Genomic DNA, 72,089 nt, shown 5'->3' with positions numbered 1-72,089 from the left:
TGCTTGGCTCCAAGAGGTTGATGATAAAAAATAAATAGAAACTCGGTTTACGTTAAGAAAGGGTGTTTCGTAACTGTAATGGCTGATCTGAGAGGAAGTAAGTTTTCTGTCACCGGGGGTATTTATGCATAGGCTGAAAGGTCAGCTATAGTAGGGATTTAGGCATAGGAAGTATGGTTGCATTAACCTCTAAGCTCCTATGAAAACTGGAAATCCTGACTATGTGATTTTAACGTTTCTGTGTCTAATTGAACATTTGGTACTTGTGAAATATTGGAATCAGCATGATGAAGAAGCCCAAACTCAAATGTTGGCATATGAGATGTAAACATTGATCTGGGTAACATAGGCCAAGATGGGTGGTAGTGTGTACTGTGCAATGGGATTGTATTTTATTGTGGTGGTTCTGCGTTGAGCTGTGCAAAAGGATGTTGGAACCCGTTCTCACCAGTTTGTGAGAGTGAACTGTGCACATTTCTTCCCAACTTGGCACAAAGAGACTTCATGTTGGCAGCTTGAAACTGGCCATTTCCCCCACGGGAAGTGGAAAACGCCTCAAATCAGGGCATTTTGTGCTCTTTGGAAAGCTGATGTTAAATATTTACCAGCAGAACCATTAAATCATATATTTTTATATAAACTCTAGTGTATAAAACAAAGGAAGACTGGGTTAGGGGAGTAGGGTCCTAAGCCATACCCTCTCTGCTTCCCCCTTCCTAGGGCATGTCCTTTCCCCATAAAGGGCTTAGGCATCTCGGTGGCACGCTATAATTCCGTAGGATTTAAAAATCTCTGGGAAAAATCCTTTCTGCTCATACTACGACTGTATTCTTCTAATTGTTATTTTCCTTTTCCTAGACCTGGGAACACAGACATAAAACAGTAGGATTTCCCTCCGTTTTTATGAGATTGTTTTTAAACTGCAATGCCAAAGGGGAGAGCTCTGGAAACCTGATTCCTAGATAGACGAGGAGAAACGTACATAGGAAACAGGAAGCTTCCTCACTTTGTAAACGTTTAGAATGCAATGGTGAGTTTCCCCTGTGTGCAGGCCAGCCCCCTGTGCAGTCATAATTCACATGTTGTGAAGACACCTCAAAACTTCCTACTAACATGTTGCTTTTTTAGTTTGTTAGACTAGAAACCCAAGACTCGGAGGGAACAAGATTGGCTGGGAAGTTGCCACGTGTGGAGGGTAAGGGTTCCTGAAAGGCGGGTTTAAATGACCAGCAGACCTTTGGGTGGGCTCCTACGAAGGAGAGGGGCCATAAAAGGGTAGCTACCCAAGGGGAAACTTTGTCCACTTGCTCTTCTTTCTTTCGTACTGCAGTGCGTATTTCCCACATGTCTGAAAATGCTCCCCCGGGGCCCCCCAGAGGCTCTCGGGTAGCTGGGACATCAGTTCTGGCATCTATTCTCAATATGCTTGAGGTGGCTGTGATGTTACCAGGGTGTCCAAGAGTCGGACAATAGGAGCATGAGTGGCACGATCAGCTGCAAAACTTATGAAGTCAAATTGACTTTATCAATCTAATAAATTGATATCAAATTGCAGCGTCCCTTTTCTTCTCAGAAGAAGTGACACCATATGTGCATATGTTATGTCGGGTAATTTCAACTGACTTTCTCTTGTGCTCTGAACTCTGATTGATTTCATCCTACTCTCGCCATTTCCCCCAGAATCACAATGGCCTCACTTTCCTTTCAAGGTCTTTCCTTGACTTTGGCCCTGGTTTCCCTTCTATCAGGTTCTCATCTTCAGAGGGAGGGGCCGAATCGTGGCTAGCTTGAGTGCAGCTCTTATCTCTCTACTCACACTCCTTCCTGTTCCCTTCTCTTGCCAAACTTCTTTCTTCACTCTGCCCTCTCAGTCCCTCAGCGGGCTATGGGCTGGAGCCTCGTCCCACCCTCATGCTAGGACCTGTCTCCTAAAGTGCACTGCCATGAATGCTCTCCGTCCGCCATCTAAGCCCTCTCCTTGGGTTCACACTGCTATCTTGTCTTCTGCAGGCTGAGACTCAGTTTCTATTTCCCACCTGATATTTGTGTCTTTCACTTAAGTTAGCAAAAGGAAAGGCTTTTTCATTTGCACCAGAGCTGTGTCCCTTTCAGATGTTAAGCACACACTGTAAGATGAAGTAGAATGCCCCTCTCTGTATCTTTGGCGTTAAGTGGTATGGACTATTTTAGTTTCTTCGAAAATGCATAGAAGAAACAATTTAAAAAGTTCCAAATACTTAACAAAAATTGCTTTAGACTTTTGAAAAGTAAATATTATTCTCTTCTTAGAACACAGATCCGAAGTAGGGGATGCCTAACTATATTGCCCCAATCCACCAGGACAACCAAGACAAGCAAAGGTCCCTTACCATGCAATGCAGTTTTGCAATGAATTTAGGAAGATAATATTTCTTATCAAACAAAAACTGTGCTCATCAGGTGTAACTTTTCAAATCTAATGATCTGACACCTAGTGTTAGCTTTGAGTACTGCTAAATTTTCACAAAGTATATTAAGAAAGTCTCCATTTTAAAAATTCCACTTCATTTTCGTACATACCCTGTGAGATTTATTCAGGTTATGGCCTAGTCTCAGGATAGATATAACTTACTCTTTGGCATTTAAGTTAAACAGCGGGACTTACAGTCAGGAGGCTGGGCTAGCCACTTACAGTCTTGGGCCTGACTAGCTCCTATGACTTTGGTTAAGTTTGTTTTCTTTTTTGAGTCTGTCTGAGAGTTATCATTGTTAAAATGTGAATATCTTATTTATTTTTGGTCTTTTCAAGTTTTAGCACCCATGAGATATCGTTTAACAGATTTATATGCAAACACTATTTTGAAGCTTGGAATTTGTTGTTCACTGAATAAACTAGCAAATAAAAACAAACATTTATTAATTGAAGAAGCTTATTATTATTATTATTTTTTTTTTTGCTAAAATAAACCCAAACACTGATGTTACAGTTATAACAAGGAACTAAAAGAGAATTTTAATGACTTACTCAAAGCCTAACTCTCACAATTATTTTTGTAAGCTAATTTTGTACCTTTGAGAGTTTAGTTAAAAAAAGAAAAAGCCAGGAGTCTCATAAGATACTGAAATACATTTATTTTTCTACTTATTATGCTGTCTAAAAAAGTAAATACTTAGACAAGTTCTTTCAATTGCATTTAACTTACATTACATAGCTTTCTTAAAGTCTACCCTGAAAACTCAAGGATTTTGGATAGAAATCTTATTCCATTTTATTCCTTCCAAATTATTTATTACTAGGTATATTTTCATGTTTTTTAAAAATATATTTTTGTTGATTTTAAAGAGGAAGGAAGAGGAGAGAGAGAGAGAGAAAAACATGAATGATCGGAAAAAAGTCTTTGATCAGCTGCCTCCTACGTGCCCCCTAAAGGGGATCAAGCAACTTGGGCAGGCGCGCTTTTCCAGGACGGAGCCCAGGACCCTTCAGCCCGCAGGCCGATGCTCTGCCCACTGAGCCAAACTAGGGCTTAGGTACACTTCCTTTTGTTCTCTTGCTGTTAAAATTGAACCCGCTAGTCTCTTTTATTAGCACATAATTTGTCTTGATTTCTTGACAATGTAGATGACACTTTCCATTTAACCCCTATTACCAGATAAACAACTCTTCCAACAACAACAACACACACATACACTATATACATTCACATACACATACACAGACTTGTTCACACACAATTACTAGTTACATATACATTCATACACGTACACATCTCTCTAAAATGGAAGGTGACTGAAAGCAAATTTTTAGTATTTTGGTGTTGAAAGGATCTCTCTCAACAAGGGAGATCTGGCCCAGAATGAGAGAAAAATGACATGTGACTTATAAAGGTCGATTTTAATACCTATAATGAATTTTATCTTTTCCACACCTACACCTATTCTACTCCTAATTTCTGCTTTATTTTAAAAGTACTATGCAAAAGCCTTGTCACTCCCATATGTATGTCAAATAATCAGAACGAGTTACTTTGTACATTAAAAATGCAAAACCCATGTGTGTTTCTGTCACCCAATCAAAGAATAGCACTTACCTCTCCTGAGAAACAATAGGTCAAAGCTCAATAGAGTGTATTGTTTACAACACTGTATAAAGGTAATTATTGTTTTCAGTAATGACTGCAGGGCACTATAAAACACGGAACTGCCTTCTGAAATGAAGATTGAACTTTACCCATGAGAAGTTCAGCATTGTGATTGTAATTGAGTTCAGTTCCTTAAAAACCAGCTAGCTTCTGTGAACACATAATTGTATATATGTGTGCATAATTTATTGTACTTACTTTTAGTATGTGATTACATAGAATGTCCTATGCTGCAACATTTTGGAAGAAGGAGTTTCACATATCTACCTTAATATACCACAGGGAGCATGATATATCTCTTCTCTCTGACCATGTCAAGTTTGCAAATCCTTTTGCTAGCATGAATGCCATGATTCCATATTCACCAGAGTGGAAAACAAACATTACTGCAGATTAAAATGAAAAGTACTTAATAGTGAGTCTTTCCAGACAGAATATTGCTATACTTAATATCACATTAATTATTCTATGCATCCATCCAAATACTTTATTATGAAAATTACATTTGTATCATAAATTCTACAATTCTGCTTTTGTTATTAAATGCTAGTAGTTTAACTAGTTGTATATCCTAGGTGTCCAGTAGATGGCAGTACATGCACTATGATCCACAGAACATTGTCTTAAATTCCAACTGCAGTTAATTTTTTTTTTAATCTGAATTTTGGAAACTTTGATAGAGTTTCACATAGTGATGTAAAACACAACGTTAAGCTACTTTGCTCTTAATTTTTGTCCTGAAAGACAAAATGGAATGTTCCAATATAAATGGAACATATATTTGCTTTTTGGTTCAGGTTAATTGAAAAAAGATTTTGGCACAATAAAACAAACAAAATTATTAACTTTAAACATCCACATTGATCAAAGCAGTGAACCAATTTTCTGTCTGTTTTCTTGGTGTTTTACTTTATTTTATTTTTAAATATATTTTATTGATTTTACACAGAGGAATTGAGAGGGACAGAGAGTTAGAAACATCGATGAAAGAGAATCATCGATCAGCTGCCTCTTGCACACCCCCCACTGGGGATGTGCCCGCAACCAAAGTACATGTCCTTAACTGGAATCGAACCTGGGATCTTTCAGTTCACAGGCCGACGCTCTATCCACTGAGCCAAACCGGTCCTGGCTATTTTCTTGGTGTTTTAAAAAGGAGCAGACTGGAGGATGTGATTTGCAGCTGAGATGCTGCCCTTCAAATGTGACAGCAACATACCAGGGGATGCCTTGTTCTTAGAGTTTCCTCTCTCTGTTGAAGAAACAGCTGATGAATGATTGTAGGAATCTGTGTCAATGTTAAATACTGCAGAGTGGCTGTTAATCGAACGGCCAATCTGATTTGTTGCAGGGGAAACACGTATGTGGGGGAGGAGCAGGGCCTTTGCCTGGACAGTGGATTGTTTCTATCTAAAAAGAAGGAACAAGAGAAGGAACCTTTCCTGTCCACTGGAGAGCACAGAGAAAGAAATCATTGCTTCCCGCTGTCAGTGCATCCGAGGTCTGTTGTGAAACAAGCCCTGTGAAGCTTCTGGGGAGAAGAGCAGGCAGTAAAAACCAGGAAAGGTGAGAGGAGATGACCAAGGTTAAGTCTTCATATGTACCATTAGTTTGATTCCAAAGGTTCTTCTCCCCTCCATTTTCCACCAGGTCAGCGTAGTCTCAGTCTGCATGTCTCAGCTTCCTAAGTATTGATTCGATCAGTGAATGAATGATCATGCGTAGAAAATTATTGGACTATCCCAGACTAAAAGTGTGAAGATACAACCAGGCAGCACGTACAACCATGGTAAGAGACAGCTGGAGAGAGCTTACCTGTAGGAAGGGTAGGCAGCTTTTGCCACCTGATAAAGGCCGTGGAGTCTACGTGGCCCACCATAAGGAGGTCTGGAGGTCAGGGTAGGAGTTTAAGAAGAGATCAAGAAATTCCACTCTGCATGCTTTTCCAAAGGACTTGAAAGCAGGGTTTTGAAGAGATAGTTGTACACTCATTTTCATAGCAGCAGTATTAACAATGGCCAAAAGGTGGAAGGGATCCAGATGCTTTTAAAACAATGTCTGGTACATATGTAACATGATCATATATTACATTTATTTACTTACTTTTTTGAACTGTTTTATTTTTTCTCTTTTATTTTATTGTGGTAAAATTTACTGTCTTAACCATTTTAAGTGCACAGTTCAGAGGTATTAAATGTAATCATAAACTTGTACAATCATCACCATCATCCATCTCCAGGATATTTTTCTTCCCACAAAATGGAAACTCTGTGTCCACTAAACAACACCTCCCATGACTCACTTCCTGCAGCCTCTGGTGAGACCACCATTTGCTCTCTGTTTCTGAGTTTGGGTTTTTTATTAGATTCCATCTCTGATGAATCATTCAATACATGTCTGACTGCATCTGGCTTATTTCACTTAGCATAATATTGTCCCCCAGTTTCATCCATGTTGTCACAAATGGTAGAATTTCCATTTATTGAGGCTGAATAATAATCTGTAGTATGTTTGTACCTTTTCTTTGTCCATTCATCCATTGATGGGTATTTAGATTGTTTTCATATTATGGCTGTTGTGAATAATTCTGCAATGAGCATGGGAATGTGGATAGCTCTTTCAGAGACTATGTTCATTTCCTTTCTTTTAAAACTCTACTGTTGAAAGTGAAAACTTTACTGTTGAATCTCCCCCCTCCTTCCACTTGACCCTTTCTACCCCTCTCCAGCCTTCCCTGCACTATTGTTTGTACATGACTATACATATATCCATACTAGTGGTCCAGTGCACAAATTCGTGCACCTTGAACTGTGGGTTGCGAGGTTACAGTGGGCATAGGGGCCACTCTTGGCCCATCCTCTGTGCCCTCGCTTGGCCCCTCCCATTGTGGCCTCCAGTCCTTGTCAACTGGTATCCCTGCTACTGCCACTGCTGCTCCCACATGCTGATGGTGCCAGCCCCACTCACACCCACAGACAGAGTGTAATGACTGGGACTGGTGCCAGTGGCGGCTGCTGGCCCAAATTGCCTCTCAGGAGCAGGGGGAGGTGGAGAAGCCCTGAAGGGCGATCAGGGTCAGCTGCTGCCACTCATACCTGATGATAGCACTGAGGGATCGGGGCGGTGCTGGGCTCTGGCAGCAAGTGCAGGCACCAGCAGCAGGTGTAAGCACCTGGCAGGACTGAAGGATAAAGAATTTTCAGTAACCACCAGAGGCTCGTCCTGATGACAGTGACTGGTGCCCTGCATTGGTCTGGCGCCCCCACTCACCTGCTCCACCATCCCACCAGGGCCAGCGCCTGCCATGTTCCACACTCTGCTGCCTGCTGCCGACACCCACCACGTTCTGCTCACACCCCTGATTGTCAGTGCACGTCATAGCAACCGGTTGTTCTATTGTTCAGTTGTTCCACCGTTCCATCTATTTGCATATTAGAGTTTTATATACAGAGATAAGATCTTTGTTTAATCTCTTCTTGTCCCCACCTCTGAAATACGTTACTCTGTTGCATGTTTCAATGTCTCTGGATCTGTCTTATTCATCAGTTTATTTTATTCACTAGATTCCACATATATGTGAGATCATGTGATATTTGTCTTTAACTTGCATAGGACTAATAATAATAACCTTGGTTATAATACAGAGGTAAAAGGAATCCTAACATGAATTTATTTATAGCTGAAAGACATTTTAAACCACATAGGACAAACCATATTAACTTTAGGAAAAACAAGAAGAATCAAGTGAAAACTTGATTCTCAAACTTCATTCATTCTGGAAGGCTATTCGAGAAGTGATTTGTTTGAAAACCAAACCATTTTCTCCCCATTAGAAATAATATACATAGAATTAATCTGTTTCAAATGCCCAAATGATTTTCTATTTTAACCTTTCTCAATTGCCTGTGGTCGTTATTTCATGAGCACATTCATACCCTGAGCAACATCCACATTCCTGATGGCTTCTTGATGGTTTAAAATGGTGCTAATTTTTTATTTTGCCATGCCATACTAGGTGGCAAAATCAGACACATGAACACCTGTGCCATACTTTGTAATTAATTATTTCTTTTTAAAGCTCTATCATTGTTGTCACAACTTTTCTTTTCACTTTGCTGCCACACTAACCTTTTTGGGATCCATGGTGACTTACTGTACATATTTAGTAATAAGAAGAAGCAACAAAAGCAAAGAAGCATGAAAATATTCACAGCATAATTCCCTGAGATGTGAACAAGTAAACTGACTCATACTCTCACATTCTCTCCTTTGTTTTTGTTTTTGTTTTTTGTTTTGTTTTGTTGTTGTTGTTGTTGCCTGAGAGACGTGACTGATCATATAGGTATCAGCGTGAAAGGGTTGTCAGATTCTTTTGTTTGACAACCGAGACATTTTTTTCCCCATGAACAACTTTGTCAAGAACCAAATTGTTTGAGGTGAGAACCAAGGTTTGGCCATATTAACTTGAGTCATCTAGGTTCTTGCAAAAAAAAACTACGAAAACTTTATATTATTCCAACTAACCATAAAACAAGAACCAGAATAAAATACACGAACCCAACCAAAACTCATAAAAGGGAAAATCTATACCAAGTTTGTTTACATGCACGTTGCAGGATTCAGAGTTCCCGTTCCCATATGAACAAGAAATTGCCTGATCACATGATTCCTGCTCGCACAAATCATCGAACTACAGAAATCCATCTGATGCTGGCTAATTCCAGAATGCTGGCATTAAACACCTATATTGGGAACACCAAGAAGACAGCCTACATGTCTGCATCCCCTTTCTTCTGCCCAAGAATCACTGGCTTGACCTTGATGCTAAGATGGGCTTTGGGAGGTGAGTCTGCCATCTTTCCAGGTTCACCAGAACAAGAATAAACCTCTCTCCTCACCAGCACCTGTCTCATACGGATTGGCAGCAGGCAGATGATCTTGGATTTGGTGACAGATACACATAATAGAATAGCATTCAGCCTTAAAAAGGAGGAAATCCTGACACATGCTACCACACGTGTCTTTTGATCTCGGTAGAGTGGCTTTATATAGCAGGTGTCCTGAGGGACCCAGTGGCACAGTCTTCCTGGTCACCTGAATGGAGTGCTCCAGCGGAGTCCTTGTGTGGCTTGTGTGTGCCCTCCTGGATTGCTGTTGCCACATCAGTGGGTGGGGTTGGCCCTCTGGCTGACTGTCTTCGAGAATTGGCCATGACTACAGCATGCAAGCTGTTGTGCAGGGCCTGATTCCAGGGAGCAGGAGTTGCTTGGGTGTGTGATTTGTGGTGCTAATTGGGTGCTGTTTTGGTGTGGTCTGGAACAGGCCACTAGGTATGTTGGTTCTGGGGCCTCTTGGTTCCAGGGCTGGTCAACATCAGGCCCTACCTCTATCTGGCCCGGGGCCACATGGTAGGAGTGATAAAACAATCTGCAGTTATTAGCAGCCCGTGCTGGCAGTGGTTTTGCTGTGAGCTTGGCTTGGGGCCACTTAGAAAAAGGTACAGAATATGCCAAGACCAGAGGGTCCTTGTTTGGGGTTTGCGGACCCTTTAGAGAGTTTCGGGAAGCTCACAGTGCAGGCCCAGGCTGGCTGCTTATGTGATTTAGCCTCCAAAAGAGATTTGTGAATTGGTGGGGCAAGGATCTTGGAATGACCAGGGTGGGGCAATCAGTGTTAGCCAGGTTAATGGAAACTCAGACCCCGTGCCCACCTGCACTTGCAGGCTGTGTGGGGTAGGCCTCAACAAAGGAACAGTGGCACCTGCCAGCACTTTGGTCCCCTGGAGGGCTGCTCCTCCAGCCTCTCACTGAAGCCAGAAAATTCAGCTCTCCCCCATATGTCCCCGGTGCTTTTCAAGGTACTGTTCCTTCTCTGGAACTTAGGGCGAGTGTTTGTGAACAAGTGAGACTGTGCTCAGCCCCTTTAGGAGGACACCTGGATCTACAGAAGTTCTGTGTCACCTGGATGGAGTCCCTACTGACTTTCACTGCCAGACGTTGTGGGGACTCCTCTTTTCAGTACTGGTGCTATGGCCGGTGAGCCTAGTGGGGGTCTAGGATTCCTTACTTCTCAGTAGGAACCTCTGCTGCCCAGATAGTCCTCCTGATTCTCAACTGCCACACGTGTGTGTGGGGCAAACCCTGTCACATCGTCAGCCCTCCTACCAGTCTCGTGGCTTCTTCTTTATATCCTTACTTACAGGTATCCTGCTAGCTAGTCTTCAGGTCGTTCTCAAGGGGACTTGTTCCACACTTTAGTCATAACGTTGTGGTCACGGGTGGAGGTGAGCACGGCATTTGCCGGTTCTGCTGTCTTGACCAGAAGTCCCACCTGGGGTCAGAAGCACTGCACTAAAGCCCACTTTTCAACTAGCTACTCAGTTCCACCTTCAGACGAGAGGCAGAGCTGAGGAAGTAGGATTGAGAGCGAGGATGGAGAGATGGGAAAAGATACTCAAGTGATCAGTGATTGCCATGGACACAGCCCCATGCTGCTGCTCACTTCTACTGGTACTGAGTGCAGGTGGTCAGATAGGTTTAGAGATGCCACTGTCCTGCTTATTGTCTTTTGACATCTTCCCCTGATGTCATGTCTTACTTCCATATGAGGCTTGCTGTGTTCAACTCTGTACCTGCCCTTCACAACCAAGCTGGATCAAAATCAGGTCCTGGTCTCTTTCAAAATTCTTGTCTTATAAAAGTTATTCTGGCCTAAAAAAAAAAGACTTTTCTTCTTTCTCATCCAACTGCATGCTCTTTGCCCTATGAAAAGAGACATTTTTAGATTTATAGTAATTTTCTGTCTCCTAAATAGAGTTTGAGAGTTTGAGTTAATAATCCTGTGGGGCTGACAGAAACACAGGGATAGATTCATGGACTCTTGCTTGGTGTTCCTTGGCCAGGAGAGGGTTTTTGAAACAGGCTGCTCAGTTGGGCTACGGGGACATCTCTGGGCATAGGACAGGGTAAGCCTCGGATAGGGGCTGAGAGCCTGACCTCACCAACACTGGCCCTGAGCACTAAGTCAGGGGTCAGCAAACTATGGCTACGCCACTCACTTTTCTCTAATAGATTGAGTTTTATTGGGACACAGTCAATGTGTGGAATGACAAAGCTGACTAGCTGGGACAAAGACCATATGTTCTGCAAAGCCTAAAAATATTAACTTATCTGGCTCAGAAAAAGCTTGCCAACCCGTCTCAAGTTATTCACAGATTTAGAAGATAATTAGTTAAAAAAATATCCTTATTTTTTACTTGTCTCTAAGGCATTTTCAAGACCAAACCGAGACAGGCCACCCCTTGAATGTGGTGCCTCTGCAATTTGAGTCAGCCCCTCCATAGCGGCGGGACAGTGCTGGTCTGTAGTCCGCACTCACATTTTCGTTTCGCAAGCGCTCATTATAAAAATGGGCTGGTGTTTTTTTCAGAACACATTGGACATTATAAAACTAGTGCTTGGTTCAATTTGGATTTGTGCTCTGGCAGAATAAGTAAATAAATAAGTAACTTAGTGGAAGCCTTCTGGAAAAGTTTTCCAGGACCTTCATATTTTTATTTAGCCTGCAGTAACGCTCAACTGTTTCCTTTATTATTATTATTATTAATTTTTTTTTTTTGGAACTCTTTTGTCCCCATGGGTCTTATTGTTCTAAAAAAGATTTTATTTTTTTTTTTTTTTAAACAGTGAGTCAGAGGCTTGCTACAATGAGTAAAACATTTGGTCTCCCAGAACTTTGCTAGCGTGAGAGATGACGCTGAGGTGCAAAGATGTCAGAGGGCGAGCTATATATAGGGCCGGCACGGCCTCCCAGGCCGGGCCATTTCGCTGCAGTCAGAGGCCTGCTCCATGGCATGAGCCTCCTCCCCTTTCCTGGCTGGTGCCTTTTACACTCCTCTGAGGAATCTCTCTCCTCAGGGCAGAGCGCGTGAAGCAGTTCCTAAATTCCCTGCGGGAGCACCGGGAACTACCCACTGGAGGAAGCGAGCTGCCTGTGGTGACCAAGCACTGAGTAGGGAACCTCTATGAAGACATGTTTTTTCCAATTTTTAAACTAATTTGCTATGCATTTGGGTGGCAGCACTTAGCTGCTGAGTGTGGTGGCACCATAGGGTGGTACTGTTTCATTTGTGTCTTTGTACAAAAGGAGTGGACAATGCAGTTTGCAGATGGAACAACGAGGATGTGCATTTTTAATGGCAAGAAAATACTGATGAGATAAAGTCACTTGGATGGGTTAGAGAAGAGTCCTATATTTAAACTAAAAAGGGATTATCCAGCTGGTTTCAAAAGGCTTTCTTCTGTATATTTTTATTAATTTCAGAGAGATAAGGGAGAGGAAGAGAGAGAGAAACATTCATTTCAGAGAGAATCATCGATAGGCTGCCTCCTGCATGCCCCCTACTGGGGATCAAGCCTGCCACTTGGGCAAGAGCTCCCACCAGGAATCAAAGCAGCAGCCTCTCGGTTCATGGGTTGACATTCAACCACTGCACCACACCGTCAGGGCATGTCCAGCTGATTTTCACCTTCCTTACTTGTTGGAGGCTGGTGGGCTTAATGTCTCCTCGATGGTCTATGCTGGAAGGTAGGATCCTGGTTTCATGTGATTGATTCCCCAGTTCCCTAAGAACAGATTCTAGACCCCATTCTGCATAAGAGAGAGAGCCCAGCAGAGGGAGAACAGGAATCTTCGCTCTGCCTCTGACTCACTGTGACCATGGAGAATTCTGATTACAAAACATGGAAAAGTCAAAGTTTTTCCCTTGAGAAACTTTTTCTTGATGGTTCTCTTACCCATCTGCACACCCTTAGGAAGTAAAGAAAGGTGGGACCTCCACAACTGCAAGTGAGAGGCAGGTTGCAGACACCCGGGGAGTCAACTTAGAGGCAAGCCTCGCCTTTGTCATGGTGGCGACATTGGTTAATATAAGTATGTAAGTGCAGCTGCTGTAACAGATACATCCTGAAATCCTAATAGCCCAGCCTGTACTCATTCAAGGGTCCATTAGTGTCGGAGATCGGGGTGGGGCATGGCACTTTCCTCTACACAGTCTTTGGAGGGTCCCAGCTGAGAGCTGCTTTGCCATTTGAACACATGGTTTTCATAGATGCCCTTGGTCTGGACATCCAGCCAACAGATGGAGAAACACATGGGAGGTAATTATGACTCAGACCTGGAAATACAGCATGTCATTTCTGCCCAAATTCCAGTGCCAGATCTGAGTCACATGGCTATGCAAGAGAGGCTGGGAAATGTAGTCTAATGGTGTGTCCAGGAGGGAAGAGAAATGAGTTGGGTTTTTTGTGTGTATCTGTGTGTGTTTTTTGTGTTTGTTTTGTTTTTTTGTACAAACTAGCCAGTCTATGCCCCAGCGACCAAAGCCCACTCTCCAGTGTCGCTAGTGTTGATGTCAGGGATCTGGTGGGTTCAGCGCAGATGCTGATCTTCAAGCAATGGGGCATCTTGGAGTAAGATGGTAAGCTGTCTCTACTTCTAAGGGTGTAGGTTTAGTGTGAAGAGGTGAGTGGCAGAGATATGGATGGAGAATAGGGCTCAGGCCCCCATGGATGGGGAGAGAAGGCTTAGAAGAGCCAGGCAGGGCTGCAGGGTGGAAGATCACACCCAAATGCTCTGAACCCAAATGGGTTTCAGTCTCAGGAGAAGCCAAAGAGATCTCAGGAGATCCAAGGTGGAAACTAAGTCAGGATTTCTTGGCCAATACAACAAATCAGGAGAAGATGTTGTCTGGGCTTTGGGTAGGGGCTTAGGGTCTGGGACAAATGATCTGGCATTTTGACTCAGTCCACGTGGATGAGCATAAATAGAAATGTGTCTATGAAGACACACTAGAGAATGACTTAAATGTGTTATGAAGAGCAGGACAGTAACACAGAGGCACTAAGGAGAATGACAGGTGATGGAGTAATGGGCTGTCAGTAACTTTATTTCTTTATTATTGTGTTTGCCGAAACCGGTTTGGCTCAGCGCATAGAGTGTTGGCCTGCAGACTGAACTGAAAGGTCCCAGGTTCGATTCCAATCAGGGCATGTACCTTGATTGTGGGCACATCCCCAGTAGGGGGTGTGCAAGAGGCAGCTGATCGATGATTCTCTCTCATTGATGTTTCTAACTCTCTATCCCTCTCCCTTCCTCTCTGTAAAAAAATCAATAAAATATATTTTAAAAACTGATTGTTTCATTAATTAACTAGAGGCCTGATGCACGAAATTCATGCAAGAGTAGGCCTTCCTTCCCTGGCTGCTGGCACTGGCTCCCCTCTGGCACCCAGGACCCGGGCTTCCCTCCGGCCGCCAGCAGGCACCTGGGACCCGGCTTCCCTCACAGCCCCGGCTTTGTCTGGAAGTTCGTCCAGAAGGACGTCCAGTTTAATTGGCATATTATGCTTTTATTCTTATAGATTTTTTTCTTTCTTATTGAATTTATTGGGGTGATGTTGGCTAATAAAATTATATACTTTTCAAGTTACAGTTTTATAATACATCATCTACATATTGTGTTGTGTGTTTATCACCTACAATTCAAGTCTCCTTCAATCACCACCTATCCCCCCTATAATTCTCGTAAGATGTGGCTCTGTTTTAGGCATTTTCATTTGAACCACAATATAATGAGGTAGGAGTCATTATGGCAGCCAGTTTAAGTGCATGTATGTAGCTATGAGACTTGCCCAAGGTTACACAGATGGTTCTGAGTTTGGCTTACAACTTAATTACAGGTTTCTGCTTCTAAGTTAAATTTTTTTTTTGTCTTTTTTTATAAGATAGCTTGTTATTTACATTTATTATTGTTTAGGATTGAGGGTTAAAGATCTAAAGAAATTGTCCTAGCCCAATGTAGATACTGAAGGGTTATATTCTATTTGTAAATTGCCTTGAGCAATATTTGACATCATCTGGGTATTTTTTCCTAATGCCCAAAACTTTACTGTTAAATTATTTCCTCCACAGAAATAAAAATGGCATTACTCATTTTTTCCTACTCATTCCACTCAAATTATTACTCATTACTGTTAGAGCTGAAGCTTGAGTTTGCAAAGCTATTATATATTTTCATTTGTATTTAGTCATGGTTTTTATAGATATTTTCTGAGTTTGGTTATCTTAGTTGGGAATGCATCTTCCAAAACACTACTGGAACATATTTAAGTGACAATCACAAAAGCAAGCAGTGACATTTCACTTAATATCTAAGTTGGTATAAAATATGCATCCATTTCACCAATTCACTCAATTTTTTATTTTTATTTTATTGATCAATGGTTTTAAATTTTTCTTAATGATGGAACTAGATAGTCAAAGAGAAAATGATGCTGAAAATTAATATGAAAAGTGATTATAAGGGGGCTAGTCTGTTTGAAGGAAAGTGGTAGATGTTATTTTTCTCATCTCTGCCCCTAGCCTATCTCTGTGTTTTAGGCTAGTTAGTTATTACTTTGGGTTTCTTTTTTTTTCTTTTCTTTTTTTTAAATATTTTGATTGGCTTTGAGAGAGAGAGAGAAAGAGAGAGAGAGAGATAGAGAGAAAGATATATATATATATATATATATATATATATATATATATATATAGAGAGAGAGAGAGAGAGAGAGAGAGAGAGAGAGAGAGAGAGAGAGAGAGAAACATCCTGGTGATTTTGATTGGTTGCTTTCTGCACACCCTTTATTGGGGATTGAGCCTTCAACCCAGGCATGTGCCCTGACTAGGAGTCCAACCAATATCCTTTAGGTACGTGGGACTATGCCCAGCCAACTGAGCTACACACAAGCTAGGGCCACTTTTAGTTTCCACAGGATATAGTTTTAAAGCTGCTGTAATAAAACCATAACATTTATTGTCAATAGGTTTTATTTACCAAAAGCTATTTTCTCAGCAGGAAAACAGAAAAGTATTAAGCCTTTCCTGGAGTTGCCTTCATTGATGCTTCACGGAGCTTCTTGAAGACAGGGGCCTTTGTCTTACCCATTTTTGTCTTACCTTTCCTTTCTCTACTACGCTGAACAGTAGCTCCATAAACACCTGCTGGAGGAAGAAAGAGAGCAACTCTGTGAACAGAACCTTGGATAAGGAATACGTTATTTGCATGCATGGCTTTTTACCATTTACTGGGTGATTTTTTTCTCTTGGATGACAAACAGTGCTATCGCAATCCTTTCAAATGTTCCACATTTTCAATTTCTCTCAAGAGCGTAACGAGTTTCTTCATAAACAAGAGCTTTGGAGCTAATACTAGTAGTCAAGGATGCTAAACTTGCTAGTTAACCTTAAGTTACTGAACGCCTCTCAGCTTCTATTTTCTGTTCTGAAAACAGAATAATGGTGTCCATTTGATTTAGATAATTAAGTCATGGAGCTGTTGTTAGGAGTATTATCTGTAAGATGCTTAGCACACAGCTTGGCATATGGTGTGTGCTTAGTAAATGAAAGCTATTTTTATTTTGAGGGTAACATGAATGCAATGAAGCAAAGATCAACATCGTGTTGAGAATGCAGTCAGTGTCAAGCCAAACGACAGCCTTCAGTGTAAGCACTGTGCTGTCGCTTCCCGGGGCACTCCCCAGGGCTGTGCAGCGGACAGAGCTTCCTGGGGCAGAGTGGGCAGGGAACTACATCTGATCTTTTCTAAGAGGCAGCGCACTGTGTTGACGGATTTAAGAAATAGCCTCTCAAAAAGCGTTTTGACGAATGCCTCGGATCATCTCATTAACAGTTGTCATCCTATTACTAAGAAGGAAGGCGAGGAGGTTTCTTTGTTACCCATTCATGGAGTAGCTCGGACTGGCAGCTGTTGCCTTTTTTATTTAAACAACAACAAAAATGACTGCCTTCTTCCTGTTGCAAATGCCCCACCCTCTCTGCCACTTTTCACATGTTGGTAGTTTTTTATCTTTCTTTCTCCCCCCCCCCCACCCCCCCAGTTGTTCTGTTAAAGTAGTAGAAAAGGTGTATGGTGATTTTTTTTCCTTCGTTTTTTCATTTGACATACAAATTATTTAGCTTTCTATAGCATCAAATTCTCATTCCAGCTGGTTTTATTCACTTTGCCAGGTCTAACTCTTCCCACTCCTCTCTCATCACAATTAAAAAAAAACCTCCTTCTTCCTCACTTGTAAATTTTTTCTGTGGAAGTTTGAGTGACTCATCGCATAGCGGAACTGGTGAACCCAGCAGCTGCTGGGAAATCATTTTCCCTCTTAATATCTGGATTAACATGTGTTTGCTATCATTCAAGTAAAAATAAATATGTATGTTAAATATCCATGGTAGGCTTTGCTAAACTTTTTATTGTGGAAACACATGTTTTGACATAAAAATGTTCAAACGGGTACTATACAGAAGGGTTTGATGGGGGGAAAAACGTCATGGAAAAATAAGGTGACGTGGAAAAAAATGGCAAGTATGTTGTTGATAATGCTGTGATTTATTTCCGAATGGGTTGGTGACTTTCTTCATGACACTCTTGTGCTAAAGCAGAAATTTGTCACTTCATGCCCTCGTAGTTTCTAGTACAGTCTGACCATCAATCCATTCATCGTCCATCTAACCATCCAGTAATTTTATTTCTTTAACTCTCCTCACACAGCTGTAGTCCACTCTGCCCGCCTTCCCCTGGAGCTCAGGGCGAGTGGCTTCAGATGCGGTTTTGTGTACTGGCCCCTCAGGAGGGCGCCCATATCTCTAGCAGACACCTGTCTCTCTCTGGCAGACAGACTCCCTGCTGAATTTCATAGCCAGATGCTATGTGGGCGCTACTTTCTATCTCTGGTGCTTTCGGTTGGGGAGCCTGGCTTGCTGGGAACACTCCCTCCCCCCCTGCCACACACACAGCTGAGATATCCCTCCAGAATCTCAGCCTCCTGTCCCTAGGCCTCCCACCCATGGGAGAAAGGCCAGCCCTTTTCCCATCTCCACCTTTCCTACCAGTCTGGATGTGTTTTCTTCTATAAATCCTTGGTTATAAAGCTTCTTTTTAGCTAGTCTTCAGTTTGTGATTTGGTTTGCTTGCTCTGTGTTTCTGTTGTAATTTTCCTTTTGTCCTGGGAAGAGGTGAGTGTAACATCCACCCACTCAGCTGCCATCCTGCCATTTTGTTATTTTCAAAAGTTTGTTTCTTTCCACGATTAAAATGTCTGTCCTGGAGTCTGTACATTAAGTTGTCACTTGGTCATTTTATTGTCCCCAAAGTCATTAAACTAAAATGTGATTGAATTCCACTATTACAAAAACACATTTTATGTTCTTAAAATTTTTTATTTAAATTTTTATATTAAAAATTTGGGCTAATCTGTGAAGGAAATTTGATGTTTTATATTTTAAATGTAAGATGTTTTAATTTGCATTAGTTGTTTTCTCAGTAGAGACACAACTTGCTTTCTGGCTGTTGGCATTAATAGGAATTCTGTTGTTGATTGCTATGGTTCAGATTCCAGACTCTGAGCCAGTCTCCATGTCAATTACTGGCTGTGTGTCCTTGGGCAAATTACTTGACTTCTCTGTGCCTAATTGTCCTAATGCCTCAGACTGACCTGTTGACAAGTCCAAGTTTAGAGGGCCCAGCCCTCTTAGCATAATTAAGCTTGACCTTATGATGCTAGCTAGATCCGATCTGGGTAGCTAATGGGCTGTGGGAGGTGCAGCAAGTGCTGCCAAAACAAGTGAAACTCACAAGAACATTGTAACTATGGTGACCTCTACCTTGTTTACCTCTGACTATAAAATAAAGGCTCAGTTTGCCCTCTAGATCTTTCTCTGTAGCCTTAGCCAGGCACAAGAGATCCACCTAGACCTAGCTTATTCTCTTTGTCTTTTCTTCAATCCTTCACTGCCCTCCCTCAGGCTCATTGAACCCGTGGCTGTGCTGGCATGGCACAATAACCCATGACACATAGGGTTATTGGGAAGATTAAGTGAACAAATATATTAGAGTATATAGAATAATGCTTGACATGCAGAGATTATTCTGTTTTAACTACTATTATGTAACTACTAGAGGCCTGGTGCAAGAAGATTTGTGCAAGAATGGGCCTTCCTTCACCTGGCTGACTGCACTGTCTTCGCTCTGGCCGGAGCCCTTTTTGCTCTGCCTGGAGCTGCCTTTCTGCCTTCCCACACTGCTCAGAGGCCTGGAGCAGCTGGGGTGGTGCAGAATGCCTGCGTTGTTGCCCAACGATGCAAGCTGTCCTGCCCTGCCCTTGGCTGCCCGGTGCCTGTGTATGCAAATTAACCCGCCATCTTTGGTGGGTTGATTTGTATACTCACTCCTAATTGGCTGGTGGGCATTGTAAGGGTATGATCAATTTGCATCTTACTCCTTTATTACTGTAGATTGCTAAAGTTTATTCCAATTCTGCTCACATTACTTGCTGATTATGATTCCACAAGCCAGCAGGAAAAGGAAGCCTTTAGAAGAGGGGCAAGCTTAGGGCTCAGAAATCACAGGGCAGGAGAATCTAGAAGAGGAAGAATCAGGGCTTTGGTCTCAGACTCACCCTGATTAAATAAGAGCTCCAATGTTTATCGTATGTAATTGGTGATCTCTAAGTCTGTATCTCATTTGTAAAATTAGAACAGCAATTCCAGTTTGAAATCTTGTATAAATGACACAGCACCTAGAAAGTGCCTATTTGGCTCTTGGAAATGATATGATTCCTCCCTCCTCTATTTGTTTTTAAACAAAAAAGTAGCATATTTCACATACAATTTTTAACTTAAAGTTAACATTATAACATAAACCCATGGGCACAGACAATGTAGTGGTGAAGGCCTGGGAGGGGCAGGTGTGGGGGTGGAAGGGATCAATGGGAAATGAACAAACAAAAAGGACATCTATAATACTTTCAATAATAAAAATAAATTTAAAAACATGTAAAAATAAATATATTCCTATGTCACTAAATATTCTACTACATAAAAACATTTAAAAGCCTATTTAGTAGCTTATTAAATGTATATACCATCCTTTATTTAACTGTTTCCATATTTCTGAATATGTTTTTCCAGTATTTCCTACTATTGATAGTCAACTAATGAGCATCCCTAATGATGAACCTTGATATGCCTGTCATTTTTATTAAGTGACATTGTTGGATCCATCATGTGTACATTTAATTGCTCTCCAGACTTGTACAATTGCACTCACCAAAGCACTAATGAATGTGCCTGCTTCCCTGCACCCTCACCAATCTGGGTAATATTTTTATTTTTGTTCTCTGCAACCTTAGGCAAAAATTATATCTCCTTGCTTTGATGTTTATTTTCTCACTAGAGGCCTAATGCACGAAATTCATGTAAGGGGCTTGGCCCTCACAGCCCCGGCTTTGTTGGGAAGGTTGCCCGGCTGTCCGGTCTAATTAGCATATTATGCTTTTATTATAGATTATTAATACATTTTTTTCATATGATTGCCATTCACTCTTTTGTGTTAAGTGTCTTTCTCTACCTCTCCTCTCTACTCTCAATTTTATAAATACGAATTATAATTTATAAGCCAGACATTTAAATATCAGCACCTGCATCAGAGAAGGTCTGAGTCAGAAGTACATCTCCACACTGCACACTAGAAATGGATTTTTAACATAAGTACCAGACAGGGTGACTAAATAAGCAGACTTGGTGCTTTCTTGAGAGCCCAGCGAAGAGGGGATGCATGAAAGAAATTTCAAGTTGAGAGGAATTAGATCACCTTTGCAAAATTGTGTTTGGAAACTGACGATGAATTAAGCACGTCAACTAGGATGCCAAGATATCTGGTCACACATTATTCCGGGTGTTTCTGGATGAGATTAACTTTTAAATCAGTAGACCGAATAAAGCAGATTTCTCTCCTTATTGTGGGTGGGCCTTATCCAATCAGTTGAAGGATGGAATAGTACAGAAAGGCTGATCTTTTTCTAAGTAAGAGAAATTCTTCCTGCCTGCCTGACTTTGAACTAGAACATTGTGAGTTTATTGTGGGGTTTTTTTTGTTTGTTTGTTTTTTGTTTTTTTCCTGCATTTGAACTAACACTGAAACGTCAGCTTCCCTTGGGCTGGCGCATGCCCGCTTTTGGACTGTGACTGAGTCTCCAGCATGTTGACTCATCCTGCCAATCTTGAGGCTTCTTCCCCTCTGTAAATTGTGCAAACCAATTTCCTATAATAAACCTCTTTAAATACATACTATTCCTTACATATTCTTACACATTTTACATACATACATTTTTATTGGTTCTATTTCTCTGGAGAACCTTGACTAATACAGAAACTCTTTTTAAACTTACCCAAGGCCAAAAAATAAATTGTTTCTGAAATATACCTTTTAAATAAATTCTAGTTAGGATGGTGCAAAATTCAAGCATAATCCCTGAATGTGTCATTTACTAAATGAGAATATTAATATCCAGCACACAAAGTTTTTAGGGGCTCAAATTAGATGACATAATAAAGCAGTGAGTAAACTGCTAAACAAATCTTTCTTATGAATTCAACTTTTCTCTAAAGTAATTCATGAAAAGGCAATGGCCTTAGGAGAAAGATTCCACTTAAATGCCTGTAATATTTGAAAAGTGGAAGACTACCCCCTCCCACAAACACCTACAAACATGTACACACACTACATACTACACAGACACACACACAGGGCCTGACACGTATGCATTTGTTTGGGGGGGAAATAATAAAAGCTGGCTGTAGAACTGTTAAACATTTTTATTGTGTAGCCTTATAACCTTTACAGGCCATGCAGGATAAAAAAAGTGTAAAATATATCAGTAAGCATATAAAATCTCAGTCACCTTTCAGGCCAGTATTTGATTTGCACAGGAAACTAAGCATATATGTAGAACAGACATATCTTGGGACACACAGTTCACGGGTTGAATCACAAAGCCATTTCCCAAGTGATCTTCCTCACATAAAGATAAATGTATCTTTACACTTAAAAGGGATGCAGTGTAGTACGTCTTCAGTATGTACACAGATTGAAGGTAGAACTAGGTCCACGCCAGTGTCTGTTTTAAATGCAAAGCATCAAAGTCGGTAACAAGTTGGTAAGTAAAGTGTCAGGAAAACTGGAAGAGGCAAGAAAAAAAAAAAAAATCCCACCAACAAACAAAAAACCATCAAGCAGAGTTCCCACAGGAGCATGGGACTAAAAGGGAAAGCACACCTGAAGGTTAAACATAAACTCCCCAAGGGCAGAATCTGAACAGGAGCAGGAGGAATAGAAAGCTTTCGGGTGTACCAGGCCATTTGGCATGACTCAGGTTTACAGGTAACATTCCTCAGTTTGAGTTTAGAAGGATTTGAATTTATTCCAGCAAAAACGATCCCCATCTTTCACTACTGCCTCCTCCCCCGTCTTCTCTCTGAGCAGAGTGATGCTTGGATGAGGCCCAAAGCTCCCGGGGGGTGGAGGGGCCACGTGTCACAGCATCAGAGGCGGTTGCCAGTGCTTTGCTTCGAAGGGGTCACATGGGCAACAACTCTGAGCAGCTCACACAGCAGCCTCCGTTTGGTGAGCCTCTCCCCGGAGGCCCACGGGTCAGCTGAAAAGGGAACACAGTGTGCGGCCACTGAAACACCCGGTGATGGATTAGTTTGGCAGCAGGAAAGCGTGATTATTCATGGAAGTACATGGAGCTGAATAGGCGTACTGACCTCAATCAGCTTGAGAGGCAGGAAAGCTGGCTCCCATGCCTGCCAGTCCAGAGAGGACTCGGCCCCGTCTGTCCTCCTTAATTCATCTCATTGGGCTGAGATGGATCATACGCGATAGGGACAAGGATGGTGTGTGATCAAGTGCAGACAGGAACTTCACCTGACTCTGTGCTCAGAGTCAGAAACAAGGGTGGAGAGCTAGGTAGTGGATTTTCTAATTTTGGTTTCCAGAGAGGTTGCTGACTTAATGAAAACTGACCAGCGAGACCCCATTTGAGAAGGAAAAGATGATGAACAGGAAGGCACTTAAGTATCATTATCTATGTAACAGATAGTCAGGAACAGAGAGTGTCACATTTCAAGAAGGGTAAGGCAGTCAGACTGTGTGAATGCAGAGTAGGTTTTCTAATTTGATAAATACCACTAGATCCCATTGGATCATTAAAATGAGTGACAGCAACCCACTAACACTTCAGATGGTAAGGGAAGAATTTGTTTAAAACAGCCACATCCCTGTACAACAAATGGCCATAGCCCGGAATTCTTCCCTTACCATACAATGATCAACATTTTAGAATAGGCAGTTGAGGTCATTGGTTCTTCATATTTCTTTCGTTTGTGTCTCAGGCAATAAAACAATGACCGCACATGCAAATAAAAATGCAAGGAAATGGGTTTAAAAAAATTAGACCAAAAAAAAAAATTTTAGACAAAAAAAAAAAAAATAGATGAAATCGCTCAGAAGAGACACATAATAGTTATGAAAACTAAAAGAGTGATTTCTTTGTTATGAACCAAGAAAATTCACTCCTATATTGTTGCCGTACTAGCAACTTAAAACTTGATATTGGCACCAAGAACATTCAAAGGAAAAAAAAAGAATCAGGTATACTTCTATCCTTGAAATGTCATTTATATTTCTTTCTGTACACTGATGCGGACACTGCTGAATATTTTGCCAGCGGCGTCAAACAGTGGGTCAAAGAGGGTGTGGATGCAGATGGAATAGATGCGGCTGAAGCACTGAATCTCAATCATGAAACTCTTAATGTATGGCACAACCACCCAGATGTGCACGAAAGAAACAATGGCGAAGTAAATGCCCCAGAGAAGGGCCAGCGGGATGCCCACGAGGGCCGACAGCAGGCGGTAGAACCAATATTTGGTCACGGTGAAGGTGGTGAAGCTGGCCTTCCAGATGCCATCGAAGCTGTGGATTCCCTCTGGTTCGGCAATCACGTCTTCAAAATCAATCTAAAAGGAAGAAAGGACAGAACGTGAAGTTGGAATGGGAGAAAAGAGAAAAAACCACACTACTGAGTATCTGTAAGTAGGTTAGCTTTTATGTACAGCATGAGATGCTTTACACCACCAAGCCGTAGCAGCAGCACTTCTAACTTCTTGGAAAAACAGATACTTGGGTCCCACTCAGATCTTATTGCATCTCTGGGGGTGAAATCCAGGAGGATTTTTAACATGTTCTCCAGATGTTTCTATCCCAGGTGAAAGGTTGAGAAGCACTGCTGTAGGGGATACCAAAAGGATATTACACAACTCCTGCCTTCAAGTAAAACCTAGCAACATGGATAAGTAAGCAGGGCACTCAATAAAAGATACTATTTAAGTAAACCTTATTCTGAGACAACTATACACCAGATATGAAGGGGTAGTTAGTTCATTGATTATTAACTTTTTGAACACTCCACTATTCGAATTTCTTTGATAAATGAGATCATTATGAACCATGAGGACCCAAGACATTTTCATGGGGTGGTGGGTCATGAGCTGGGCTTGGAAAATGGGGTATGATTTGGAGAGGAAGGAAGCAGGGTCCTTGGAAATGGCGTGAGCAAGGAATGAGGAAGGATAATATACTGAGTGTCACAAGCAGATAGACCTATGTGCCTGTGGCTGGGAAGGCATGTTGAGGCCAAATTCAATAGTTTTTATACACAGTGTGGGGAGGGAAGTCGATTGAAGACTTTGAGGTGGGAGAATGTAGTCTGCAGCCACAACCAGTGGTCATTTATCAAGACTGACTTGAAAGCAGGGTGAGCGAAAGGGCAAAGGACTCAAGACAAAGGGATTGTTGCTGTGTCCCAAGTTTGAGATGATAGGCCCCAAAATGGAATAGTGGCCATGGAGAAAAGAAAAAAGAAAGAAAATAATGAATTTTAGGAATGTAAAAGGAAGAATGGTCAGGACCTGGTTACCTCAAGGTTGGGAAAGAGAAAAGCCTAAAGTGAACTCTGAACTTTCAATTTGTCTTCTAGGGAGAACAGAGGTGACATTTGAATCAAGAAGAAAGCAAGAAAGGAAGGCAGTTGAAAATATTAAGAGAGAGCTTCATTTTTTAACTGTATGTACTTTATGTCAATGGTCCACACCAGATGGATCCTGAGGTAGTCCTTTCGGTGACCAGTGGGTAGTAATCAAATAAGTTTGCAGTCACATGGCACTTAACCATTACCGAGTGCTACTCCATAGTTTCCACATGATCTGGTGTCTCAAACCAATGTGGAAAGGTAAGTTCACAAAGGTGGGGCCGCAAACATGGCCCCTTTCCCAATAGCATTCTCTTCCACAGCACATGTTTACATAAGCAATGAATTCTCAAGAGCTTTTATCCCTCTGGAAAGATTTATATAAACAACAACTGAAGTATTGGGGAAAAATTACTCCCCAAAGTGTGAGATGGAGCCAGCTCAACTGTTTGGTGTTGGCAGATGTATGAAGAAACATAAAGTAGGTTCCCTAACAAGTTGATTACTGCTAGCAGCAATACAGCCAAGCTCAGGATTAGGTGATTCCATGGAGCCTTTCCATGCCAACGAGCCACCTTGAAGTCAACACTTTTGAAAGAAGTGCATGATGCTTACCAATAGTTAAAGTATGTTTCCTATAACATCTTGTTCCTTGATCTATTGGCCAATGTCCTAATGAGGTAATATGTAAAAATGTCCACAATTATGTAAATGAACTTAAAGATTATCATTCTGTTTTCTTTGCTCATTTATATCTAGATTTAGCAGTAAGCATTAACTTGTGTGTTTTAAAAGGTTGTACAAAATATGTGCCAAGTCAGATCAATCCTTCAATGAAGTTTCTGTGCAAATTTACTTGTCTTCGGTTTTTATTCTAACACAGCATTTTCCCTAAGCTGGCATGGCTCAGTGGTTGGTATTGACCAATGAACCAGGAAGTCACGGTTTGATTCCCAGTCAGGGCACATGACCGGGTTGTGGGCTCAGTCCCCAGTGTGGGGCATGCAGGATGCAGGAAATCAATGATTCTCTTTCATCATTGATGTTCCTATCTCTCTCTCTCCCTTCTTCTCTGAAATCAAGGAAAAATATATTTTAAAATAAAATATTATTTTAAAAAATAAAAATAAAGGTCTGCAGTTTTCCTTCACGGAACTGCTAGATACCAAAAGAACTTTATTTTTAAAAGATAACCTTGTTTTGTAAGAGGATTTGGTGAAGTCAAAATTAATAGATTAAAGCAGGTATTCTTAATTTGGGTCAAAGGATGGGCAATGGTAGTCCATGAGTGCTCTGAAATGGATATACGTGTTTTGAGGGTACAATGTACAAGAGTACAATACATTTGTTTGAAAATAATCAGTCTATTACCAATGGAGTTTGGGAAGGACTTTGCTGAAGCAGAGGATTCCTTACTCTTTACAGAACAGACTTGAAGCACATCTTCCTTGAGGTTCTTTTCCAAGGGAAGATAAGTTACTATCAATAATATTTGCTGACTGGCTGTTATGATCAGACACTGTTCTCATTTACTACACAGAAACTTGGTAATATATCATTTTCATTTTATAGAAAAACTATTGGCCTTGTGCACAAAATTCATGCATGGGGGGATCTCTCAGCCCAGTCTGTACCCTCTCCAATCAGGGACTCCTTGGGGATGACCGACCACCAGTTTAGGCTCAATTCCACAGAGATCGGTGGTTGGACATCCCTCTTGCAATCTGGGACTGCTGGCTCCTAACTGCTCACCTGCCTGCCTGCCTGATCACCCTGAACTATCCTCCCCTGCCAGCCTGATCATCCCTAACAGCCTCTGCTCCCACCACCATGGCTTTGTCAGGAAGGAAGTCGGACTTTTGGAAGATAGCTGGTCAACCTGGTCTAATTAGCACATTACCCTTTTAGTAGTATAGATAGATTATATAGGATAGGATTGCTTAAATGTGGGGGTGGAAGGAGGAGATGCTCTTGGCAGACAAAAGTATATAATCCCTATATCTGGACTGATAGCCACCCATATGCACAATACTGCCATATTAGTCATTAAAAATTTGAACTGCTTTCTTACACCTTATACCAAACAGATGTTGCTCTTAAAACCCCTCCTCAGCCCCCACTTTAAATTCTGCCTTTGCAGTTCACCCAAATGAGGTTCTGATTGGCCGCTTTCTATGCCAGTCAGCATCAAAAGCCCCACCTCTCAGGCAGCCATGGGCTCCTCACACTTCACCCAGATTTGGTTCTGATTGGTTGGTTTCTATGCCAATCAGTGTCAAAAGCTCTGCCTTTGAGGCAGCCATTGGCTCCTCAGACTTCACCCAGATTTGTGTTTTTCTGTGTTTTTTTTGTTTGTTTGTTTTTTAATATATTTTATTGATTTTTCAGAGAGGAAGAGAGAGAAATAGAGAGTTAGAAACATTGATGAGAGAGAATCATCCATCAGCTGCCTCCTGCACACCCTCCACCGGGGATGCTCCCGCAACCAAGGTACATGCCCTTGCCCAGAATCGAACCCGGGACCCCTCAGTCTGCAGGCCGACGCTCTATCCACTGAGACAAACTGGTCCCGGCCAGATTTGGTTTTGATTGCTCAGTTTCTACACCAGTCAGCATCTCTGGACCTATCAATGATGGGGGGCTGATCAGCAGCCCCAGAGGAGGCCCAAGAGAAAGAGAGGTGCGGCTCTTGGCCAGGTCCGGAGCAAAAGAGAGCGGCAAGTGCTGATCAACAGCTGCCACAGAGGCTACGGATCAGACCCTGCTTCTCTCTCCAGGCCTCTCTTTGGGCCTGATCTGCAGACCCCTTGGCAGTCAGTGTTGGGTCACCATAGCAATCAGCACTGACTTCTAGTCAGTCCAGCCTTCAGTCATTTTGGAAGTTATGGACCCTGGGTTTTTATATATTAGGATGGGAGGTTCAAAATGTTAAATTGTGCTGGTAAATAAGAAGTGGATTAGAGTGTTGAATCTGGCCAGGAAAATAATTCTCTAATATCACATTGCTTTAAAAAATACTTTTAAACATTTCTCTAAGGCAATTATAGTATTTCACAATTAAAAGGCACATTAACAAAAAGTTTGCTGAATTTAACCCTCCTGGTAACTTAGAATTCTGCAGTAGCACATTTGAGGACAGCGTCATGACATGGTCATATACACAATTGATTATTAGTGAAGGTCTACAAGCATATGCCTGTGCATAAGAGTTCTTGATAATAACTCTGTTTTTCTAAGCATAAATATAAATGCTGTTTCCAATGAACATAATGGAAATTCATAAGCTTTTAGTTGCTTAGACAATTTCAGGGTGGCTGTTTTTCCAATGCTTTCCAGAAACTGCTAGTCAGTGCTGGGTCAGTGCTAGTGATATCCTCAAATATCCAAGTGAATTTAGAGCAGGTCTCCAGGGCTAGACAGCAACATGATAGAATAACATGTTATTATAAATGTATTCAGTTAGTTGTTGCTTTAGTCTTAAAGGTGGCTTAAGAGAACATGAACTGCCAATTACAAAGAACAGTTGAGAAAAAGAAAGCAAGGCTGGTGAAGGAAACACAGTGGAGCCAGAAATAAAGTTTAGCTTCTCTCTACTTCCATCTCTGCAATAGAAACAGTAATAGGTTGTGAGGAGTACATTAGATCATTTATATAAAGTGCTTAGCATGGAGTTAGAGCTTTGCTATATAGTAAATGCCCAACATATAGTAACATCCTTCTGGGTGACTAAGATAGTCTGGGCGATAATTGTAATAAGAGAAATAGCCAGCTGCAAAGTACACAGTGGCCGTGAATTCAAACCCCACCAGTGGCTCAGGAGAATTAACTTGCAATTGTGATCATCTTTACCACAATCCTCTGAAATGAATGCCATTGTTCCCATTATTCAGGTGACAACGGAATGGGAGGTTAAAAAAATTACTTAAGGTCACACAAGCCTGATCTCTTTTTACTTATGCATTCATGGGATGACACACCCTTATGATAGACTTGCTTGCTTAATTTTCACCCAGATAGACATACTTCCTAAAACATTCACATTTTGATTATTGAAGGAATTAGCCTTGCTGACATTTCCATTTTAAGTTGGGACATCTGGTAACTAGAGTGTTTTCCATTCTTTGGACTGGTTGTATTTTCATAGCCCTGCACAGTATGAATCACAATCCTGGGCACCCACCCAAGGACTCTCACTCTAATTCGCAAGTAAGGAAACTGAGGCACAGAACAATTAAAATGGGCCTGACATTCTCAAGGCCCCAAGTGAATCAGTGGAAAAGCTGAAATTAGAGTTCTAACTTCCTGACTCCCATGCCTAGGTCCAGGCCTGCCCCACACAATTGCCCCAGGAGCTTAACATCTCTCTCCCACATCCCTTCTACACCTACCCCATTCCTACCTCCAGGTCACATGTGAGTCTCTCATTGCTTTCTAAGAGACACTGACGTGAAAGCTATGTTTGTGTGAACTGAGGAGAAGTGTCCCTTTCACAGCATGAATTGGGATGCTTCCATACATTTATTCAAGGTGAATAAAACAGGAGGGAATTATAAAATATCTTTGTTGTATCTTTTGACATATGTTGAAAATGCACTGAACCCAACAAAGTTCTGTTAATGATCAATCATTCCAGGTAAAGGCAGTTCAGCATTCCACAGCAATCAGAGTATAGTGGCTTCAACAGATTCATAAATACTAAAGGCTGAAGGAATCCTTAAAGAAATGGAGTTTCATCTGAAATAGAAACATTGATGGTCAAAGCTGTCAGATGACTGGATCAAGGATACCTTCCCACGTAAAGGAAGACCCAGGATTGGAATTCAGGTTTAGGAACGGTCCTGGGCTCTTCCACTCCTGCCTCAGCTACCTACCACGCATCTCCCATCAGCCTGGCTGCTACCTCTCACAGTCAATGCAAAAGGCAGAGGAGAGGCTTGCTTGCCTCTCACCTTAGACACCATCTTGTTCTCAAGGGGCCCTGCCGGTCTATTGTTGAATGGATGGTAGTGTCTTCTCTCTCTGGCAATCCCCAGGGTGCTCACAACTCCCATGCAGCCGTGGTGAGATTTATTTCCCCTCACAAAACTATCAATCTGACGTTCTATTTGCTCAGGGACTCACTGCTCTGATACTTTATAGGAGGGCATGTCTTTGCTGGACCTGAACTTCACCGGCTTACTTAGATTTGGAGCAGAACAGGAATTAGAAATTTGATTAAAAATAAGCAAACAAAACACTCCCCAAACAAACAAAACCACAGAAGTGCATTGCCATTTAGTTTCTTAGAACGGGATCCCTCAGATGAGGTTGAGCTACTGGTCCAAGAACTGATTTTCTGTCCTGAAGTCTATGGAACAAGTTGTCCTTCTGGCAAGAATCATTATGTAGCTCAAGATCAAAGGCATAAATGTGGCTTTAGTGAAGTCTGTGTCTTAATAAATGCTTTATAAGGAGTCAACAGTTTATATTACTAGATTTTTATAAATGACATTAAATACCTTTGTGCAACCTTGACTTACGATGTTACAAATTCAGAAACATAAATTAACAAAAATCTAGCCGCAGACGTCAGGAAAAGCAATCTTTCTTGTTGTGTTTTGGTAATATTGGGCTAATACAGTAAATCTCAGAAGATTTCATCTTGTTAAATATATCTGATGGCAATATTTTAAAAATATTTTATAAACTCAATATTTAAAAAAAGGCATGGGGTCATTTTTTTGTCTAAAAAAATCTAGACACTTTATTTCAGAATGAGAAATTTTTAAAAAAGGAAACTTTAAGTATTAGAATCTCATAAGCAATGATGCTTGCAAATTCTGTTTCTATGAGAAGATACCTTTTTAGACTCTCAGTGGAAATTGTGATTGTATTGGATATATAGACATATATCGTAAATAACAACACACAAGATGTTTGCTGAAGACTTGGGGGTTGTCTGTCCAACATCCACAGTTCTACTTATTTGCCTAGTATCTTCATCATCCAAGTAATAGAAATAATTCTCTGATCTCTCAGATAAGTCATAGATGGTTTAGATTACTGTAGTAAAGTTAGTCTCCCTCATGAGTGATTGGTTTATGGTAGGCACGGGACCTAGTTCTGGCCAATGAGATCTAAGTGGATATCTGTTGGATGTGATTTCAAACAAAGCTTTATCTTCCTTATGAAAAGAGACAGAAACATATAGTGTGGATCTTTGCTTCCTTAATCCTGCTTAGAATATGACATAGAGCCTTAATATACAGAAGTCATCTTGTGACTTCCTGGTGACATGCCTGAATAAAAGGCCAAGAGAAGAAAAGGTGCTACATTTGCCATTATCAAGATGTAAAAACAATGACAGTACCTGTTCATCTCCAGATTTTTCCTTACATTACCTAATTTTAAGCCATAGCTATTCAGATTTTTTTTATTACTTATAGCAGAAAGCATTCCCACTTGGTACAGTAGCACTCTTTCCTATTGGTTGGCATAGAAAGTGTACACCAAGTTCAATGTCTAACCTCAATGAATCTTTTCAACACTACTAGACCAGCTATTTTCAACCTTTTTCATCTCATGGCACACATAAACTAACCACTAAAATTCTGTAGCACACCAAAAATATATTTTTTGCCAATCTGAAAAAAAAAAAAATAGGTATAATTTTGACTCATTTACACTAGATGGCTATTGTTGCCATTTTTTAAATTTTGACAATCTAAGGGAAAACAGTTCTGTGTCCCTGACATGGTATTGCATGTTTTAAAAATTCTTGGGGTACACCGGTTAAAAGACTCCTATACTAGGCTTTCTTCCAGAATATGCCGCCTGAAATGTATGAAAAAATGTTTCCTTTAGATTAACATTTAGTTTTAGTAAAAAATAAAGAGGATGACAAACTCACCATGGAAGAAACAAATGAATGTATTCTGTAACGGCATCTAAGATGGCTCCCGATGGTTTCCCCTCCTCCACTTCCCAGTATTCATGACCAATGTAATGCGCCCCCTTTACTGTGGGCTGGTGGGTGTCACTTCCAACGTCCGGTTATAAAAGTCTGTGCACCCATCTTACGTCCTTCCTTGCTCTCTAGGGAGCTTGCTCTGCTAGAAGCCAGCTGCCACGTGGCTATTGTCCTATGGGGAGGAGGTCTTGTGGGAGGACGCAGGGAGAGCTCTGGCCAACAACCAACGGTTGAGAAGCTGAGACCTTCAATCCAACAGCCTCTTCCCGATGGCCCTGGCCTGCCTCCAGCCCTGACCTCTTGATTGCAGCCTGTGGGAGGCCCTGATCCAGACACACTCAGTCACATCCACGCAGATGATAAATGTTTGTTTTTTTCAAGTCGTTCCATTTTAGGGTAATTTGTTACACAGCTATAGAAAACTAATACAATTAGCAGAGCAACCACTTTTGTCCTTAGAATCATTTTTTTGTTTTTGATGTTCTCACTCTTTTCTACTAGTGGATTCGGTTTTCATGCGCTCTTGTGCAATACCATATGAAAATGTATACAGTGGATGTGTCCAAATACCCAGGAATGTGGTTCTGGGGCAAAGTCCAGAAATATATGAGGAGGAAATACAACATTTTTAGCTTTCTACCGTTCACTTCAAACAGAATATTGGAAAAATTTTAGGCCATTGGTAGTGCAATTAGTTCATATACCTAAAGTGGCATAGGTGATTGTATCCTGAGATATGCACCAAAGACTAAGAGCCAGCTCCTTCTAGAAAATCCATCATGAATATGGACTTCTGACTGTAACTAGCACAGGGCCCTCGGTTCCCAGTGGCTCTCAGCAGGCACAGTGTGGCAAAGGATCAACCTTGGGTGGGAGTGGGTGGTGCCTGTCAAAATGCAGATGCTTAAGCCCCATTTCAGATTCAAATCAGATTCTCGAGGGGGGGGGTGGTGGTCTATATTTTTAACAAAATTTTTCCTTTTTTTTTTTTCCAAGCGAAAGTTGAAAGTATGCCAAGTTCTTTTTCATTTAGTGACAACTCCTCTTTTTTTTTTTTTTGGTCTACACTGCTCCCTCCTCTCTGTCTCAACGCAGGTTTGCTTCCTGCTTCTTTCTGGGAGCTCCTCCTGTGCTGGATGGCATCTGGAAGTTGGTGAATAATGAATGGACATTCTCTTTGAAAAGCTTTCCCTAATTTAAGCCTATGAACCTGTATCATTGGAAAAGGATGAAGACTACGATTTATTATGAAAAACACACCAACTGGCGATAGAAATCCTGATTCATTTTCATATAAGCAATATGCATATTTGAAGAAAAAAAAATCAAATGCGCACTTCTAAAATCCCAAGGTACTTATGTACCAAACCCAGTCCTACAGGAGAGATTCCACATTTCAACCCCCCCTTGCTGCTCCCACGCATATTTCCAACATGTGGAGCGGCCTTTGAAGTCCATGGAATAAATGTGTGTGGGGGGGGGGTGTGTTAGCACAATTAAATGTTTCCAGAACCCAGAAACTCTGCTCTAATGCCCATGTGTTTTGTCGGGGGCAAGGGCAGATGTCCATGTGTTTACTGGGCCAAACTGGCTCTACGGGGGCTCACAGCCCTGCTGGAACGAACAGGCAGTCTGGATGGTGTTGTTGATGTCTGTGTTGCTTGGATTCCCAGAGGATCCACAGGCAGCCTTAGCAAACCTGGGAACCTGGGTGGCAGCCCTGGCATGGTCATGGGCTGCCTAGAAGTGGCAGGTACTAGGCACATGGCCTTGCACAAGAGCGCAGGCCTCTGGCTTAAGGAGAAGGAAGAGGGCTGGGTTCCAAGCAGCAGAGGGGGAGATGGAGGTCTTTGTCTCCCTCGGTGAGCAGGAGCAGAGGGTTGGGTGCAGGAGGAGTGGCCCTCAGGGTCTGCAGTCCCCGCCCGGGCCTCCAGCTGGAAGCACTGAGTCTTGCCCTTTGGACTGGCCTCCCTCCTGTTGCTTTCCAGACATAACAGAGGCTTTAGAATGAAGCCTAATAAATGGTGGTTTATGTTTCTGGTGCCCACGCATCTGCTTCTCTTCACAAACTTGAGAAGTTCTAGGTTAATCTCACAATAAGAATGAAAAATAGTCTTTTATTTTTCCACTAAGGAAAGATTCACTTAACTAATAAATGGCTGGAGCAAACCAGAACTTGGGGCAAGTCTGTGCACTTGTACCCATCTTGGTACCCTCTGAGATACCTAGTAGTGCTATACACTATTACTTAACAAATAAATATTTCTTTAATATGTATAATATTTTAGGAGAGCTGCATGTGTACTGTAAAGGCATAGTCATACATAACAATACACTAATCAACCTATTATCTCATGAATTTTTTGCCTGGTATCTCAAGTTTACTTTAATAATTAACTTTTTGGCATCCCATTTTATTCAAAATGAACTTATTTACCAGAGCTCTGCAATACCATGACCATTCTGACCAAAATTAAGTGTAGAGTTGGTTATCATTTAGGAGACTCGGAATGCTCACAAAAGAGGGGGAAATTCAAATCAGAAGTTTTCACCTTTGGGAAAGATTATCTAGAAAACATTGAGGAAAGCATGCTTTTGCCTGCTTGGGTTTTGTCCCAATGATCTGAATAACTACTATTGTGTACGCCTGGCCCCAAAGTAGGGGGGGTCCTGGGGTATAATGGGGAGGGGCCTCCAGGAGGAAGCTGGGGTGGAGGTAGAGGAGCAGCTGGGCTCATCCCTGCAAGGCATCAACAGAATGCCTGATTGGGAAGGGAGAGGGTGAGGAGCGTGAACTTGTTCTCTGGTGCCTCTGTTCTCCACTGTTCTCACGTGTGTGTGTGTGTGTGTGTGTGTGTGTGTGTGTGTGTATGTGTGTGTGTGTGTGTATGCCTGTGTGCCCCAGTTTAGGAAGGAAGGCTTACAAGTAATTTGTACTTCAGAATGCATTTGGGTGACTCTTTTCTTTCCTGGCAGCAATGCAGGCAGATGTGCAGGGAAAGGCAGAGCATCACTGCCAATTGTCCTTTGGTGTCAGTAATGAATTTTAGGCATCTGTGGGGCAGACTCTTACAGAGGCCTTCGACTCCCAACCCTTTGTATGATAGGCCCTAGATGTCTTCTTGAGTGCACATCACATCACATCATGTATGGGAGGACTCAGAAGGTGTTATTTCCTCCATTTTACAGACTCAGGGAGGCTGTAGTCAGTGACGGGATCAAACAGGACTTAGGGCTCTTAGTTCCTCATTTAGTTGTCCTGCCGTCACACCACGCTTTTTAAGGCCATACCTCATTCTGTTTCCTCAACCCTGCTCATTCAAACCTCACACAGGAATTTCTGAATCTGCATGCTCTCCCTTGCCTGCACCAAGCTTCCCATCCAAACCAATAGGAAGTGCCTTCCCTGTCTCAGCAAATGACCATTTCTGCTAGGAAAGGGTATGTGATCCAAGCAAGAGGATGCAGCTTGCCTTCCTCCCTGTTCATTATTATTCTCTCTCCCAGCAACGGCATTCCTCTCACAGTCCAGGAGCCCTCAGGTGGGGGAGGCCACCTGGCAATCAGGGGAAGGTGATGCCCCATCACACCTCTGCTGCTGCCACTGCCAGCAGCACAAGCCTCAGCTGGCCCTGGTTACCTGAGCCTCAGGCAACCCTGGGCAGCCGGGCAGCCACCATCCGAGGCTTACCTGTGCCTCAGACCAGCCCTGGGTGGCTGGGGGGCTGAGGGGACTGGGGGATTCCAGAAGCAGGTGTGTGGAGTACCGCCTTGCCATGCACCTGCTGCCCCAGCTGGGCTGAGGGGCCTGGGCACCACCATCTTGTGGCTATGAGTGCCACCATCTTTGAGAGTGTGGCAGTCAATTAGCATATCCCCTTCTTATTGGCTGTGGGTGCTGCTATCTTTTTGATGGCATGAAGGTCAATTAGCATATTCCCTCTTTATTAGATAAGATTGTACCCTTTCCTTATTCCATTCCTTTAGGGCCAGTGGTTCTGGAACATTCATATACTCAAGAATTTTCTGGAGAATATTTGTTAAAATGAAGATTCCTGGGGTTGTGTAATATGTTCTAAAGGAAGAGTCCAGTTATCTGTACCTTCACCCCCTCCCTCCCCTTTTGATTCAGGTGGTCTGGGGAGGATACTTTGAGAAACAAGAAAGTTGCCTCAGCTTTTATTCTCTGCTAGATGTGAACATCTGATGGACATAATACTAGATTTGTTACTGTGTTGCTTCCTACTTTTTTTTTTTTTTTAAAAAGATGTTTTTATTGATTTCAGAGAGAGAAAGGGAGAGATAGAAGCATCAATAGTGAAAGAGAATCATTGGCTGCCTCCTGCACCTCCCCCCCTTCCCCACTGGGATCAAGCCTGCAACCCAGGCATGTGCCATGATTGGGAATCAAACCAGGACTTCCTGGTTAATGGGTCGACATGCAACCACTGAAACACACAAGCCAGGGGCTCACTTGATACTTTTTTTTTTAATTTTTTTTATTTATTAAATTATTATCTGTGTACATATTTTAACATTGCCCCCCCCTACATACCCTCCCTCCCCAAAGTTTTGTGTCCATTGGTTGTACTTATATGCATGTATACAAGTCCTTCGGTTGATCTCTTATCTCCCGCAGATCTCCCTACTCTCCCCGCTGTAATTTTACAGTCCGCTTGTTGCTTTACTGTCTTTATATCTATCTTTTGGTTTGTCAGTGTGGAGTTTCCTCAAAAAACTGAAAATGGAACTCCCATTTGACCCAGTAATCCCACTCCTAGGAATATATCCCAAGAAACTAGAAACACCAATCAGAAAGGATATATGCACCCTTATGTTCATAGCAGCACAATCTACAATAGCTAGAATCTGGAAACAGCCTAGGTGCCCATCAGCAGATGATTGGATCACTTGATACTTTTGAAAAGTAATTATGTTGACCTGCTTGATAGCAGGAGGGCCGGGTTTGATCCCAGCTCTGCTGTGTTTTCATATGCTACTCCACCTCTTTCTTCTGCTTCTCATCTGTAAAATGCAGCTATAACAGTACCTACTTCATAGGGTTGTCCTGTGTATTACAGTCCTGTGTATTACATTACGTATACAAAATGTTTAGGGCAGTGCCTAGGGCAATGGTTAATGCTACAGCAGAAGCTTCTGGCCGATGCGCCTGGCTAGACCAGAAGTGGCAAAGTGTCAGAGATTTCAGGAACAGCGTCGGGAGGACAGAGGCGATCTTGTGGGAAAGGAGAACCTCTTGGCATTCCTGAAATGGTTTCGTGGAGGTGGCTGTTTATTTCTCATTCTGCCTTTAAGTGAGCGAGAAGGATTAGCTCATCTCTAGCAAGTGGGTCAGCCTCCCGGAGTTTATTACAAACAGGAGGCACAAGGAGACCAAATGTGCCCTGGGGTGGAGGATGGTCCAGCTGGCCGTGCACCTGGGCATGTCAGAAAGTGGCACCGGTCCTCTATTTGCTTTGGATGAATTCCTCTTTGCCTTATTTTTTCCTTTCCTTTTGTTTAAAGGTAACTACTAGGTTTCTCCATCATTTGTTCTTGGAAAGGAATACGAATTCCCCTAGGGTTTGTATTATACCTCAAAAATGTAAGTTAAAATTTCCTATTTTGATAGCAAAGATATACACTCCTAGGTTACATCTAGCTATGCATTGAATTGGGTCCCCCTCTGAAAAGTATGCTGCAGGCCGCATCCCAATCCTCAGCGCCCCAGAGTGGGCTAGGGTCTGGCAGGTGTAATTAGGATGAGGTCACACAGGTGTAGGGTGGTTCCCCCCACCCCCACACAATGTGGCTGGCATCCTGAGAGGAAGAAGGCAGTGTGAAGACACAGGGAGAAGGCCATGAAATTGGAGTCATTCTGCTGCAAGCGAGGGACATCCAAGATTGCCAGCAGGAGCTGGGAAGAGACGAGGAAAGAATTCCCCGACAGGATTCAGAGGGAGCGTGGCCTAGATTTTTGACCTTTCGCCTCTAGAACAGGGAGCCTGTCCACTTCTGTTGTTTTAAGGGACCGGTATGTGTTCCTTTCGAAGGTGATCCTGGGCAATGAATATGTGCTCATCCCTTTGCAATAGCTAAAAACCATCCTCAATGGCACGATGGTAGGAGGGTTCCTACTCCTGAGTAGGTGCCCACCTTTTCTATGGGGACCCTAGGCGGGAACCTAAAGCCGCATTTGGTGTACTTCAGATCAGCTGGCCATGGGCCTTCTTTAGGAGCCCAGAACCATCTCTCCTGTCCACACAGTCTCACATTCTTATTATCACAAAAAGCGGAGGTGCCCTGCTGGCGTGACTCAGTTGGTTGGGTGTCATCCTGTTCATGGAGGGGTTGCTGGTTCAATTCCTAGACAGGCAACATGCCTGGGTCGTGGGCTGGATCCCCAGTAGGGGGCGTGGAGGAGGCAGCTGATTGATGGTATGCTCTCACATCGATGTTTCTCTCTCCTCCCTTCCTCTCTCTCTCAAAATCTATAAATTATTCTTTAAGAGAGAGAGAGAGAGAGAGAGAGAGAGAGAGAGAGGAGAGAGAGAGAGAGAGAGGGAAGCAGATGGCTCAGTACAAAGCAGGCCGCATACCTTTTGATCCTCTTTTTAATCTTCAGCCTTCTGGTGTCAATTTGGTGGCACTTGTTGATGTTGAGTGTCACCAAACAACTGACATGGAACTGTGAACGGTGCAAAAAATAGGCCACACAAACGCCAGTGATAGCACCATTGAACTTGAGCAGGGCGGAGGGGTCCCTTGGGGAGCACTTATGTTGCTCTCCTTGAGGAAAAATAACTACAGCCCTTCAAAGTCCTTCCCAAATGGAAAAGTCTTGTTTTTTTTTTTTCCACCCATTTAAAGTGTTTTTTAATATATTCCCAGTTGTGCAACCATTGCCACAACTAATTTTAGAACATTTCAACACCCCCAAAAGAAACTCTATACACATTCCCAGTCACTCCCAGTTAGCCCCACGCCCCCTCCCTGCAGCCCTAGGCAGCTGCATTGTTTAATGCACGGAAATCTTACTTTATCCAAACATACAATCAAAAGGCTTCATCGGAGGCCTCACAAGCTCACAAAATTCTGTGTTTACACTCGGGAGTTTGTTATTCTTTAAACTTCTGGGTGTGTCATGGGGCAAATACAAACGATTACCGCAATAAAGAATATAAAAGCTCTTTTCATTCTATCAAAGATACAAGAAATGGACTCCCTCCCCTCCCCCCCATTTTCAGGCTACCAATTGGTCCGCATAGACATTTGAATGGAGCTCCTTAAACACTTTTCATTTCTTTTCAGTTTCTACAGTTCACTTCCTGAGGACAGAGGTTGTTTCCTCCCATTCAGTTAAGTCCAAGCAGGGTTACCAGTAGCTTTGGTCTCACGTCACTACTGGAATATTGTTCCCTTCAGTGTATTGAGTCTGTTTATTAAACAGAGAGAGAATGAGTGGCATAAATCTCTGCAGGTTTGAACACTGCTTTGCAAGTGAGGAAAAGGATCTACACCGAGGTTCTTGTAAGGTCTGAGCAAAGACAATCACTGCCCACAGCCTCTGCCACAAGTTTCCTCCTCTGAGCTCCACTGGCCTTTCGTCATCAGAGTGAGGGTGGGGTGCTGTCCTGTGTGCTGTAGCATTCCTGTCCTCCATGCACTGGAAGCCAGTGGAACTCCCTACGTTTTCTCCAGGTTTTGCCCAATGTTCCCTAGGAGGGAATGGGAAGTAATTATCCCAGACTGAAAAACTCTGACCTAGAAAATGAGACTATGATGTAATGAGACAGGACCTGAAGTGTAGAAATATTTATAGCCTAAAATGCTTGTTTGTTTATTGCAGAAATTTGTTGCTTTTATTATGTGGCCTTGTAAATTCATTCATTCAGTATTTATGAAGCACCTATTTTTAGAGGATGGAATGGTAAAGTGAAAAAGTAGAGCCAGGACAAGGGTGATGAACGGCTACATGTCACTGGGAAGAGGGCAGTGCCAGCCACAGGGAGACAGCCTCTGGGGCTGCAGCTCACCCAGGAATTCCCCGCTGCACTCCCTTACTTTTAAGGTCATAGAGAAAGTCACTTTCTTGCACCTTCCAAGTCACTGGCCTCTTGAATTTAGACTGGAATCTTGAATAATTTCTCCTGGGACAATGGCTCCAAGAACTCTCCTTGCTTCAGGCCCTTCCCACTTGCTGTTGGTTTTACAAGGATCACTCCTTCCATCATGTTTCACTTGTCTGGGATGTTTGTATTGTCTTAACCTAAACGTTCTTTTTCCAAGATTACTTTCTAGTCCCTACCCTTTTTCTCACCTGAACTTTTTTTTTTTTTTTTTTTTTTTTCATCTAGTCTATCACACACATATTGATGTGATGTGGTGTGGTGTGTGTCTCGTTTCCAAGAGCACAAGCCTGATAAAATCTTTAGAAAAGAAAGCTCTGAATGTTCATATCTAGCTGAAGGGTAAGTAATTGCATGCATTGATTGCATTCATTTATTTTAACCCAGTCACAGCAATTTTGGTAAAAGAGTGGACAAAAGATGACTGATTAAGTTGAAGACAGATCAATTCAGTTTTTGCTTATCATGAAATGTGGATTCAAATGTAAAGGTTTTGACATAGCTTTGCTTAGGGAGCTGATGTTTAGGTGGTCTGGAATTCAGACAACTTTATGTTTACAGAATCATACAGCTGGGGTGCCAAGTGATGGGATTAAAATTATACAGGATCCTCAATGCTAAACTTTAGATAAGTCAGAGAAAAACAAACTCTTTACAGCTGGGTAATAGGAAAATCTGCTCAAAGTAATGGTGTTTCTGCCCTGGAGTGCTGAGTCACTTGATCCTATTGCTCACAGATGGCTGTTAAAAGAACTTCAGCCCCGGCTGATGTGGCTCAATTGGTTCCAGCATCAGGTTTGATTCCAGGTCAGGGTTCGACCCGGGCACAAAGGGGAGGCAACCAATTGGTGTTTCCCTCTTACATCAATGTTTCTCTCTCTCTCTCTCTCTCTCTCTCTCTCTCTCTCTCTCTCTCTCTCTCTCTCTCTCTCTCCTCCTTTCTCTCTAAAAATCAATAAACATATTCTCCTGTGAGGACTTAAAAAAATAAAAAAGAACTTCAGAAACGTGGCCCCATGAATTAGGTGAATTTGACAACTGTCAGCATTTAGAAAGTCTGAGCATTTTCTGTCTAGCTAGACCTTTTTAAGACCATCGCTTTAAAGAAAATTGCAAGTAATTATGCACACCTCTGTTAAGTGAACTAAGAATGTCTGGTTACCAAAAACATTACTGACAGCTTGTAACCAATTTCGATACTGATTTTCTTCCCATTTAGAGTTAAGGGAAGGCCACAGAGTTCTGAGCCCAGATGAGAAGAGGACAAGAACCCCAGCCCTTGCCCTTCTTCAGTAGCAGATGCTCCTCTGTGATATAGTTGCAGTCAGCATGCATTGGTAGCTCAGTATTTCAAAGACAAGTTCATTAAGCCCAACAGCCTGAACATGGAGATTGAGAATGACAACTGGGAAAGTCTAAGAAGGTCTTTTTCAGCCCTCCATTCTGTTATGAACACACATCAATCAGAACCAAAGATTTTAGAAATGAAAGTGACCTAGAGATCTTTAGGTTCAAGGTCTTCATTGCTCTAGATGCCTAGATGCGGAAACTGCTGTCTGGAGGATACAGTGACTCCTCCAAGGCCCAAAGCCACCTTCAGGAGCAGTGTCTTAGAAACTCCCTCTGGGGCTTCGTTTACCCATCGGCTCTGACGAGTGACGGGCACCAGTAAAGCACTTCTCAGTGACTTGGGGTCTCCTCCCTGGGCTGGACCCTGGAGACACGTGCTTGTGCCGGGTCCAGGGAAACTTCCTGTGGCCCCTGGAAGCACAGGAGCGCTGACGCACCATTAGGAAAAACACCAGTGCATGTTGTGTGCTCCATTCTTAGGATGCTTGAGCCCTGGGCTGAGGTAGGAAAGGGCACAGAGATGACATTCTGACACTCTAGCCACCTGATCTTCCTCTTTGGGGACAGAAAGAATGAGAAAAGAGAAAAACAACAGGACTACATTATATAAGGGACATGAGTTTACCTCCCATACAACAGAGTTCCAGAAAGTATTTTTTTTTTTTTTTTTTTTTGGAATGGGAATTTGAATGACAAATATAATATTCCAATAAAAATGCTTAGTCCCCTAAACGAGAAGTAATAATTTCCTCACTGTGTCCATTATGGTTCTGAAAGTCTTATCATGGCACATAGTTTTATTTGTTCTGGGAGTCAAAAACAGACTCCATTCTGGCTGTACATTAGCCTCATCTGGGAAGCTTTCAAAACAGAAAAGAAAAAGAAAAAGAAAAAGAAAAGAAAGAATACATAGGCATGAGCCTCACCATAGGTCAATAAATCAGAATTTCTAGGGAGACAGCATATACAGCACTCTATATAAACATTGCCCAGAGGATCTGCAGCCAGAGTACAGAACCACTGGTCTCAAGTCACAAATCAGCCACATCGGCAGAAACCGCACTCTCTCGTGAGTTTAAGCCACAATAGGGTTTACACAGGCTGCAAGGCTGTGTGCATGTGAGCGTGTGGGCGGGGCGGGCACGCCGGCCATAAAGACAATGTTTCATGCTGACCTTTTGGTACACACAACGCAGTGTTCTGCTCTCAGATGTTTACCACTTGCATTCTCAACCACAGCTGCGTTGCCACATAATCCCTCTTTGCCCCAAACACACTAGGTATCTTGAGGGAATAGAGGAAAATGTTCATACCTGGGCCTGTGTTAATTACGAGGCTGTGAGTGTTGGTATACACCAAACTGTAACTGTGGAGGTGGGGTTTGAGAAGGAGGTGGTTACACAGACAAGGAAGGAATTTTAATCCCAACTATTAGAAAAGAACCTCCTGTGGCCCAGTCCTTACCTGGAATCTCTTTTCCCTTGTAAATTAACACTTTAAAAAAGGGTACATCCCTTCCTCCTTTTTCTTTGTCTGAATGGTGATTGTGTCTGAGCTGTATTTTTCTTGTAAGTCTCATAATAACCTGGCAATAACCATGAGCAGTTGTCACTCCATGCTCCCTTCCAACTCTCCTAACAAATCATTCAAACAGACAATCCTGCCCCAGCCCCAGCTAAGGGTTTCTCTCCATCTCTTATCTCCTTCCTCTTGGTCTTTCCAGCATCTCTACATCCATCATAAGATCAAATTAAGAACCCATTTTAATGTCGAACCAGTAGCAAATACTAGTAGAGAATCTTGTATATGACATTTCTTTGGATCCCAATTGTCCTTTTGATTCCATTCATTAAGGCTTCCTTTAAAATATCATTAACTTCTTTAGGTGTTTCATGGTCAAGAACAATCAATAGACTTAGTTCGGGTTCCCTGTTGCCCAAGGGGAATGAAGTGTGGTGGATTCACTTAAGGATGAATTTTAAATAGTGATTTTCATCTCGGAGCTCTTGGTGTCTTGGAAAATGTGGGGTTATTACTAGGGCCTTCCTTGTCCATTATGCTCACGAAACATCTTGATTTTCCATATCACAAGCTCCTACAGAAATGACCACCCTCTTCTCACGCTAGTATTTTTTTATTTTTCATGTATTTACCTATTTGCTTCCTACTTAATATCTCTATGTTTTACTTCTGCTCATAAAACATTATCTTACTTTGTATTAGTCTTTATCTTATTTTTATGGGCTATTTGTAATTTGTCAAAATCACTTGGATTTTTTTTTATCACAGACACTAACAAGGTCATTGTAAGTGGTGTCATTTGTAAGTTGAGAGTCCTCTTAACCTGTTCATTCCTGTCCCTGATAAAACAGTAAATGTGCAAAAACTGTGGTCCCGGCTATATCTCAGATAAGAGTCACACTTGGAATTCACATTGCATGTCACCACCTCTTTTGATGGCTACTTCCGATTCCTACCTATTCTTAACTGAATCCTAATCCTGATTTCCTATACTTAGCTTGTTGATACGTAAACTATTTGGGGTCAAATGGACAAGATTTACTTTTATACGTATTCCAATACATCTATCTCCTTTCATAGGAGGTGAGAGAAAGAAAGACATCTGCAAAAGGAGCTATCGGTCCCTTCACTTGGCACAAACATCAATAGTGAAATGAATAACGTCTGACCCCTTTTAGAGGCACTTAAGCATTTTCACCTTTTTTTTTTTTTTTCCTGTATTAGAAATCTGACATCTATGTGAGACCACCTCTGAGGTACAAAGAAACTTCTATGTTGTTGGAGTAGTGGGTTAATGGTCGCCACCTTCCAGCTAGTAAAAGCTCAGAGATCTGTGTACTTAACTTCTAGAAGTAGTAAAGCCAAAATAGAAGGAAGAGACTCAGGGTGTCAAGACTGCTGTCTCCTTCAGGCTGGGAGGATTTTAGCTTTTCCTTCAGGGATGTCTCTTGACTTAGACATTCCTCTGATGTTTGCCATTGTCTGGGGGCAACATGTCAGGGGTCAACAAGAAGTCTTTTTATGTCTCTCTTGGCAGGGAGTTCTCATGTGGCCCGAGAACCAACTCTCAGCCTTAACTCCTCTGGCCCCAGGGGCAATGCCAAGCAGCCGAATGGCATCTCTTGGAATCCTGGGAATTTGCCTGCCTGGCCCTGTGATACTTAGAGAATTAGCCTTGTGCTCCAGGCCCTGGGATACCAATGAATACATGTATTCTCCTAAAAATGGAGACTAAAAACCTTAATAAATATATACACATATTAGAATACCTTTCCTCTTTACATTAGTAAATAGAGCAAATGCTTTTGGATTTCTTTATTAATTGGATATACTTTTTCTTCTAAGATTTTAAATGTGGCTTTTGTAGAGAAAATGGGTAAAGGGAAGACATTCAATAATGGATCCCACTGTCTTTTTGCTTAGAGGGGACCTTCAGTTCCTTAAATAAGAGTTCCAGATTACTTCCAGCAGATTCAGTGGGGTATCCTGCCTGAAACCAATCATTGTCTCACTAATACACATGTGTCAAACACAAGGCCCGAGGGCCAAATCCGTCCCGCCAGGCCTTGCAATGTGGCCCGCACCGCGCTGTCATCACTGCACTCCGCTGCGTTTCCATCACAATGACAGTTTATGACTGTTCAGTAAACCATTCGGCCCGCGATTTAGGCTGGATTTTAGATTTTGGCCCCTTCTCTGATTGAGTTCGACACCCCTACACTAATAGAAAGAGGCTGGTCAACCTTGAAGCTCTGAAAGGTCAGAGCCAACCACACCCTATCTAATTGAGACAATGGTAACTGAGGCAACTTCCCCATCTTGTAATCATGTAAATCCTTACTGATATGATAATCCGCTTATTACCTGCCTAAGGGCTATGGGTGTTTCCCAAAGCTGCTTAAGGGTACTGGGTGTTTCCCAAAGCTGCTTAAGGGTAATGGGTGTATCCCATAGCAGCCTCAATAAAAGGGATAGCAAGGCCAGAGCCTTAGAGAGTCTTCCCACTAGAGGTTGACTCAGGCCTGCCCCCTTCCACCCCCCCACCCCCGTTTGTCCCAAATTAACTCTTTTCTAGTCTCTTCTCTTCATTTTAGTGTGTGGCCTCCTGCAGAAACCGGACCCTGAGTGGGCCCTAATCACGTGGGTCATGTTAAGGGTTCCCACAGTATCCATTTTCTAAGGGCAGACAGTGCAGGGTCCTGGGGTGGGCACCAGGAAGCTTTGAGGAACTTAGACCTGAAGTAGGAAAATAGGAATGGGGAGAGGCATGGGGTAAGAGAAGAGAATACTTAGAAGGCTTTGATACATGCCAAAATAGAAATAAAAGCTTATGTGGTGGAAACCAAGAGAAGAGCAGTTCTGATGAGGGCTGTCAGGGAAGGCTGACAGAGGCCCGGAAATCTGAGCTGAGCCTTGGGCGTGGCTATGGGTCTGCCAGGCAGGCTCCTTCCATATCCCCTGCTCTCTAAATATAGGCTGTTCCCCCATAACGTACCCATACACTTTGAATAATTATAAAGGCAAGTGTTTATTAAAATACATCTCATTTTCAAAATTGAGCCATCAGCTGTTAAAATGTGTATATATTTTTGGGGAAACTCTGTGTTTGTTGAATGGCCTTTCTAGAAAGCCCATGCTCTGGGAATGAGTCTCATTCCACCTTTGTAACTAGAGGAGGCCGAGGCACTTACCCACAATAGTTTAGTAAAGAATGTCTCTCCCTACTAAAAAGCCTGGTGCTCAGAAACAAGCCAGGAAGAGAGATCGGTTGGCCTAACCAAAATAACTGGTGATGAAATCCAATGGATGCAATTCCATTTTCTTGACATATTGCGGTATGCCATTTCCAGCTTTTATTATTACTGTCAGTAATATAGAAAAGGTGGCCCTAGCTGGTTTGGCTCAATGGATAGAGCATTGGCCTAAGGAAGGGCTCTGGGTTCCGTTCGGTCAAAGGCACATGCCTGGGGGCATGCAGGAGGCAGCTGATCAATGATTCTCTCTCATCATTGACGTTTCTATCTCTCTCCTCTCTCCTTTCCTCTCTGAAATCAATAAAATAATAATAAAAAGGCAAATAGTGAGACATGATTCACAGGACATTTTAACTGTACTGAGAGATTCACTTAGCAGTGTAAAATGCACTCTTAAGTCTCTCCCTTACATCTGGCATTTGTTTTTGAGAACAAATAGGTAACAACTAGGGAGGAAGTCTAAGAGAAACCACTTTCAGAACTAAATACACATTTCTCCCACGAGAACAAAACTAAGGTTTTTCTCAATTGTTCCCTGTTTTCACAACATATTACGATAATGGCACAGATACCTGTGGAAATCCAACAGGCAAACTGAGAAGCTGTTCTTTCCCAGTGCCTGTCAGGACCTGCTTCATTCTCTGGCGCCTCCCCCCTCTCACGCAGGATCAGCTGCGTCCCAGGTGCTGGCCACCCTGGCAATGGGGGTGCTTCAAAAAGCTCAGGCGATCCGGACTCTGCCAGGTGGCTCAGTTGGTTGGAGCAATGCCCCTTACACCAAAAAAGGCTGTGGTTCGATTCCCGTGAGGGCCCATACCTAGGCTGCAGGTTCTATCCCATTCTGAGAACGTACGGGAAGCAACCAGTTGAAGTTTCTCTCTTACATTGATGTTTCTCTCTCTCTCTCTCTCTCTCTCTCTCTCTCTCTCTCTCTCTCTCTCTCTCTCTCAAAATCAATAAACAAACAAATATATCCTCTGTGAGGACTGAAAAGAAAAAAAAAGTAAAATAAGTTGAAACCGGTTTGGCTCAGTGGATAGAGCGTTGGCCTATGGACTGAAAGGTCCCAGGTTTGATTCTGGTCAAGGGCATGTACATTGGTTGCAGGCACTCCCTGGTAGTTTCTAGCTCTCTCTCTCCCTCTCCCTTCCTCTCTGTAAAAAAAAAAAAAAAAAAAAAAAAAAAAAAAAAAAAAATCAATAAAAATACATATTTTTCAAAAGTAAAATAAAAGACTCAGGCAATTCAACCCAAGCTAGGATTGTAGCTTGTCTGGTTATGAGAGTGTGCTCCACTTCTAATCACTGAGACCACACTCCACTCTGGACCCACTTTTGGACTTAGGAAATTGACCTTTGCTGCCTTGTTGGGAATTCACCCAGCATCTGCATTCCTTGAGGCTTGGGGTTTTGCCTTTGTCTTTACCTTGGCCCTTTACTCCTTCCCCAACCCACTGCCGGGATCCAGTCTGGCCTTGGAAGTGCAGGCCTGTCACACCCAGATGACTTCTGGATTTCCCCTTGCTAACTGTGATCAGAGCAAGGGACACTAGCAAGGGCCAGATTTTTTTCCACCGCAAGGAAACCGTCATTTTTCTCGCTCCCTGGCCAAGGCTCTGTAGCACAGTGCTTAGGCCCTGGAGGGCGTGTCGTCTGGATTCAAACTCTGCCTCAGAGTTTGACTCTGCCACCTACTCCCTGCGTAATCCTGTGCAGATGGCTAAGCCTGCGTTTCCTTATCTGCAAAAGGGAGAGGCCTGGACAATAACCATAGCAGCCTCCTCCGAGGACCACCGGAGAGGCAAGGCAGCTGGCCCACAGGAGAGCTGGAGGCAGCCCTCCCCTGCCTCACTCCCCCTGCACAGTTAGCACCACGGGGTCTGCGCCCTGCACTGACGTTAGGCCTTTTCATTAGTAGCGGCTCCCGCTCATCAGGTCCCTCCTAGTGCATGGCCTGCGAGGAGACAAATGCCTCGATGGCTCACAGAGGCCCTGTGGATCTGGCCCTTGCTAGTGTCCCTTGCTCTGACCACACTGACTTGCTCTGATCACACTGAACATGCCAAGTGTCCTCAGGTCTCAGGGCTTTTTTCTCCTGCTGTTCCCTCTGCTGGACCAAGCCAGGGACCCGTTTACTGCCTCTCTGCCTGCTGAGCATGTGTTTCGTCTTTGGAGGCCGTTGAAAATCCTCTGCTTTCTGCCTGCCCCTTAGTTACATGGCCTCACTTGGATGTGTTTACATGTGTGCTTCCCAGATAAATGCTAAACCCCTTGGGGGTAGGAGCAGTGAGTTAATGCTCAGCCAGTGCCTGCGCCTGCGCCTGCGCCTGCTCACACCCTCCCATGGCAGCACCATGCAAAGCAGTGGGTGGGGACCCTGAGGTTTGCATGTGAAATGTCCCGTCCCGCATGGAGTCCGTGGCAGGACAGGGAGAAGGGGCTTGTGGGTTTCTCTTTATGTTTGCTTCTTTTCCTCCCAATAGCTTCCTTGTTTCCTGACTTGGGTCCGGAAATCAGCATATTTTCCAGTCAGTCATTGTCAATGAGAAAACCTAATTGTGTTCGATACCCACACGTGCATGAGATGACCCAGTGCAATCTCTAGATGCAATTTGCCTTTTTACACAGAATCTCTCAATGTCCGTTCGTATCGTAATGTCGTTGCTGGGCTCAGGAAAGGCTTACACATTGAATGCACCTTTCACAGATGTTACTGTTAAATTCCTACTCTGAGGTTAAGCACACCGATGCACCATCAGAATGCCTGCCTCTTAATGACCTGAGCAGCTCACAGTGGCTAAGGGGAAGCGTAGTTGTGTTTTTAGGAATATGCACTTCCTCTGCTTTGACATAATGGCCAATGAGAGACATCTTCGCAAGTGTCGATGAAGAAAACAAGATGTGTTTCCTATCTGAGCCATCAGCATGTTCCCGTGAGAGGCAGGAAGTATGTATTCTGTGCAGGTGTCAATCTGTTCCACCAGCTAATTCCCCGGGTACTTGCACAGTACATGGGTCGTGCAGATTTCCTTTAAGACAAAATTAAAAAACATTTCCTCCACCCTAAACAATGGTTCGTAAGGCAAGCATGCCATTTTTTGTTTGTTTGTTTCCTGAACTAACTGAAAAAGAGTTTAAACTATTTTAAACATTTTAACCTTTGATTGAGTAGGTGACAAAGTATGTGATGGAAGGATGTCAGTTTAATTAAACCTGTGTTTCAAAGAAAGAAGCTAAGGGGTCAGGTTAGATTGCGGGGAGGAGCTCCTCCTCCGAGTTCTAGTGCAGCTTGAAGGCCGCGATGAAGGACAGGGGAGAAGTAACACTGGAGAGTGGAGAGGAAAGAAAACATGTCTGGAAAGTGGACATTCTGCTCATTCAGCTAAAAAATAGTGTACTAGTATGTATGGGGCTTCCAGTGCATTCCAGGAGTAGGAGTCAGAGGCAAGTCATTGCCAATTCATTTGTGACCATCTAGTTTTTCTTCCAAACTTGGGCACTCTGGGCATGAATGGGGACACTATTACTAGTTAGTTACTCAGGGCTGGCCAGCAGTAACTGGTTTATGTGGGACAACCTAGGAGATATGAACACCCCCCTCCTATGTCACCACGAGGCTCTGGGCTTGCAGTTGGCTGTAAGCCCGAGTGGCCTCAAGGGATGGAGGACCACTGAGCATGGTTGGTTTGGGAAGCCTCTATGGTGTTTCAAAACTCTCCGGTTTAAATGGGCCTGACTCCCAAGTATTTTCCTAGCAAGAAAAACATCTGGAGCTGTACAGGGTGACTCATCTGTTATCTTTGGGTGAAACCATCTAAGGTGTGTATCTTTAAGACAATCTTGGGTACAATGACTTCTAAACCTGAGCTCACAAATGTAATCATGAGTGAGCTTTGAAAAACAAAGACTCTTAGGCCCCATCCCTAGAAGTGCTAATTTAGTAGATCTGTAACGGGCCACGGCGTCAGTATTTTTAAAAATTCCTTTGGTTTGCCAGCTGTTCAGCCAAATTTGGATTTGTAAAGACGCGATGATGTTTTAAAAAGGCTGAAATGTCAAACTTTCAATAAGAAGGTTAGAAACTGAGCACCAATGTGGGAAGAGAGAATTTTAGAGAATCGGGATATGGTCCATAATTTAATTGCACTTTTTATAGGGCCCAAACAGGGGCAGATTGTATGAAAAATATGCCTCCTATTTTGCCCAAGCCTTGTTTACCGACTCAGGAACAACTGGAGGCATTAGAGGTGAGGTGCTTTTGAACTAAACCCTGAAGGTTCTAAGGTTTTTAACAGACAGCAGAATTTGGTAGAAGAATTTCAGCAAAAGTTTTCAAAGGAAACTGCATGAAGGGAGGCAAGCAGCTAGCCATAAACTCAGGGTGGTGCTTCTATCTGCCTCATTCCTTTCTGTAGGACATGACACATATAGTAGGTGTATAATACCCATTTATTGAAAGGTGACATTTTTAGGGGGACACTATTATATTATATGAGAATGACTCTCATTCTTTTTCTTTCTTTTTTTTATAGTTGGGGAAATTGAAGCATACAAACATAAAATAGCTTGCCCAAAATATTTCTAGGACTGATGCTTACTATATCCAAACAAGTACACTCCCTGTTTATAAACCAGACCCTTTGGGATGACTGAAGAAGAGAAATCTATTGCCCTAACCTCCTTCCCCCTTCCTTCCATGGTGTGCAGTAGTACACTATTGAGACTCTAAGCTTTCTACCTGGAAGAGGCCACAAAAGCATTAGGCCCTTATATTGAAACCAGCTGACCTGATGACTTTATGCATGCATTTTCCTGACGGTTAGAGAAAAAGAATTTTGTGCCTGTATATTTAAGAATGATCACACTCAAGTTTTGTTTTGTTTTTTTAATTGCAAAAATATATTTTCTTATTCTGGCATAATACTCTTTCCACTCTGTCAGGGTGCCTTTGAGTGCCTCTGTGTTAGGGATATTTCTAGAAGCCTAGAATTTATTTTTTTTAGAAACTTCTTTAACAAAACAAAACAAAAAAACATAGCATGCAAATTTTTTCTTCAGGAGCTCTGTGTGCATTAAAGAAGATAATATACTATACTGTTATATATTAGTATAGACAATAATGAAGATAATATACTATCATAGTATAGAAAGGTTCAGAGTATGGAAGCGTGTGTTTCTTGGCATAAACCATCTTTGAATGAAAACGGCAGTTCTGCCCTTTCCCCACTGCAAACCCAGCCAGCTGAGTCACGAAAAGGCCCAGAACCCCACAGGTGCGCACAGCCCAGGCCTCCCAGGGCCCAGTTCTCTCTGACATTTCATCACAGAGAACTTATGTTGAAACTAGGGCAAACTCAAAAGCCGTTTCACTTGAAATATGCAAGTGTCTGCTGTTTCCACGGTCTTGAGTGGGCAGGCTGCACCCTGGGTTTTCCAGATGCTGCTTTCTATTGCAGCCATTCTTACTTTAAGCCCACTTATGTATGTGTGTATGTATATATGTATGTATTTATGTATGCATTTACTTATTTATGTTAATCCTCTCCTGTATGTATGTATGTATGCATTTACTTATTTATGTTAATCCTCTCCTGAGGATATTTTTCCCACTGATTTTTAGAGAGAGAGTGGAAGGGAGGGAGGGAGAGGAAGAGAGACACATTGATTGGTTGCCTCCTACCTCCACTCACACTGGGGTGAAGGATGGAACCTGCAACCCAAGCATACGTCCTTGCCTATGAGTCCAACTCAGGACAGAAGTTCTAATCACTAAACAACACTGGCCAGGGCTAAGCCCCTTTAAAATGTACCTGACACTGTTATTAATTGGGAGAATTACGCACAACATGAACTTTTTTACAATTCAAGGGTATTTGGTGTATCTTATCCTAGCTAATAAAGAGGGAATATGAAAATTGACCATCATGCCATAACAAAAATGGCTGGGTTCCCAGCAGAGGCGGGGATCCCGTAATACAAGATGGCTGCACCCACAGAGGAAGCAGAGGCGGGGATCCCATAACGAGCCTTAATGAGCAATCAGCAGGGACCTGAGGCTGCACCCCCTGCCTGGTGGGGCTTGACAGGGGACCTCAAGCCATGCCTGTCTGAGGCCAAACACATCTACCCAGTGGGGTTTAACGGGGGTAGGGCCGGCCAGGTGGGCCAGCAGAGTCTGGGTCTTGCATAATTTTGAGACACACCCGGGTGGGCAGGGACTTGACTCTGGTTCCTGTGACACGTCCCAGACTCTGACAGGAGGAAGATTTTCATATACATTTTATTAATTTTCTTTCATCTCTGACACTCCTATTATAGAGAAAGGGCAAAAGGTAATATTAAAATATTTCCTCTAATTCCCCCTTTTTTAAAAAAATATATTTTATTGATTTTTCACAGAGAAGAAGAGAGAGGGATAGAGAGTTAGAAACATAGGTGAGAAATAAACATCGATCAACTGCCTCTTGCACACCTCCTATTGGAAATGTGCCCGCAACCAAGGTACATGCCCTTGACCGGAATCCAACCTGGGACCTTTCAGTCTGCGGGCTAACGCTCTATCCACTGAGCCAAACCGGTTTCAGCTCTAATTCCCTTTTAATGTGCACACATTTTTGTGCACTGGGTCACTAGTATTAAATAATATGACATTCTATCCAGTTAGAACAAAAGTCTTCTTTTTTGTTTTCTTTCTTTTTACCACAATGAGGAGGTAGAGAACATAAAAAAGACTTTCCATAAGCATTTAAAATGTTTATCACTGTTGGCTGAACTTGAAAGTGTTTCAGATTTTTATGAATGAATAGTATCTTCCCATTTTATTATAGTTCTTTACTCAATGATGTGAGGATAATTTCCCAACAAAGATGACTATAATGCTCTTTTATAAGCTGGGGACTCTGAATCCCATGCAAGATCTCATGTGTGGCAGAATATCCATCACTGTCTCCCAAACAAACACACAAACAGTCCCAACAGAAGATAATATTACCAACTAAAGACTTAGTGCATGAAATTCATGCACAAGGGAGGGAGGAGTCCCTCAGCCTGGCCTACACCCTCCCTAATCCGGATCCCCTTGGAAGATGTCCGACTTTGCCTCTTGCAATCCAGGACTACTGGCTCCTAACCACTTGCCTGCCTGATCACCCCTAACCACCTCTACCTACCTGCCTGATTGTCCTTAATGCTCCACTACCAGCATGATCGCCCCTAACTGATCCCCTGCTGCCCTGATTGCCCCTAACTACCTCTGCCTCACCCTGCACCCAGGCTTCCCTACCTCTGGCTGGCCTCAGGCACTCAGGACCCGGGCCAGCTTCGCCCATGCTGGCCACAGCTGCAGGGGACCTTGGATGGGTGACTTCACCCAGGCTTCAGCTATATGTGCCCAGGACAGCAAGGTGGGTGGCTTGTCCCTCTCCCAAACCGCAGGTGCAGAGACACAGCCGCTGGCACCCAGGACCACTTGTCCCTCTCCCAAGCACAGTCTGGCTGGTCCCCATTCCTCTCTCCCAAGTGTTGAGTGTCTGAGCAGTTACAGTATGATGGTGTGACAACCATTTGCATATTAGGTCTTTAGTACATAGGATGTGCTGAGTTCTTTGAGATAATTTGATCTTTTAAATCTTATGCTTTGATTATAGCTATATCGAATAAACTTAAAAATTACTTTTATATTGATATTAATCAGCAATCACCCTAGAATGATTTCAGGTTGAAAGAGATCACAGGGGCTGTTATTTTGAAACCAAAACAGTTCTGATTACCATGTGCATGCCTTTTGCTGACTACTACAAAAATTTCATGTATATTTAAGAATCATTACATTCAAGCTTTGGAAAAGAAAATTACAAATGCATATTTGTATTTTCCAACAAAGATCTCCTCTCAGATGTCTTGATTTGTCTCAGAACTAACATCAGAATTATCTCAACTAATTTCTCTCCTCATGACAACAGTCCAGGAGAATCACATAATCTTGTCTTTCTTTCCTTGTGATAGATTTCAAAATATCTTTTTAGACAGTAACCATGTGAAAACATGGATAACATTTTAAACTTCTTTAGCCCTTAAATTCCTGTCAATATTAAAAAAGAGGAAGTGGAAGTTAGCCTTATATAACCACTCTGTTCCCTTCTAATTCTAAAATTCAGTCATTTTGTGCTTATAATATTTTATTCCCAATGCTACCACATACTGTTCTCCCCATTTTGTGCAATTATAGTGTAACTGTTCTCTGCTCATCAGGACTAGCTATGTTTTATTACATCCTGTGCCCTAACCAGTTATCTTCCAAAATGCCTACCTTCAGCATGCCATGCTTATGCTTGAAGTGCTCCTGAACACACTGCTGACCTGTTAAGAGTCAAAACTTAATCATGTGACTCTGCCACCTGGCCATGATGAGTCTGTTCATCTTATGATCGACCACTCTGTCACTAAATTCTATTCTAATAAAAAAATGGGCTATCGGGCATTGCAGGTTCATGACCTTGGAGAGACATTCTCACTCCCATGCTTTGCTCATTTAGAATGGCCCCCTTTGTCTCTCTCAGATATTTGCATTCCATTTGTCCCGTATGACTCAACTCAGACTGCATCTCCTTCATGCTTTTCTTCATTAACCTTTCTCTGATGCATCCTCCTTCTCTTTCCGTAATACCTCTCCATAGTAGGGCTTCCTTAACACTCAATACCACTCACTTAAAACAAACTTTATTGAGGAATGATTAACAAATATAATTGTATATATTTATTTTATTTTTAAAATATATTTTATTGATTTTGTACAGAGAGGAAGGGAGAGATATAGAGAGTTAGAAACACCGATGAGAGAGAGTCATCTATCAGCTGCCTCTTGCACACCCCCTACTGGGGATATGCCTGCAACCAAGGTACATGCCCTTGACTGGAATTGAACCCGGGACCCTTCAGTCCCCAAGCCGATGCTCTATCCATTGAGCCAAACCGGTTTCGGCTATAATTGTATATATTTAAAGTATACAATATGATCATTTGACATACATCTACATTGTAGAATAATTATCAAAATCAAGATAATTAATACCATTCATTTTTTAAAAGCCTTATTATGCAATAGTCATTATTACTTACTTTTGACTTATATACTAGAGACCCAATGCACAGCTGGGGTCTGGCCAGCCCAGCCCCAATCAGGGTAGATCAGGGTTGGGCCAGCCAGGATGAGAGGTTGCAGGTGGTTGGCTGGATGGCCCCACTCCAAAATGGTATGTGTGGGGATTGGGGGTGAAGCCAGCTGGGGGGGGGGGGGGGGGGGACCTGTAGAAGGTTGGTCAACCAGCCCCACCTCTGCTCCAGCAGGTTTGCAGGCCAAAGTAGATGTCATAGCAACTGGTCATTAGGGCATTCTGGTTGCTGGCTTTTTATATATAGACTAGAGGCCTGATGCACGAAGATTCATGCAAGAACGGGCCTTCCACCGAAACCGGTTTGGCTCAGTGGTAGAGCATCAGTCTGTGGACTGAAAGGTCCTAGGTTCGATTCCGATTAAAGGCATATACATTGGTTGTGGGCACATCCCCGGTAAGGGGTGTGCAAGAGGCAGCTGGTCGATGTTTCTCTCTCATCGACATTTCTAGCTCTCTATCCCTCTCTCCTCCTCTCTGTAAAAAGAATCAATAAAATATATATTAAAAAAAAAAAAAAAAAAAAAGAATGGGCTTTCCTTCCCCTGGCTGCTGGCACTGCCTTCACTCCAGTTGGAACCGCCGTTTTGCTCTGGCCTGGAGCCGCCTTCCTGCCTTCCCATGCTGCCCAGAGGCCAGAACAGCTGGGGCAGTGAAGAATGCCTACGTTACCATGGCAGCAATGCAAGCATCCCGCCCTGCCCCCGGCCGCTTAGCACCTGTGTATGCAAATTAACCTGCCATTTTTTGTTGGGCTAATTTGCATGCTCACTCCTGATTGATTGGTGGGCAAATGTATAGTCAATTTACATCTTATTCTTTTATTAGTGTAGATATTTGGTCTATTTCCAAAATGATGATGAGAGAGCTTACTATAGTAACTGCATAAAACAGCATGCCAGCTGGAAATGAAAGTGAAAATTAAAATCCATATACGGGAGAGAATAAATAACATGGGTCATTAAAAACTTAAAATGTAGCTGAGACCGGTTTGGCTCAATGGATAGAGCATCGGCTTGGGGACTGAAGGGACCCGGGTTCGATTCCGGTCAAGGGCATGTACCTTGGTTGCGGGCATATCCCCAGTAGGGGGTATGCAAGAGGCAGCTGATCGATGACTCTCTCTCATCAGTGTTTCTAACTCTCTATCTCTCTCCCTTCCTCTCTGTACAAAATCAATAAAATATATTTTTAAAAAAACTTAAAATGTAGTTATATGTTTCCTGGCAGTCAAACCAAAAAGAACCCATTAGTTACCTTGTGGCAGTGACTTACTGTTGTGATATTGTATGTGTGTATTTTTTTAAGCTTTTCGTCTATATATATCTTGTCTCATAATTCTAATCTTTGTGATTTCTAGAAATTATTTTAGGAATTACCCTTTGTAGTATGTGTTTAGTTCAGCATATAAGACTCAAATAAGTGAATTAATTGATGGCTATTGTGATATTAGAATTATAACATTGAAGCCATTTTATTTATTTAGAAATTCCAAATATGTACATAATAAATACCTGGATAGAAATTGGAACATAAAAAAAAAGACATAAAAATCTTGGAAGGAGAAGGGTCTGAAGTTGTGATCACTTTAATTAGAGGAAATTTTAAGTATCATTCATAGCCCACTCTTTTTAGATAAATATAATACAGGTATCTCATATATAGAGCAGCAAACCTTTAGTAATATAAGAAACAAATTCAGTGGAACTAAATAGTATAGACTAATTTATGCCATTAAAACCAGTGGAATAGGTGGTAAAACACCTTGAAATAACAAATCATGACACAGCCAGTTCTGAGTTTTCTTTCCCTTCCTACATGGCTGTTTTATAGGATGTAGAAGATACTGTAGAACAAGCATGTCAAACTCAAAGACCAATACAGGCCAAATAAACAAGGTTTAAGTTTATGTGGGCGGCAAAAAAACAAAAGCTTCAATTTTCATAGAAACGCAGGTTTATTTTGATAGAGACATGCTGAATACAAAGGGCTGAAATAAGTGAGTAATCCTAATATATAAAAGGCCAGGGGCTGTCATGACTGAAACCACCGGATGGACGATCTAATAGCAGGCTGCATGAGGCGACAAAGCTGGCAGGGGGGTTAGTGAAGGATGACCAAATGACTAAACAGCAGGCTGTGTGGGGCAACCAGACTGGAAGGGGGGGCAGTTGGAGGCGACCAGGCTGGTGGGGGGCAGTTGGGGGTGACAGGGCCAGCAGAGGTGCAGTTGGGGGTGATCAGGCCTGTGGGGGAGAAGGGAGTAGTAAGGGGTGACTAGACTGGTGGGGGGTAGTTGGGGAGGCCAGGCTGGCACAGGGGGTTAGTTGGGGGCAACTAGGCTGGCACAGTGGGGCAGTCATAGACATCCCAGATTGTGAGAGGGATGTCTCAATCCCCAGGCCTAAACCAGCAGTCGAGCATCCCTCAAGGGGTCCCAGATTGTAGAGGGTGCAGTCTAGGCTGAGGGGACCACCCTTCCCATGCATGGATTTCATGCTCTGAGCCTCTAGCCATTAACATAAAATAATAGAAGATTTTAATAAAAATTAATATTTTTTCTTGAACATTAACTTACCAGACACTAAATAACTGCACAAATTAATAAGTGTGACACAAATAAACCTATTTTTTCTTGTTCTCCAAAAGTGAAATATTTCCTGTTATGCACACCAAACAAGTCAGTCTAAGACTAATGTCATGGCAATCAGCTGCTAAAATGGTGCGCCCGTGCGTAAGGTGCGTAAGGGAAATGTATGCAACACAATTATAGTAATCAGTCATTAGCGAGCGTGGTACAATATCCTATCACAAGCTATTGTAAAAATTAAGTTACGAAATTTTTATTAAAATGTTTCTTACATACCATTACATTGGTTGGGCCACCAAAATATTCCTGTGGGCTGCACATGGCCCGCGGGCCATGAGTTTGACATGCTTGCTGTAGATCACACTATGCTATTCCTCTCACTGTGCATCAGGGTTGAATGTCTTCTACATCCAGAGTTATTATTCTAACCTTGGGATAGGAACCTTCTGTAAAGTGCAGGGAACACTCCAGGCTGGTGCTGTCCAAATGCTCTACATCTATGCTGTCCCATATGGTAGCCCCTAGTCTCATGTGCTGGGAACTCTTTGTAGCTGGAGTGACTGAGGGACTGATTTTTTTTTTAAATATATTTTATTGATTTTTTTTGCCCCCCTCCCTCCCTCCCAAACATACCCTCCCTCTCCAGAGTTTTATGTCCATTGGTTGTACTTATATGCATGTATACAAGTCCTTCGGTTGATCTATTATCTCCCCCAGATCTCTGAGGGACTGAATTTTAAGTTTTATTTTATGTAAAGGACTTAAACTTAAATTCCAAGTGGCTAAGCGGCTACAGAATTGGACAGGGCTGTTTTACCGAGCTGCTTGCCTCTAGAACAGAACTTTCCTTACCTGGTTTAGTACCTTTAATAACAGATTCAATTGATCGCTGTGCATTATCATGTGAAGTTTTAACAGGGAGGCTTTGGATGTCTTTATTATTTTAAGAAATCTATGCCATCAAAATAAAACTTAGGGAAATTCATTGTTTATTGTCATGGTAACATGAGGAGGATCACCCCTGCTTCTGTCATTAGGTTGATGCTTGGACTCAAAGAAAAGGACTAGGAGTCTGTATAAGATGTAAGCCCCCTCCTCCGCCTTCGGGCACATGGCTCTCTTAAGGCCTCTCTCCCTCTCTCTCTGCAGGGCATTCTGAAGTCCTAAGAGAGGCATCTGAGTAAGCGAGCCTCCCGAATTCTTCTCCAGGCAGATTTCTTCCTGCCTGTCTTGCTTTGCTCCCAGTTCTATGAGCAAGTGGGTGGGGTTTGCTTTCTCCAAGCCAGCAGGCGCTTGCTCTAACTCTCCCTTTTAATTTCTCTAACGCGAGGATCCCCTCACTTGCTCTCGGAAACGCTATTTTGTAAACTGCTATTTCCTCTAAGCCAGTTATGCCCTTTTTCCATCTGCATTGAAGCCTCTTTTCCCAGAGGGCTCTTCTTTCCCAACTTAGTCATGCTAAGTGTAGAGAGCCACATCCACACTCCTGGCCTCTCTGACTCATCCGAGAGGTCTGCCCCGCTAGCACTGTGGTGGAACAACACGCAGGCTCCGGGGAGCCAGCCCTTCCTGGCTTCTGCCTCTTTTCCTGGCGTCTCTCCTTCATGCCCAAAGCTATGGGGTGAGGGTGGGGGGGTGGGGGCAAAAAAACAAAAAAATGCCCTTACCCCTTTTAAGGTAAAGCTTTTAGTAAATAGTTTATAGCAATTGCCGTTTTCAGTTTATAAGCTGCTTTGGTGATTGCTGCTACCTTTAAATATTCCATGATCTGGCTAGCAGAAAAGCCTGCCAAGGCTCCCAATTTCCTTTTCCTCTCCACCAGCAAGCCGAGAGTCCACTCGGACAGCCACGCTTTCCTTCTGGTTACAGGTGAAGCTGTTCCCCTCTTTGAACTCTATTATTCGTGAGTGTGAACAGTCTCAGCTCTAGCTTCTCCCATCGGTGGACGGGAGGCCCAGTGGGGGAGGCAGTGGACTGCTCCGGGAGAGTACAGACCTGGGTCTCCGCACCCTGCCTCCCAGGCCAGGGCTTTCCGTGGCCCTCCTGGTCCCTCCAAGAAAGCCCTCCGCCAAGGACGGCTCACGCCCATGGTTTCACAACCCAGATGGGTTCAGAGAATACATTCCTCTGACTTGATTTGCTAAAAGGGTCAGAGTTAAATAACATCATGAAATAAAATAAAAAAAACTGACCCCCAAATCAGATATAAGTTTGGCCAATCACCTGTTCCATTAACCTATTATTCAATCTTACCTAGTACATCCTGAAAGTATAAAAAGGAATGGCCCTTCAGCTCAGCGAAAGCTGACGCAGGTGGTCACTTGAGAGGCAACTTTCCACATCCAACTGGACCTTTCTCCGGGAGAAACCCAGAGCTGTGCATATTTTTGACTTGGTAGTTTTGTTCAGCTGTGCACATGTTTTGTTTTGTTTTCCCAGTTAAAATACCCTTCCTATATGGACCTATATGAGTATGTGTGCATATATATTTGCATAATCTGTCTTTAGATGCAAGCACTTCTACCCACTTTATTGTGTGGAAGAACATCACTCCAGTTCCTTGCTTTCAGCTGAGGGGAACGTGCCCACTCCGCAGCCCAGCGTTCACCTTTGGCACAAGACCTCAGAAATGACCTTCTTGCGTCAATCATTCGTGCAGTGGGCACCATCCTTCACCAGACTTCCAGCCTGGGAATGGACAGGGTGACCTGTAGCGTCACCATCTCACCCTTTCCGGGAGTGGGGTCTGGCTATGACCAGGAGCTTCATTTGCCGGAAGAGTGCCGTTATGTGAACGCCTACAAAACTCCAGTTAGCTAAATCCCACCTGCACTGCACAGCAGGATGGGAGAGGGGACATCAAGCCCAGAAAACGGGGTGTGCGCGCTCCCCGTAACTTTAGAAGAGAATGCACAGGCTGCTGCCAGAGAGAGCTGTGGGCCCTGACAGCATCCCCTCCAGGGCCAGACCCCCCCTTACCTTGACCACGTGGTCGTTGAGGTGCTTGGGGTCGCGGTTCACCAGGTCGATCTCCTTGGTGTGCACGTCGTACACCTGCCGCTCGCTCCCGTCGTCGGCCATGGCCTTGTTGTTGGGCTTGTAGATGTTGCCTTGCTCCCGGGAGGGGACGGTGTAGAGGTGTCCCTGCAGAGGCGGGCGGCCGCGGGAGAGAGGGGGGGGAGCACCAGTGGTTGGAAGAAATTCTCCGAAAGATAAGCAGGCGATCAGCAGTCAGCCTGGCCGCAAAGCCAGCCTTCGGCTCCAAACCGAACCAGCGGCTCCCGCAGCAGGAGGCGCAGGCCGCTTAGGCGCCGCCCGCGCTTTTAGAGGCTCGGGGCGCGGACACCACACCCTCAGCACCCGGAGCGCCAGCCCGAGCCTCCCGCCGCCGCCAGGGGTCAGGGCACCCCGCCGCCCGCCCGCCCGCCCCGCCCCGCCCCAGCGGGGTACCCGCCCAGAGCCGGGCGGCGACGGCACCGGCCCCCACTTCTCTGCGGCCCCCCTTTTCACACCCAGTGCTTCACCTGCTCCACTCTCTCATCCCGCCCCACTCCCCGCCTATCCCCCCCCCCCCCCCCACAATTCCAGTTTCATCCTGGAGATTCAACTTGAACCCCGACTCATGGAATGTCCCCGTTCCATTGGTCCCAGCGGCGTTTCCCGGGCACCTGCCCCGTCCGCCACCTTCCTTCTGCCCTTTGCTATCCCCCCATATTCCCCCCACCCCCCACCCCAGCTCCGCACGCCCCATCCTCAGGGCGGAGCCGGGTCGGACCCCTAACCTCCCTAGAACCTCGCACCTGCTCCCCGACTCCAACCCACCCTGGGCGCTGCGGCGCCTGCGTTTGGGAAAGCGGAGTCCCCCCACCCGGGCTGGAGGGTGGCCGGGGTGGTGGCCGGGGTGGCGGCGGGGGTGGCGGCCGGGGTGGCGGCGGGGGTGGTGGCCCGGGCCGCGGTGGTTGCGGGGAGGGAGGCAGGTCCCGCTGCAAACACCCAGCCCGGCGCCGGGCGCGGGAGAGCCCTCCAGGCGGCGGAGAGCTTCGCCAAGTGGGGCCGGGCGCCCGCGGGGAGTCCCCTGGGCGGGAGGGCGGTGACCAGCTCCTCCCGGCGCCCCCGCTCCCGCCGCCCGGCAGGCCGGGGCGCGCCGCGGGGGTCCCCCATCAGGTGGCACCTGGACCCGCGGAGAAACTCGTCCTCCGACCCGACCTCAAACCCCGACCACCTTCTCCGCACCCCTCCGGCTCAGGGCCCGGGACCTCCCAGGAGGGAAACGTGAACTATTCCTCCTCCTCCACCTCCCCGCCCCGGCCCATTCCTCAGCCGCTGGCGGAGGGCTCTCCAAAGAGGAGAGGGCTCTCCAGAGTGAAGAGGCTTCTCCAAGGTGGAGAGGAGGTTCTCCAAAGTGAAGAGCGGCTTCTCCAAGGTGGAGAGGAGGTTCTCCAAAGCCGGGAGAGCGCCGGCGATGGAGAGGCGATAGCAGAGGCGGGCACAGCCCGGCCGGCGCGGCGCGCACACCCCCCAGCCTACCTCGGAGTCCACGTATTTGCCCCCAGACATGCTGGCCCCTGGCTGGTGGAGGCTCTTGAGGTTTCCCCGGGCTGTGATTTGAGGGAACAGAGGAAGAGAGATCTTGTATTGTAGGGGGGCGGGGATGGAGCTGCCGGGAGGGGCGGCGGGGCTGGGAGGGAGCCTCCTGGCCGGCCGCCCGGGGTTTGTTCCGCTCGGGGCTGGGCAGGACCTGCGCCGCCGGGTCCAGGCACATCCCCGGTTCCCTGCGGAGGGCGGGGGCCCCCGGGGGCCGGGAAGGCTTCACCCGCGCTGGGCAGGCGGCTGGGGCAGATATTTTAAACCTGGGGCAACATCTTCCCAGCGGGGAACCGCTGAGAGGCGCCCCGAGGAGGGCGGATGTTTTCCCGGTGCATCATCCCAGCAGCGGTGGGGAGTGGAGTTCCCGCACGCCTGCAAGATAGATGCCCAGTGAGGGAGCCAGAGCTGCAGAAAGAATTCTGCCCTTTATAAGCAGTTCTTCTCATCGCCCGTGTTCCGTCGTTGCCTAAGACACTACCATCTCCTTGTTTCTTACAGAGGAAGGGATTTTTTTTTTTTTTTTTTTTTTTTTTTTTTTTTTTTTTTTTTTTTTTTTTTTTTAATGGCTGGGAGCCCTAAGGTGCAGCTCACATCTAAACACAGGCAGGAATCTGTGAGTGCGTGGGGGTGTGCTTTAGTGTCTGGTCTGCATCTACTAGCAGTTGCTGTGGATGGGAACTTGGGAGAAACAGGCATGCAGAATAAGTGAACGTTTCCTAATCGCTTCTGGAATGGCCTCCAAATAATGTGAAATAAGGAATGAAACAGTAACCTTTTCTATAAAAGTATTATAAATATGTCCTGTAACAAACGGAAATTTATGCCAACAGGTTATGCCACGGTTGTACAATATTTGAAATGGGTAGTAACTAAAATGTGTTAGCTGTTCCTGAATTGGGGGCTTCTCTCTTTACCTTATTATACGATATATTAAAAAAATAAAAGTAAAAAACAACTTTTGGAAGATCTTTAATATTCTAATGATGATTAGAATATTAATCAGCACAAGATGGATTAAACAATGATCAGTCACTTTTACTTTAGGAAATTTACTATCCAAGAATGGAAAGAATTTTTTTTAAGCCTAAGTTTCCACATGCAATCAAAAGTCAAATTATGACTTGAAATAAAAAAAAAAATGTTGGAAATATATCCGAGAGAGTACATGTTACATTAAAAGAACTGACAGTCTAGAAAAGGAGCTGGGGGAGAGCACAAAAAGATGAGAAAAGGGGGAACAGAGGATGGAACTTTCAGAGTTGATTACCTGGTTAATTATCTGTAAAGTCTAACTACAAAAGGCAGCCTATTGTTGATAGCAATGTTTATTTATTTATTTTAAAATATATTTTATTGATTTTTTTACAGAGAGGAAGGGAGAGGAATAATTAGAAACATCAATGAGAGAGAAACATCGATCAGTTGATCAACTGCCTCTTGCACACCCTCTAATGGGGATGTGCCCGCAACCAAGGTACATGCCCTTGTCTGGAATCGAACCTGGGATCCTTCAGTCCGCAGGCCAATGTTTTGTCCACTGAGCCAAAAACAAAAGCTTTAACTATGTGGTAGGGAAAATGTCACAAATATTGGCATGACTTTAATTATGCTGGCTAATCATCATTAGAATATTAAAGATCTTCCAAAAGTTGTTTTTTACTTTTATTTTTTTAATATATCTTATTGATTCTTTACAGGGAGGAAGGGAGAGAGATAGTTATAAAGATCCATGATTGATCAGCTGCCTCCTGCACACCCCCTCCTACTGGGGATGTGCCTGCAACCAAGGTACATGCCCTTGACCAGAATCAAACCTGAGACCCTTCGGTCTATAGGCCTACGCTCTTTCCACTGAGCCAAACCAGCTAGGGCAAAAAGTTGTGTGTGCTTTTTTTTTTTTTAATGTTATTTCTACCAAATTTCATTTCTAAATTCTTTGAACAAATTGTGTGTTAACAAAGACGCTATGCTAGAAAAGGGTCTTGTCAGGTTCAGTGTTGTGTAGCACCCAGTCTGTTCATCTGTGTCTTCCTAAATGTTGGCTGCAAGGCAATTTCTATGGAAAAATGTCAAAACCGGTTCCCACCTATTGTGATTCAGTCTTCAGCTGTGATGAGTAATCTTGACCGTGAAAGCCGTCAACAGGAACAGGGAGAGAGCATGTCCTGCATTCCAGCAGGAGATAGACTTTCTGGGGAGGCCCATGGGTGAATGCTTAACTAGCAATGGAAGGAGAGAAAGCAGCCTGACTGGGGAAGTCTACATCTAAGGGGAACCAACAGCAGCACACAGACTCATAATGATCAGTGAAGCGTTGTCAATGCCAAAATGAATTCCTAATGAGAGGAAAAACCAAAGTCTTCATTAACCTGCCTCAACAAGAAGCTGGCACAAAAGAGAAACAGATCTTTTTGTGATTATAATAGTTGAGTTCGAGAACTGACTCCAGCTTTATGAGAAATAAAAAAGAAAAAGAAAAAAGATGAAGAAGAACATGGTTAGCATAGTACTAGAATTGGAATAAATTAGATGATGTAAAAACAAAACATAATGTTTTTTTCTTTGATTCCCAGATAGATAACGTTAGGCTTGGAGGCAAGTTAATAACTTTCTCTAAATCATTTACTCAAAACATGCGTAAATGGCAATCATCTGCCCTTTATTGTTTTTAAAGAGGCAGTCTCAAAAGCCAGCCCACATATTATGTTACTAAAAATATACAGCTGGAAGGGACACAGATTGTGCAAACCAGCCATCTTAGAGATGAGAAAACCGAAGTTTAAATACATGAATATATGAATATTATTTATTCTTAAGGAGTTTTGAGGGGTGTGGACAAAAAAAGGGGGCCTCACATGCTAACCTGAGAAGTTCAGGGAAGTCTCAAACAAAGGCCTAAAGTAACCATAAAGGATGGTCTGAAATTAAAACTTTAACTAAAAGCAATTTATAGTGGATATCATGTCCTAGGCCAGTATCTCTCCCCTAACAAAGTTCAATCTTTACCTTATCAGAGCCTATTGTCTTAAAAAAAAAAAATATATATATATATATATATATATATATATATATATATATATATAGATATATAGATATATTCTTATTGATTTCAGAGAGGAAGAAAGAGGGGGAAGAGAAAAACATCAATGATCAGAGAAAAGTCATTGAAAGTCATTGATCAACTGCTTCCTTCATGCCCCCAACTGGGGATCGAGCCTGCAACCCGGGCTTGTGCCCTTGACTGGAATGGAACCCAGAACCCTCAGTCCACAGGCCGATGCTCTATCCACTAAGCCAAACAAGCTAGGGTTCCTATTGTCTTTTTACATCTATGATAACACATCTGTGAAATGTCAGAGTAAATTGAAATTTCCTTTTTTCTGGACTCCGCAGGGCACAACCAAATGCGCCTGGGCGCCAGGAAGGAGATCATAAATGCCTTCCTTGTTATTGTTATCATGTTAATTGTTGGCTTTGCCTATTCTGCACCCACCTACCTAAAAGAAGTATGTGTCTATCATTTTACGACTTACCCAATCTCAAAAGTCCCCCCTTTGCTTTCTCCCGCATACCTAATCTATCATCAATGGATTTCCCACTTATGTCTCTTTTGATTGTAATGTATAAAACAAGGTGAAGAGCTGCCATTCTCCGGAGCATTAATCCAATCCATTGAGATTCTGCTTCTTGGCAATTGTCGACAGTTTGGCTCAAATAAACTCATAAAAATTCTTTACAGGTTTGAACATTTTTATGGAACATTTTTTAAGTTGATAAATACAAGCACCTGTTAACAACTCACAGGACATGGAATTCTTATGTAGTCCAGTGAGATGGTGAAGTTAGTTGCCTTTTGTGTTCTCACCGCAAGGCACATGGCACAGCTCCCTTTTCCAGCGCCTATCCTCTAGGTCTTCTTCATATGTTTAGGTGGCTCCATCTAATTCCCACTTTAGGATTAGGAACCTAAGGTTTGGTCACTTAAATGGTATTGAGGTTTTAAGAAGTAGGTATTCTTCCAACACTTCCCAGCACTCAGAAGTCTGAGGCTGCCCAAATGTGCCTCTGTTATGAGTTCAGAAAAGAGAGTAGAGTTTGGATTATCAATATGGAGTTATTACTAGGGACACAGGTGTGTCAAAAATTATTTTGCTTACCCGTATTTTCTGGCATATAAGACAACTTCCTAATTTTACAGTTAAAACATAGGTTTAGGCCTATATTCACTGTATAAGACTACCCCCCACTTCAAAGAAAAGACTTACTTTGCTGTCAAGATCTGCAGGTAATTTTTGTGCAATTTTGGTCTTTTGCCCCCGATTTTCGGTTGACTTTTTTTTGTTTCCAAAGTCATCTTATAAGCCGGAAAATACGTTATTTTCCCAATTTCTCCTCCCTTGAGCAGGACCAGTCAGAATTTAAACGTACACTAACTGAAATGAATAATAATTTATAGGGATTCAATAGTAGAGAGAATTCTGGGAATCAAATCAATGATTTGAAATATGAGAAAGCAAAAAACATCTAATCAGAAGAGAAAAAAGAAAAAAAAGAATCCAAAAATATGAAGATAGTGTAAGGAGCCTCTGGGACAACTTCAAACATACCAACATCAAAATGATAGGGGGGGCAGAAGTAGAAGAGAGTGTGAAAGATATTGAAAACCTATTTGAAGAAATAATGACAGAAAACTTCCCCTACCTGGTAAAAGAAATAGATTTGCAAGTCCAGGAAGCACACAGAACCTCAAACAAAAGGAACCCAAAGAGGACCACACCAAGAAACATTATAATTAAAATGCCAAGAGCAAAAGACAAAGAGAGAATATTAAAAGCAGCAAGAGAAAAACAGGTAGTTACCTACAAGGGAGCACCCATACAACTCTCAGCTGATTTCTCAAGAGAAATTTTTCAGGCCAGAAGGGAGTGGAAAGAAATATTCAAATTGATGAATTGCAAGGACCTACAACCAAGATTACTCTACCCAGCAACGCTTTCACTTAAAATTGAAGGTAAGATAAAAAGCTTCACAGACAATAAAAATCTAAAGAAGTTCATCACCACCAAACCAGTATTATATGAAATGTTGAAGGGTATTCTTTAAGAAGAGGAAGAAGAAGTAGTAGTAGTAGTAGTAGTAGTAGTAGTAGTAGAAGATTGAACAATAAAATGGCAATAAATACAAATCTATCAACAATTGAATCTAAAAATCAAAATAAACGAATAAGAAATCTAAGGAACAGAATAAACTGGTGAATGAAATAGAACCAGAGGCATGGGAATTTAACAGACCAATGATTCTCAGAAGGAAAAGGGTGAAGGGGTGGGAAGAGATTAAACAAAGATTTTATATGCATATTATATATACATTAACTATGGACACAGACAATAGGGTTGGGAAGGCCTGGGATGGGGTGGGAACTGGCTGCAGGGGAACTATTGGGTGAAAAATTAGGGATATCTCTAATACTCTCAACAATAAATATTTTTAAAATAAAAAATAAAATAAGCAACAACTACAAAAAACTAAATTGGGGAACATTCACATGGAATTACCAACTGCGTTCCAGATGAGGAGAACTATATCAAGGAAGGACAGGTAGGAAGGCTGAGGTCATGAGAGGGAGCAGGCTGAGCATGAAGAGGGATCTCTCAGCTATGGAAGGGTCTCTTTCCTGAGAAGATTGTGGCTTGGAGCTCAGTCTTGGCTCTGCATTCTAGAGTAACACAGCTGAGAAAAGGGGCCCAGGTAACACCCAGTCATGAAAAACAGCAGGGCTTCTGGCCTCTGAGGAGACCGGAGATTGTCAGAGAAAAGGCACAATGTTTTTTGTTGTTTGTTTTTACATCCAGAGCACAGGATTTTCATTTGCAGCTACTCACCCAAGGCTCCAGTGGAGGGAGAGCGGTATGGACTGAAGATGCCCAAGGAGAAGCTGGCGTAGGAAGCATTTGGGGGAGATGTGGAAAAGAGGTGGCCAGGAGAACTGCATTTAGTCTCACCCTGCAAACCAAATGGCCATTTTATCTGGCTTTTCCCAGAAACCATATCTCAGGAAAAAGGAGAAAAAAAATCCACCCTACGGCCAAAACCGGTTTGGCTCAGTGAATAGACCATCAGCCTGTGGACTGAAAGGTCCCAGGTTAGATTCTGGTCAAGGGCATGTACCTTGGTTGCGGGCACATCCTCAGTAGGGGGTGTGCAGGAGGCAGCTGTTCGATGTCTCTATATCATCAATGTTTCTAACTTTCTACCCCTCTATCTTCTTCTCTGTAAAAAAATCAATAAAATACATTTTTTTAAAAACACACAAAAAAAACAACACCCTGGGTGATACAGCCTGACCCACCCTCAGGAGCCCTGCCTGCCACTTTAAAAAGGAAATAGCAGCAGAGGCCAAGCCTACAGGTTTGCACAGCTTCAAGGAGCGGCAGTGACTGGATTGGGGGTGGGGCTGTCCACCCCATTATCCACAAAACTTGACTGGAGAGCTGATAGAATCTCCCAGTATCCAGCTGGTCCCACTGGACTGCATACCGGGATCTCAGCCAAGCTGAGGGCAGGGATATATTCTGGAACACTCTCAGAGGAGTAGCTTTGGGATGGGGAAACACACCCAACCATTTTCCTGAATCTGAACATCAGCTTTCCCTCTGAAGAGACCCAGGGGTCTATGCTCCCAATTCCACCTAAATCTCTTTCAGAAACAGCCTTTTGAGTGTTTAAGATTGACAGCCAGCAGGCAGGCAAAGACAGGTGGAGGTGAAGATGGGAAACCTGGGGAAGTTTGCTCACCCACCCATGGGCCCCATGCTCCTAACAAATCTACCTTTACAGGTTGGCCAAGTCCTGTGGAGACAGACACAAATTGTGGATCACATGAAGCTTCAGACTTGTTGCTGAAAGCCAAAGGAGGAGAGTTTCCAACAGTGGTTACTACTAAGTACCTCCCAGGAAGCCAAGAATTGGCAGGCAAAATGTCAGCCGCAGTCATCAGAACAGGATCCAAAGGGAGCTCCCCGGAGGCTCTAAACTGCGGAGATGACTAGCACTTCACTCTTCTTTTCCTCCCCTCCCCCCCTTTTTTTGTCATTTTATTTATCTTTCTGCTTTACTGATTTGTTGTTATTTTATTGTAGTCTCAAATTTTTCTTTCATATATCTAATGTTTTTCTTCCCTTTTCTTACTCATTAAATTTTTTTTCTCTCTTTCTCTTTTTTGTTTTTCTTTTCTTATTTTTGGTCTATCTACTTTTTACTCTATTTTTCTTTTCAATTTTTTTCTTATTATTTTCTTTTATACCATTTTATTCTCTTATTCTTTATCCTAATTTTCCTTATTTCATCTCTGCTCTTTCATATTCAATTTTCATGCTATTTTGTTTCTCCTTGTATTTTTTCTTTATTTTTTTCTATCATTCTTGCTCTCTTTTTTCTTTCCTAATTCTCTCTTCTTTTGTGGTTGCTTTATTGTTATTTTTGTAGTAGCCTTGTGTATATTTTTGTTCTGTTTCTTATTTGGTTCTGTTGTGTTTTTTATCTGTTCAGTTTGTACCTCCAGAACAACAATATGGTCAGGTGTGATCCTCATAATCAGCCAGCCTGAAAGGAGATTCCATACATGAATGGGACAACATTCAAGACCAAATTACTACAGGAGAGCCCAAATAACTAACACAAGGGACATTCCTAGAGCACCCAACTAAAGAGATCTAAGAGATTGCACCATTGGTCTCATAAAAACACTTACTAGATAATGCCTTCCATGAAGATTGGGAGGAAAAAATTTTTGATATAAAACATAGAAATAAATATAAGGGAACATCAAAATTAGGGAGACAATGACATAACTCCAAAATGAAAGCAAAGGAGGAAACACCAGAAAAGGAATTAAATGAAATAGAGACAAGCAATTTGCCAGATAAAGAATTCAAAGTAGCCTTAGCAGGTTTGACTCAGTGAATAGAGCACTGTCCCAGGAACTGAAGGTCTATGGTTTGATTCTGGTAAGGGGCACACATCTTGGTTGCAGCTCAATCCTTGGCCCTAGTCAGGGGGCATGCAGGAGGCAACCAATTGATGTATCTCTCTCACATCGATATTACTCTCTTTCTCCCCTCCCTTAAACTCTCTCTAAAAAATCTTTGTGAAAATGTTAACAAGCAAACAAAAAAAGATTCCAAGGTAATGGTTATAAAGGTGCTTAAACAACTTAGTGATAACTATAAGAAACTTTATGAAACTAAATGGAACTTAATGAGAACTACACCAGAATAAAAAAAAAAAAAAGTGGTAGAAAACCATAAACAGAAAGTAATAAAAAATGAAGAATGACATAGATAAAATAAAGAATACCCTGGAAGGGCCGAAGCTGGTTTGGCTCAGTGGTGGAGTGTCGGTCTGCAGACTGAGGGGTCCCGGGTTTGATTCCGGTCAGGGGCATGTGCATTGGTTGTGGGCGCATCCCCGGTGGGGGGGGTGTGTGGGAGGTGGCCGGTCGATGTTTCATTGACATTTCTGTCTCTCTGTCTCTCTCCCTTCCTCTCTGTAAAAACTCAATAAAATATATTTATTAAAAAAAAAAAAAAAAAGAATACCCTGGAAGGACCCAACAGTGGCATAAAAGTGAAGGACTGAATCAGTCAATTAGAAGACAGGGTAGAAACAACAACAATAACAAAAAAAACAAAACAAAACAGCCATTTAGAGTAACAACTGGAAAAAAATTAAAAAGCAAGAGGAGCCGAAACCGGTTTCTCTCAGTGGTAGAGTGTCGGTCTGCGGACTGAAAGGTCCCAGGTTTGATTCCGGTCAGGGGCATGTACGTTGGTTGCTGGCACATCCCCGGTGGGGGGTGTGCAGGAGGCGGCTGGTCGGTGTTTCTCTCTCACCGACGTTTCTAGCTCTCTATCTCTCTCCCTTCCCCTCTGTAAAAAATCAATAAAAGTATATTTTAAAAAATAATAAATAAATAAATAAAAAGCAAGAGGAGAGTTTAAACAAGCTGTGAGACATGAAACTTAACAATATCCACATAATAGGGGAATTAGAAGGAGAAGAATATGAGCAATAAATAGAGAACCTATTTGAAGAAATAATGACAGAAAATTTCCTTAACCCTATGAAGGAAAAAGTCACTCAAGTTTGGGAAGCACAGAGAGTTCCAATCAAGATGAACCCCAAAAGACCCATATCTAGACATATTAAATTAAAATAGCAGATGTTAAAGACAATTTTTTTTTTTCTTTGTTGGTTTGTTTATCTTCATCTGAGGATATTTTTACATTGATTTTTAGGGAGAGTGGGAGAGAGAGGGAAAGACAGAGAAAACATGAATGTGAGAGGAACACATCAATTGGTTACCTCCTAGTGCAGTGGCATAAAATTAAAAATTAACCACAGTAAAAATCACTCAAAATCATTCAAACAAATAGAGGCTAAATAGCATGTTATTATCAATAAATAATGAATGGGTTACTAAAGAGATAAAGGAAGAAAT

The 72,089-nt window shown here is 43.0% G+C and overlaps 1 protein-coding gene across 2 annotated transcripts; it reads right to left on the bottom strand.

Annotated features, from left to right (window-relative positions):
- Positions 1-21,811: 21,811 nt before the first annotated feature.
- On the bottom strand, positions 21,812-62,686 carry CAV1 (caveolin 1). Of its 2 annotated transcripts, none has more exons than XM_036424892.2 (3): positions 62,531-62,686; positions 60,983-61,147; positions 21,812-24,031 (listed from the first exon to the last, which is right to left on the bottom strand). In XM_036424892.2, the coding sequence occupies exons 1-3, from the start codon at positions 62,558-62,560 to the stop codon at positions 23,690-23,692; spliced, it is 537 nt and encodes a 178-aa protein (XP_036280785.1). In that variant the 5' UTR covers positions 62,561-62,686; the 3' UTR covers positions 21,812-23,689. The 2 variants fall into 2 exon arrangements, with proteins under 2 accessions (XP_036280785.1, XP_036280793.1); XM_036424900.2 differs by lacking the exon at positions 62,531-62,686 and adding an exon at positions 61,804-61,828.
- Between the last annotated feature and the right edge of the window lie 9,403 nt (positions 62,687-72,089).

The sequence above is a fragment of the Pipistrellus kuhlii genome, unplaced genomic scaffold (genome assembly GCF_014108245.1).
Source record: "Pipistrellus kuhlii isolate mPipKuh1 unplaced genomic scaffold, mPipKuh1.p scaffold_m20_p_10, whole genome shotgun sequence".
Taxonomy (NCBI): domain Eukaryota; kingdom Metazoa; phylum Chordata; class Mammalia; order Chiroptera; family Vespertilionidae; genus Pipistrellus; species Pipistrellus kuhlii.
The sequence above is the reverse complement of the archived record's forward strand: the minus strand, read 5'-3'. Positions and strand labels throughout refer to the sequence as shown.

Bases quoted from the DNA above. Each gene is read 5' to 3' on its own strand.
- CAV1 (XM_036424892.2), bottom strand. From the start codon at position 62,560: ATGTCTGGGGGCAAATACGTGGACTCCGAG. The intron at 61,148-62,530 runs GTAGGCTGGGGG...CCGCCTCTGCAG, and splicing joins GCAAATACGTGGACTCCGAG to GGACACCTCTACACCGTCCC. The intron at 24,032-60,982 runs GTAAGGGGGGGT...TCTTCCTTTTAG, and splicing joins TCAACGACCACGTGGTCAAG to ATTGATTTTGAAGACGTGAT.